This window comes from Rhopalosiphum maidis, chromosome 3, assembly GCF_003676215.2.
Source record: "Rhopalosiphum maidis isolate BTI-1 chromosome 3, ASM367621v3, whole genome shotgun sequence".
NCBI lineage: Eukaryota > Metazoa > Arthropoda > Insecta > Hemiptera > Aphididae > Rhopalosiphum > Rhopalosiphum maidis.
Window position 1 is genome coordinate 72059152 of NC_040879.1, and position 52307 is coordinate 72111458.

A 52307-nucleotide genomic window follows, 5' to 3' on the forward strand; every position below is an offset into this window, starting at 1 on the left:
ACGCAGGGTGTTTTTTTATTATTAGATGTCTATGTTTAAGCAAATTGTGAATATAATTATTATGTTATTATCATATTATTTTATCTAAAATAAAGCTATTGTTGCTATTTTAATTGTATAATGTAGTGTATTACTTGTGTATCATGTTGTCTAAGCCTATGAAGCGCGACGTGAATAAGTGATCTTTTAGTATTTTATCTGTCAACAAATCGTTAATAATCCTCTAATAAGATCTCCGCGATGACCACTTAAATTTTTAAAACGAATCATACCTTAACTCTTATATGTATTATCTTTTCCGTTAAAATAAATGATCCGAAGTACTTGTGCCAGTGTTATAGGTTCAACTTCAACATTTGAACTATATTATATTTTATTATTACTATTATTATCATCAGTGCGCGATTTGGTCGATTTTTATTGAATATAATATATATTTATGAATTAATATTTTCTATAAAGCTGTCATGATTATATATAATAGACCATCGGTATACATTATGTTTTATGCAACATCCACTGGTACACGATAATTTTTACTAAATAAATATTTTAAAAATCAGAATTTATTAAACTATGGTGATTTTGTAGAATTTTATTAAATTTAAATGACCTACGATGATTTAACAAGAAATCTTCTTAACTGAAAGTTATCACTATACGTCAACAGAGTTGATACATTAATAGGTATAAGTACATAACATTTTTAAACTTAAATTTTATTTAATATCGTTAATAAGAAAAATGTGAACAATGTGCAAAAAGTTCAATAAGAACAATCGATGGTAAATAAGCTAAAATAAATAAAAATAAAAAAGCAGATTAGACAGACTGTAGAAGCCTCCCAGTGGAGGTACTACGACATAGTAGAGAATTTTAGGCTATAGCAGGTCAAGATACCACTGTCTTTTAAGTCTTTAAATCGGGTTGCCAGGAATAGAAGCAGATGATAGATTGGAGATTAGAGGATGCTTATGGTGTGCTAAGCGGCTATTGAAACGTTTGTAGTGAGTTTTGGCTAACTCAGAGACAAATGGTATTTTGAGATCAGAGTGGAGGGTGTGGTTAGAGACATAGAATGGTGCTTTTAGAATTGTACGTAGGGTTTTGATTGAAATCTTTGAAATGTGGTTGATTTTGGAAGGTTTGGCAACGCCCCACGGTTGGATCCCATACGTCCAAATGTGCCTAAGAAGGAAGTTTGTAAAATAAAATAAAAAACTAATGATGAACTACAGTCTACAATACACTCAATTTATAATAAAATTTATATTATATGATGTTAGTTTGTAATAAAAACATTTTTAACTACTGCGCTGGCTATAAATATTATTATTATAATAAAATCAATATATTGTTATTTGTTATTATGTTTACACAGACTTGTATACCTACATTGTGTTAAAATGAAAATGTTTAAATAAATAGAATTTGTTTATTTATATCTTAATATTTAGACAGTGAATATTATTTTAACTATATCCAATAAGTTTTAAATTTTTTTAATCTAAGTTTATATTTGTATAGTGTTTAAATTAAGTAATGTCGATTAGTTATTTTTTTTCTACAAATCAAAAAACCAACAGTGTGATTAAGAGTAGTAATATCAAACGATTAAGATTCAGCTTGCAGGTCGTATGCTATATTTGTATCTAGTTTATTAGACTCTATTTTAATAGCGTTAATATTATTTTATAATTGTAAATATAATTAGTTATAAAAGGATAGATGGCCTCAGGATAAATAAAAAAAGCACCTGCGCCTTCTCCAAACTCGGCTTATATTTAAACGATTAATTTTTATATAATATAGATTATACCGATTTAACAGTTAATGACTTTGCGATTAAAGTGTGAATAAAATTAACGCTTTGTATGTACGTGTGGATTAGGCCTTAACGGGGACACCACAATAAAAAAAACGCGCCAAGTGCAATACCTCAAGCTTATAAACGACATCCATACAATGGTGTCGTTTTATGTGCTAAGGTGGTGAGGAAACTTGCACGTATGCAGCATAGCACCTTTATACTTGACCATAAATTAACTACCCGCTGTGCTGTATATTATTATACGCATATTTGCATGTCTATGACGCACTAATAAATTATTGGCTTTTAAACCAAAAACATTTCAAATTGATTTTGAAATAGAATGATTGTCGCCAATAGAGATCTATTTGGATATAACATAGAAATAAAAGAACGCCTTTTCATTTTTGGATATCTATATGGCGTCAAGTACCAAAATTTGGATTAGTGCACGATTATTATACACAATGATGAAGAAAAAAAACTGTTCGAAGAATATGTGCCTTAGCTCTATATATACTAATATCCAGTGCTTGAATGGGGGGTGGACTTGGGGAACGGAGTCCGCCTTCTTATTTTTTTTTTAGCATACCCCTTTTATTTATATTTCTTGTATAATAGACAATTATTATACGTTACAATTTTACAAACACAACAAAAAAAAAATTAACGTTTTCGTAATGTGTACAATGTTTCGAACACATTCGTATGTCATTCAACGACGTCACAGCCACCGAATAATCGGATCAGAATCAAATCGCACGCGTTGTGAGGTCATTACAAGCGGCACACGCGACGGGCAGCTCACACGAGAGCGATACACCCGTAACGCGGAACTCTGACGAGTCACTGAGACTGTGCCATATGCTCGCTAGATCCGACGTACGCGCGAATCGTCATTTCTGCGGAACGTTATCCGCCGGAGCTCTGCGCATAAGTCGACAATGACGATAACGCACAGGGAAACGGGGTTTTACGAATATACGTTCTGCTTGGGAAACATACTTGAACACTTACGATTTACAAATAACGTATTCCTACGAATGACTGTTTACCGCATAACACGGAACAGAAAAAATAAATATGCATTAACGCAAATATTTAATACAGATGTGACGATCAGTGAGCGCGCAAACGCAACAAAACCGACCACTGACGCACTGCCCGAACGGTGTAAGACTTATATTATATGCCACGGAACAAGGCCAAGGTCGAATTTTGTTTGTACACACCAGAGCTTGGGCTAAGGAAATGTTAGAGCTGCGAATAGGTATGAATAAAATCACTATTTAATAATGCGAGTACAAGCAATGTAATGTGCAGGGCAACACGTTATGTTAAAGATCAAAAAATATGGATACCAGATGCCTTCCCTAATCGCGCAAGTCTGCCCCGGGGTGGGTCTTGCTACGACGGAGGACAGACAGTGAATGTCAATGCTTGTCGTTTCGCCGGGCCTTTTATACCCGGTTCATTGTAGCGATTACACAAGACTAGAAACCCCAATAGTGCAATCGCCGATAAACGCACAGTTTAAATAAAAGTTATTATAAGAATAAAATAATTATAATAATAATAATAAAAATAGTAATAATAATAATAAGATTAGGAATGAGAAGAATCTAGAACCTTATCCCGTGCATCCCTCGCACGCCGAACGGAAAAATCCCCCCCTCTCAGACAGAAAATTAAAAGTTAAAATATTAAACAATCATTTATCAAGCACAAACTTTTTACGGGATTTTAAGACTTTTCCAGAGTTTTTTCCAACCCGTTCTCTTCGTGTTCGCGTAGTTTGCGTCTTTTGAAAGCCGTGCGTATATACGATTTTTTCGCCGTTTGCGTTCACAGCGGTTGCGGTAACGAGTACGACCGCCGACGACAGTCCCCTGGACGTTTTTCTTCGTTATTTTTATTTTCGCAACATAGGATCGCATTATTCGATTGTTATTATTCCTTAAATGTACACGTATATAATATGCGTTTGATTCGAAGCCCATTTGTCGATGTACAATACTGTTTTTTTTTTTTATTAATATTATTCAATAAATTGCATTACATATTTATATTATTTTTGTTGTTCTCGGTAGCTAAACTTTTACGTCATCTTCGACCACGGGTTGTGCTGTGTACCATAAAAGCGTTTCTCACGATACTGTATTCGTGTACATGGGTATATTGGTGTATATGTGTAATAATAGATCTTAAGTTTTTCGTAGGTGTATTGATGAGTTATTATATTAACATGTTATGTATCTTTATAAATCGTAATTTAAACTGTAATGTCATTGGATGATGTGTAATAAACAAATGTTTCTTTATTTTAAAATATTTTTTTATAATAAATTTAATGATTCTTAGGGACTATGGGTTGCTGAAGGCGATGTGGAGGACTTTGCTCCGCAATTCCGCACAGTAATGTGATATTGAATTTTGTGTGGAACGTTCGTTCGTCCAACATCCACCGAGTCCCCCTTCTAGTTTTTTTTTCAAATCAAGCACTGAATATATCATAACCTACTTTTATTTTTTATAATATATCTACTGACAATGTATTAATAATCATTTATACATGACAAATTTATATTTACTTTTATTTTTTAATAAGTCGGCAAATTGGGAACATGTAAATAAATAGTCGGCGAACTGGGGTGTCGGCGAATTGGGATTCAGCAAATTGGGTTTCGGCGACGTGAGAAGTCGCGGATGCTACACGGGGGCCAGAGTGGGCAAGTGCCCCGCCAACATTCGATTTTGCCACTCCATTTCCCCCCCCCCTATAATTTAATGTTAAAATATGCAAGTAAATAAATAAGTTGTAAATTGGTATTAATAAAGAAAACGGAGGAAATTTGAAGCTTTACTGTATAGTACATTTGTAGTATGATAATAATAAATTAGATATATTTTTTGATTATTTATTTAGAAATATAACATATATTATTATATTATTATTATAACCAAAACATTTTTAGCAATACTTTCCTGAAAATATGGTACCCTATGAAAAAACGAAACGGTAAAAAACATCAAATGCATTTTACTTTAAAATTCCAAATAATAGTTAAAGTATAAATAATAATAACAATAAACCGTAGTTATCGAATAGTTCACACTCAGGTATCATTGCATTAACAAATTTAACTTACAAATTATTACTTAATTAATATAGGTATTAAATCAAAACCGTAAGTGTAAAAATTAATATAAATGTAAAGTTTATTTCTATAAACGTGATGCTTTCGAATTTCTATACATATATTTAAAAACATTTAGTAATTAAAATAATATTTTATAACTTTTAACACGAATTAACGTTTTTCACCGATTATCGAGCGGGAGTGGTAAACTGAGTCCCAAATAATAATATTTTTCGAAAGAATAATTGAATTTGTATATTATATATTTAATTAATTGTGATTTTTATGTACAAGTAGTGAATTATATTAGGTATTATTAAAACAAAAAAAAAACACATTTTTAACCACGCCAGTTATGTCAACATAACAGATAGTACTCAGCCTGTAAAAGCGAGAAGGAAAATGACGTGCTGTTTTGGAAACTATAAGCCTATTATAACCGGGGACTCAGTTTACCATAAAAACGGTATTTCGGACTCAATTTACGAGTAACCAGTTCCGTATCCAGGGGGGGGATGGTTTGGGCTAGAGCCCACCCCAAAATCTTTTATTTTAAATAATATGTGTATATACGAGGTGATTGTTTTAAGCATGCTCACCCCATTATTAAGCTTAAATTATGCACATATCCAAATTTTGATTTTTACATAGTTTCAAGTTGTTAAAAAACAACGTTTTTACTAAACAGTTTTGTTTTTAAATATTTTTTTGAGTTTTTTGATACGTTTAGGGCGAGTAGTTTATGAGTTATAATTATTTAAAGTTTAGATGCTCGGAGTGGAGTGGTACGGGGTTACCCCGCAAAATTTTCGTCCACTACTCCGCTTGTCTAAACTTTAAATACGTACAACTCATAAGCTACTCGCCCTAGTACATGGATCAGGGAGTCATATCCCCCCTCTGGATTTTTTTGTAATGATATATTGTCTACATGAAAAAAAAAATTTAGGGTATGTGACAAGTCAAAAACGAATATCCCCCCCCCCTTTCAAAAAAGCTGAGCACGTCACTGGCATCGTCAGCAACGAGCCGTACCGAGATACCATCGTTAGCGGCGGAGACGATCGAATAAAAAGCGCCGTCGTCGGCGGTTTGGGTCTGCGCGAGAAACGCGCGTGTTGTGAAATCACCGTATTGACTCTGCGTGAGTCCGTCCGGCCGCTGCCGAAGTCAGAGTACTATATCATATTTTATTGTGGACGTCTTGCCGCGACCACGGACCGTCGCCGGAAACCTGTTCGCCGGCAGACGGCGGTCGTGTGACCGCGATGGTGATTTACGATTTACGTCGGGTGCAGGTAAACGCCGGTCCGTCGGCGAGATCTGCAGCCGCGGGCGGTCGTCTGCATAGGGGCGGGTCGCTGGGACGCGTACGCGCGAATACAGCGCGCGCAGAACTGGCAGCCGGCCAGCAGGTAGCGCGCGACGACGCGATCACGTTGACGCGGCCGTCACTGGCCACCGCGGTGGTCGCCTGGCTGCCAGCGGCGGCTGTCTCGTCACCTCTCGCGCGCCGTCGTCGGCCGTCTCCGATTGCGAAAACCGACCGCGCGCATTATCGTTACCGTTATTATTATTAAAGTTAAACCTCTTTACGCAGGGTAGTGAGGAAAAAAAAAGCGAACGGGCGGCCGTACGAACGCAAACACGGACATGTCGTTGTGCGCAGCCGCGGATTGTCGTAGCTGTATTTTGTAAACATGGGTTTAAGCGACAGTATTTTCGGTTGGGTTATTAAACAAAGAATACTCAACAATAATATTAATGAGATAAATATTTAGATAAAAACGGAATGATCGTCCGAGATGATTTCATACGGTCGTCGGGGCGGCGGTGCGAAGCGTATCAGTGCGTCATATACATAATATCACATAATAATAATGATATTACGTATTATAATTTCTTTTCTTTCTTTATTATCCTCATTGCCCCATTCTATCCATGCCTTACTTTCTTTTTCACTCACTCAGCGAGTACCGTTCAAAAGAAGTTTAACTTCCCGCGCGCGTACTGGTAACACACACGCGAGTTTTTTTATTATTATTATTATTACGTTCGGCGTCCCGCGTGCCTTGTCGTTCGATTACACCGTGCTTGCGGCCACTGCTGAATGACAATAACCGTGCTAAACATGTCGTACAGTGCAAAACTGCAATGTGTGCACGTGTATGCAGCAGGGCCCCCACACACGATCTCGGGCTCCGGTACTAAACGTTTGTCCGGGCCCATTTCAAAAATAACGATTAAATTTCAACGGCCCCCCCCCTTGTGGGAGCCCTGTGTGTACGATTACATTTATTATTCTTATTTATTATTTGTAGACGAATTTTTAGTTGACACTTTTGATTTACAACATTAGTATAGGTATAGGTACTCCATACATTTCACATCGTGCTGAACTCAAACTTTTCGAACGTTGCTATAGTTGCTTGTACTAGTTGTACTAAAACATCTTTTTGGCAACTTCGGCGGTAGCGGGTATTAGTAAATAGTAATTGCACACTAATTAATATTTTTGAATTCATTATAATTACGCAGTACGAATTCGATTTGAGATAAACTCAAAAAAATAGTGTCAAATAATGTGTAATGATTACATTTACTTTATTATGTTACTACGCAAATCCATATTTTGTCGTACCTACCGCAATTACTTCGCCTAATGCGCAGATGTGAATATTATATGATGTGTGTGTGTGTGAAGTTTCGAAATTAAAAATGTTTTCCTTCACCCAGATAATGCATATATCTAACGTAGTGATTTTAAAAAAAAACGGGTTTTCGAGGCCTTTCGTAATGAATTTTTAGATCATTGAAATTATTTTTGTTTTGAAAGATTTAAATATTTTTGTTTTCTATATACATTCTAATCTTTTTTTGGAAGTCTCGCGAATACCATTCACTCTTAAAAAGACGTAAAAATAGTTTTTTTTTTCAAAAAACTGTCTACAAGTGACCGTGGCCCATATGAGAATAAAAATTCACTTTTACTACATGTGTAGGTATATCGTTTCACCAACACACTTAATCGTGAATGGAAGTTTCAAAATTCAAAACTTACGTCTTCAATAAGTAACTAGAAATTTGTATTTCCAGCGCTATATATCCTAGAAATAATAAAATTGATATTTTTTTTGACTCCGTGCTACTATTACTATACATACTTATACTTTATTATCAACTATACACGGGACAGCGCTTGTACAAAATGTAGTTCGGTAGTATAGACTATAGGTTATCAACAGCTGCTTCGAAGTTTTTCCTCAAGGCTTATATTTATAGTATAGACAATGATCTAAAATCAACCCATTTACATACAATACAATACAATATTATAAGCTCGGAATATAACACACTTATAACTTATTTCCATCTTTAGTTCAGCCCCACCCCCTACCGGCCCTACCCCACACAATCCGCTGGAATTACTTACAACATAGCCTCCTATTAAAATTCCTGGACACGCCATTGTTCCTATATGACATATAGTATTGTTGTTCAGAAAAGGCACTACCTACATTACTCAACATGCGCAACGTATATTTACGTAGTGCGTAGATATACATAATATATTATTTATATTGTTTAAGTTTTTACAGCAGTTTACTATTCCAAAAAACTGTAATACCGTATGGTATAATAGTATAATACCTATTACAAAATATATTAATGCATAAAATAGGTTTTTCGGACAACCGTGAAACCCTTCGTATAGTATTTTGATACATTGTTATTAGGTAGGTACTTAATAAGAGTTCGATGACTTGAACGACTGACAATCTTGAATAGTTGCACCGTGCACGCAATCATATACAGATATGTAAAATAATAAATGTTTATTATTCATGTTATCTGTGCACGTAATGGGTATAGCGAACGCACGCAGATTATACAGTCCTCATCAGTAGTGGCCCGTGGGTAATTATTATGCCTGGAAGACTGAAGATTTATGTAATATAACTGATAAAGCGATAAAATAATACGGGCCGCGGAGTAAAAGTGCAATAGTGCAACATAATGCATTGTGTTGCATGCATATATGTTGCGCGACGAGTGATGATGTGTGCCGTGCGGTAGCCGGCGGGTAATACGCACCCCGGACCACTCTAAATTGCACGAGTATAAATATAATCTGAATATGATTTCAAATAATCGACTATTTGTATTTATATTATATTATTTAATTTTCGTGTTAATTGTTTTTAATGTTGTTACATTTTTTCTACACTACTTTTGATTAAAATATTAATTGTTTGCTGTAAATAATTTTAAAACATTATATTATTACGTGAAATTGTAAAATAATAGCCACATCACTAAGGGTCCTAAGAACGGACCCAACACCTCCGCATTCCTAAATCCTATCCTGTTTGTACGGGCCGGTGCGTGGTGACTGCTGTGACGGCTGCCGATCGAGAAGCGACGGACGGCGAGCGGCTTTAGCGCGCGAAGGCGATGACGACGTAAACAAGAGTGAAGTGATGTGAAATCGGTGGCCAACGGTCAACCGCCGCATATTGTTTAATTTTCATCATGCGGTCGCGCATCAGCACAGTGCCCGGAAACCACGTCTGCCACGGGTCGGCACTGCTGACGATTATTTCCTAAACAAAACACGGCCCGTGAATTCTGCGCCGCCGCAATAAGCAATCGCCATCACCACCATCGGCATACCGGAAGCAGCGTTGTCGCAGTTGTCTGTCGCACCGCGCGATCAAAGCTGACAGCGCCCGCCGGGGCCGCCAGAGTGTCTAGTGGCACGTGTGCACCTGAGTAAAATATGACGCTCGCGATCACGTCGCGTCGGCCGGAGAACGTGCGAGGCGACTTACCAGTTACCACCACCGGTCACCGATCGGCGCTCTTGTTTCGCGTACGCCAAAACACTGCCGGTCCTCGTCGTGCGTCGTTCCTGTATCGGTTAACGTGATGGGCCTGGAAGGGCAGTGCTATTCGAAACGTCGACGTGCAGATCGCCGTGTTACACTCTCTTATACCACAGCTTTCTGGATCCATCGCCCTCCATAAGGGAGCAACCGCTGTTTGTGGTGCTGGTCAGTGGTAGCAATAACACTATTCCTAACGGTCGATGCCAGCCGACCTGCCACTTGCCCTGACGTGTTCCTCACACTAATTCACTGCGGCTCGTCAATCGTGATGACGCGCGACGATATACTTTCGCAAACGACTGGTCACTGGTGTCTGTCGGGCGTCGGCGGGGTATTTTGGTAAGTCGTGGGTGAGGGTGTTGTTCTCCGATTTCCGTACACCTCTCCTCCACAAAATCGAAAAAATAGCCCAGTTTATTATTATTTTATTTGTGCCTATAGAAATATTTATATCCACTGCAAAAGTGAAATTAATTTTATTCGATCCGACGAAACTCGTCACGTTTCGATGTATATTTTTAAGCTAATAGTATACAGTTTGTCTAGAATAGGTGTCTACGAATTATTTGAATTTCACCGTGTCATTAAGGGACGTTTTGGACACCCCACCGAAAAATCAACCAAAATAATATGCTACTATATAAGTACAAAATATCCCACGAGGATTTACCCATTGCGATATCTCTTGAAATCATGGATAATAGTTGTTTTATTTTAAAAGACTCACCGGGACAAGGACTACAAGTACTTCAATATTTCTGATTTCATATTTTAATTTAATGTTTTGGTAAAAAAGTTTAAAAAAATTATTGTTTATTTAATTATTTTCAAAAAAATCAAAAATAGCCATTTTTTAGTTTATTTTTCTGAAAATTTTGACGTTTTTAACATTTTATTTACCTTTTTATATATCATATACGTATATAATATATATTAACATACCATAAAAAATAATTATTTGTAAAATCGACGCAACCCATTTATCTTAGCCCATTTGCGCCCGATTCAGATCAAGTGAAAATCGTGCAACGTTGCCATTTATTGAGTATATTGGCGTGTGACTATAAAATCTAAAATAATATTTTGTCGTTAGTCGTTGTTTTTTAGAACATTACAATTTACATATTAATTATGAGCACAAGAAAAATGTAATACCTCTAATTTTACAGCTAAAAATGTAATTTATAATTTACCTACATTTATTTATGAATTTAAGTATGACCGTATATATAATAATGACTATTGACTTAGTCAATTTGACTAAACTACAACTACACACTTTTAGCTCGTTTTCTTATAACAATATTATACAAAATTAAATAGGTATACAACATAGATATTAACTTGCAGACAATTATTTATATATACAAGGTGTATCACGAAATTCGAACAAATGAAATAATTTGAATTCTACTCAATATTTTTTTTTATTTTTTCTTAAAATTAATAGACGCTTATACTACATGTATTTAAATGTTTTTATTTTTATTTTTTTGTACAGAAATTAAAAAATTAAAAATAGCCAATTTATAAACATATTGAAAAAAATAGTTATAATGTTTACAGTATTTAATTTGAGTAATCCGTTTGCGACTTATGAAGGTTTAAATATTCGCCACCATGTCTATTGTATTAAATGTTCATATTATTATCAGACATCAGTATTCAAATATGGCTATCATTAACTCCAGATAAAAATTTTGTTTTGACTACTGGTTTTTATTTTTGGTTATGTTAAATTACCCAGTAGCAGAAAGTTGAATGAATATATAAACATTCAAGTCGTAAACAGATTATTCAAATTAAATACTGTAAACTTTAAAACTATTTTGTTCAATATATTTATAAATTGACTATTTTGAAATATAAAATAAAAAATTAGTGATTAGAACACAAGTTATTTAATTTGTCAGAACTTCGTAATACACTCTGTGTATATATATATTATAGTATAACAAATTAACTGCCAACTGGCATGTTTAATATGCATACTTATAGTATTCAAGTCTTATTAGTTAATATGATGTAAATTCATAATAAAAATTAATTTTTATTTCAATGAGAAACAATTAATGACAATATTATGATTTATTGACTAAGGCCAACATGAAAATGTCATCGTAGAAGGCCATTTCTTTTTATCATTTGTCCACATAAATTCTGTATAATTAGGTAAAAAGTAACAAGTATATTGATTGCATAACTACATATAAGAATATTATACATAACTCTAAAAGAAATATTTATAGGCTTGTTGAATTAACTAGCGTTAGGTTGGTTAATTTGAGTTGGATCTTCAAATACTGGTGGTTGAGGTCTGAATTGTTCGGCTGACATATGCATAAAAAATAATCCAAATCCTTCGATCATTGCCAATAGTAATCCTCCAAAAACAGCACTAGCTGTCATAGCTGGTATTCCATTACGTGCTGCTAATATACCACCGGTCAAAGCACCGCTAGCTATAGAATTCCACGGGTCTTCTTTTTTTCTGATGGCAACTAGTGAACAATCAATGGTTGAAAATAATCCTCCCCATATGGCAAAACTACCACCTATGTTGGGTGCTTTGGTTGCAACAGAATGAAAAGCTCCCTAAAAAATACCAAAATTGGTTTATAGTTAGTATACTGACAAAAATTAAAATAATATAATTAAATTAATTAAATCATACATAATAATTCATAACAATTTGGATGTAATAACAAAAAATACCGCCAGCTCTTAATCATACTACATTCTATGAAGCTTCAGTATTGATTTTAAGTTTAACAACAAGTTCATATGGAGTTATATTATACCTGCTAAATATACAATTTACTTTTTGAAAAAAATAAATATAACCTATCATAATGCTTAAATAAAAATGAATTATTTATAGCAAAAATAATTTAAATATTTACAAAGAACTGTTTTCAAAGTATACACTAATTTATAATTTAATTAAAATTGAATACACCCCCATCACAGTTGACTACAGCAGACTTCCAGTTTTTTTTTTTTTTTAATAATTATTTTAGTGTAAGCTTACAAAACAGTTACTAATTTTATAATTCAAAATTTTTAAATAACCCTAACATTTAATAGTTTTATAAGCTGCTAATATAATATAATAAAACATGTTAAATAATAGGTTGTTATAACTTTAGAAAATATTTTTAGTGCTTTTATAGTTTTATAGACTTGTAAAATCTAAACTATAGTTTAATCAATATTGAATATTATTAAATTATCCACAGTATTTTTATGCATAAAAATATAAACAGTTCATGGATAAACCAAACTGCTGAATGCTGTTATCAATTCTTAAAGTTGTATAATATAATATTCTTAAAATTTGACATTTGAATTTTAAAGTATATATTATTAATTATTTTTATTTTGCTTGAATCTTGTTTATAAATTAAAATAACATTTATTATTGGCTAGAAGTTTAAAGTTGAAAAACTCAACAAATTTATTAGTTAAATATTAAATATAAAAAATTTGGATTTAAATATTTAGTTATATATCATTTATACATAGAAAAAATATATAAATGTGAGAAATAAACTTAATTTATAAATCATAGTACATCCTATACAAATGTGACCAATCAAGATTTTTCTGTATTATTTAGAATTTTCTAAAATAAAAAAAATTGAACTTACATTAAAACGTCTGTTAACTCCAGTGGGAGCATTACGGAAGCCTTTTATACCTTGAAAAATACCACCACCAATGAGACCCATTGCAAAAGCTCCACCAAGATCTTCTAATATTCTCATTGGACATGGTTCTCTTCCAAATTCTTCCATGGTTTTTTATAGCTGTACCAGGTTTTTAAAATATCTGAAAAGCCGAGTAATGTATATTGTTAAAATGTCCATGAAAATAAAATCCTAAGCATTTATAAATTATAAAATGTTTGTTGGGAGATTTTTAATACAAAATTATTATTCAAAAACGTAGTTATTATAAATAGCAATATCATTGTAGGTAATTATAAATAATATACTAAGTCTAATTTTATAACCAATAGATATTTATCTTTAAAACCATTATTTTATAATTTAATTTGTTTATTTATTTTCAGAAATAGTTTTTACAAGTTTCTTGATAATAATTTTATATTGTGAACCACTTAGTAAAAACCTTATTTGTTTACAAACTAAAAATCAAAATATTTAACATGGCAAATATGCAAATATGATTATATATATACACACATACATACACAAATTTAAAGATAGTAACTCAACATTTGATTAATAGAATTATACTAAGCAAATAATAGTAGGTATTTTATAAAATATCTTATTATTTAAAAATTATAATTAATTAGGTTTAAGATTCATTCTCTTTCAGGAGATTCAAGTCTTGGTCTTTTGTTTAAAACTTCTGTTCTATTTAGATTGTTTTTAAATTTATTGGAGAGTTTTAAAACCACTTTTAGATTTTCTATAATATCTTCCTTTACTGCCCTAGGAGTCCAATTATTTTCGGTTAAAATATCATATATCTCTTTATGTGTTTGATTAACTATTACAATAAAATATAATTTTTCTGTATTAAGGAACTTGACAATTTCTCTTAATTCCTTACAACTAGGATGGCTAGAATAACAAACTCTGGTTATATTATTTTTAACAATTCCATGACCCCCAGTGTTTATCACATCTTTAGTAAATGCTAGGGCATTAATATGTACACATTTAACATTTTTATTTAATTCCATACAGTTAATATTATCAGTGTCACATTCATTTTTTGAACATGCATGTATTCTATTATTAGTATAAATTGGAGTTACAAAGTTGTCTAATTCTGCTATTGAACTATACGATTCTTCGTATTTTTGTTTATGCACATGAACAGAGCATTTGAAATGTTTGGCAACTTCAATTATGGCATATTCTATACCTATATATCCAGGCATTCACAAACAAATTTTATTATTAAGGTCTTGATGTAACCATTCTTCAAATACTTTTATCAAGTTAGCACTACTCTCTTTTCTCATTAGAAATTCATAATATTTTTTTGATGCAAAAGTAGTGTCTAAATACAAAGCAGATATATTCTTTGGACCACGACTACCTTCATTATTTATCAAAAGTGGTTTAAATAGTTTGAAATCTTGTAATTGTATTTGGAAATCTCCAGTATATAAAATGTGATGTGCACCAGTTCAATTAAAAACATGACTGATCCTGGACAATGTCCAGCTGGTAAGAGAGTCACACAAATGTATTCAAAAATATCAGAATATACTTTCAATAAATTAGGGAAACCAATTTCAAGAGATATAAGTTTATCTTCTCTAAGATTAATGGTTTTGTTTCGTTTTAAAAATGTTATTGTCAACGGTGATGTATAAAGCATCATGTTTTTAGTATTATTGAATGTCACTTGAAAAGAATGATCTTGAATTCCACGCATGTGGTCTTTATGAATATGAGACAACATAAAAATAGAACAATTCAGAAGATGTGACTCAAAAGAATCAATGCCAATGAATGATAATTCCTTATCTTCTAATTTTCCACAAAAGGTAGACATTTTCCTGGAATAGCAAAATATTTAAGAAAACCCAGGAAATCATAACACTCCATTTTCAATTCAGTATTTTAAATAATATTAATAATAAATAGTTTTAAATAATATACATATTTTTATACTACTAACTAGTTTCATACAGTCATAAAAACAGTTTAAAATTTATTTTAAGTATCTTAAAATATACATTAAAAAATTAATTAATAATACTTAGTTGTTAAACAGAGAATATATACATTTTTAAATATTGTGGTTAATTATAAATAAGTACATAGAAATACATTATGTCACTATACATCTATACTGGGGGTAACTATGAAAGTATTTATTTAAAATGTCAATGCATTATTTGCTACCTCTAACCTACACGTAACATGACAAATTTGATTAATATTATATAACAGTAATAAATAAGTAAAATATCTCCAATATAACATAAACATAAAACATAAAATTATACCTATTGGCTGATGAACTCAAATTTGCTAAATTGTGTGTAGGATGTTGGTCAAAGAGAGTAAACAAATATTTGCCAACATCCACTTAATTTAAATTTTAAAGATTACTCAATATATTATGGTTATAGCTTAATTATGGTATTAAACACAGTATAAATATATTTTTAAATTTTTTTTTTTTAAATACCTAATTATTTTTAATTAGTTTATAAATTTATGATAATGTTTAAATTATATTTTGTATTATATCAATTGATTCAACCTATCTACTCATAATTTTTAAATCTAAAATTCAAAATATTGAAAAAAGTTATTAGGTATACCAACCAATTAAGAATTGGTATTTGGATGAAGAAAAACCAGTAATATATTGCAGTTATTATTTTAATGTATAGAGAATTTAAGTATTAAAAGAATATTTAACATATTTTTACTAATGATCTAAATAAAATAATTTGTTTTATGTATGTTTAACTTTATTTTCACATTTATTGATAATCATCAAAATTAAATAATTTAAAATCAAGTTTAAATGTGGCTGATTAAAGATATGTATATCCATTATCAAACAAAAAGTTTGTTTGACAGTGACAACACTTAAATTTTACTTTTTTTTAAGAACACCACTTATTTAATATGTTGGATAAGGATTAAACTTGAGAAGTAACTAATAACCTCTAACAAGTTTAAAATAACATTTACCCAATTTAAGCTAATAAATAACCTTTGTAATCATTGAATAACCACTGAATAGTGAATATTGATATTACATTGACAATTTTGGAGGTACAATGATAAATTATATAGGTATAATAGTATATCTATCAATGTATTTTATTTTAATGTAATTTAAAAAATATATGTCTAGCACGTGCAACTATTAATGTTTTACTTACGTTTAGTAGAACGACAAAGGTTGAAGAGAATTATTCTTATTCCATTATTTCTATTCTGTGGATTTTATTTAATATTTATAATATTTTTATCAATGATATTTAATAATTTGATGGTTAGGTGAGAAATTAATATTATTCAAACATTCTCGATTTCAAGGAGGTTGTAAGGAATGTATAATTCCCGCCATAAACTCAAAATTATGAGATAAAAATATATTTATTTAACCCAAAAATAATTAATAAATTGTTTAATCTTGTTTGTACGTCGTACGATCAATAACAAAATGAGGACTATCTGTCTATCTATATGTATTGTAAAAGTATGTCACGCCAAATATTACAGATTCAATATGTAATACCATTGGTTATAAATACTATATCCAATGGTGATACTATACAAAATACAACATCATGTTTGCAGTTAATGCCCAAAATCAGTTTGAACCGGAATTTATTAAAAACTATTTATACCTACCAAAATACATTTATTAATTACATACACTCAGTTTTTACTTATTATTATAGTATTTCTTTGTAAATAAATAAAATAAATAAATAAGTCCAAATTACTATCATATTTTCATATAAGATAATTTATAATTAGAATAGAAATATATTTCAATAGAGAAAAATCAAAATACGAAGTACAATAAATAAAAATGAATAGATTAAAATTAATTTAGAAATTATATGTTATAAGTTTAACTTATTACTTATAATTGAATATTTAAAATTTTCTAATAAAATTAAAAAAAAATTATTTAACAATTGTTCACAGTTAAAAAAATAATTACACTATATTATATTATATTAAATAATTTTTTATTAATGATTACCTTAATGAAATAATGTATTGGACAATTGCACTGTTGAGTTTTAAATTATTTTTTTTTTGTGATTATATTGACATTTAATTTTTGCATTTATTCTGGGTTGTAAATAAGTAAAAATTACAGCAATGTTCACAATGAAACATAGTAACCGTTATAATTTTACTACATATTTACAATATATTATGTATACAAGGTATTTAATTTAAAAAAAACCATTAAGTATTAACTTTGTAAATTTGCAATTATTGTAATATAAAATAAGATAACTTAACAATTTACGATTAAAAACAAAATTTTACATGATTTGGTAACATATATTTAACATAATTTTATAATTTTCAATTAATTAATGTAAACTTCAATATTTTTATAACAGAACTAAAATGATAACATTGTTAATGAAAATATAATCAAACAATAAATTTCATATTTTACTGAAAACAAAATTTAAAATAATTATACTATATAATTAGGGTATTCAATGCATGAAAACACATATATGTAATGCCCAGTTCTGACAGAAGGAAAGTCAGTGTGAAATATTGATAAAATACTTTTATATTTTCCTTTAGTTAAAAATCCTTGTACTTTGTTTAATAGTTTATCAAACATAACTATGTGAGTGGGAAAACTATTATTACTTTTAACTGAATACGACTCTTCAAGCCACTTCTTTGGATTTTCAAAAAATATATCTGCTTCATCAGTATAATTTGATATGCCATGAAGATTTGGCTCACATGTTAAGATCCTTGTAGTTATATTCAAATGAAGGTGACTGTAAAGTGGAGTTGAATGACATGGCATTAGAAATAATAATGTTGAATTTTGAGGTATCTCAGCTAAATGTGACATAACTTTGGTAGACCCTATTTGATGATACCGTCCCAAATAAATTAATATTATGATATTTAATATGATCGTAAAAATTCCTAATTTTATAAACTTTTTACAAACTATAGAAATTTGTTGAGATGTAATAAAGAATATCATTGGAAACAATGGCAATAGAAATCGTTGTTCTTTATGAGAAACCATACTTAACACTGACAAAGACCAAAATATTGTAATTGCCAACTTGGAATCAGTATCATAAAGATTAATGTGCCTTAATTTTTTGATAAAACAATAAATTAATATAAAAAATATTGGTCCCAACACTGGTGGTAGTCCACTGACAAAATACCAATAACAATGTTCAACAGAATAATGAGCATTGACCTTTTTTATAATATTATAATACAAAAAATTCCACTGTGTAACAACAAAAGAACCGTGAAGGTAAGAATCTAACGTTATAGAAAATATAAGTGACATCAAACCAATACAAATATATCTTATAAGATTATTTACAGTGTAACGTTTATGAGCAAAAAAATCAAACACAATTAATGGAAACCAAACTATTATTGCGGTTGGGCGTATAATACAAGCAAGAGCAACTATCCATAAGAATTTCACATCTTTATTTTTCAATGACCAAGGGTAGTAATACAATGCAATTGTTGTCAAGTTGGTTTCCAATGTATTAACTAAGGTACGTGTTGAACAATATGCCAAAAACGGATTTGACATATAACATACTACTGGCCAAAATACATTTGAACATTTAGCGTGTTTTTGTATCCAGCACACAAAACAATAATCTGAGAATGTTGAAAAAAGTGTTTGTAGAAAGCGTGGACTCCATATTAAAAGTTGTAACGTGTCCAGTGAGAAATATTTTAAAATTTTATATAGTATTACAATCCATGAGATGGAAATATAACTTCTTATACCAACGATCCATTCCCAAGTGCGATATCCATAACCAAAAGTAACGTAATGAGCTATTTCCAAAGACTGCCAGTATTCATCTGGGACATACCATGAACGAACTATGTATAGATGGAACAATCTTATGATCAATAAAGATGTAACAACAGTCAGCAATGTTGGATATTTCATGTTTCAACAATGGACAATTGCACATTTCTTTTTCTTAATTAGGTAGTCTTCTTTTTTTTTTGATCATCAGTCTGAAAAATACATTAAGTATTAATCAGTGTTTGTGACATAGAAATTCCAAAGGATAATTTATTTTACTATTATATTTGTTTAACATTTAATTTAAAGATGATTAATTTTTATATAAACTCATTACACATAAGTAATAATGAGTAAATATATTATAACATATTAATATTAAATACCTACTAACTATTACCTAATTGTAAAATACAAACACGATCATTAATTAATATGAATTAAATTAATAATACATTTAGGCTTTAAAGAGAATTACTGAGACTTTGGAGAGTTTATTTAATGAAATATAATTATTTAGTATCCGCATTTTGCATTTTGTAAGTTTCATGGTACTTTAAGTGTTTTACTGAGTACTGTACTACTGTACAGTCAGTTAAGTTGTCAATGTATAAGAATTTAGAATTCAAATCTCATCTTATCTAATGTTTACATGAGCTTACGGCTCATGTGTGGCACAATAATAGATAATATTTATATTATAATATGACGAGTACCAACCACCGACTTATAAAATGAGTGCTATTCAAATAAGGTCCACCCACAGATATGTATAATAAACTAGATTGCTAACTGATGATAATATGCGAAGTTATTATCCGCCATTTTAATCGAGGCCGATGTAGATTTTGCCTTATCAATTGTTGTTGTTGTCTGTTGACTTGTGTACTGTACTACTGTGAAAACTCAAAACTGAGTAGTTGACACTGTTGACAGTATTGTTGTGTTCTGTTTTTTGCAATAGGTATATTGTTTTGAGACTTAATATTTTTATGCTATTTTTCCAATTATGCCATATAAGTGCTGTGCTGATGGATGCAGTAGCAAGGACGGGGTTGTTGGTTCAACTACAAAATTATTTAGGTAACTAAATACTTTACAAAAAAGTTATCAAAAATAATTAGCTCTACTGAAATACACTTTTAATAATGTGTTTGATATTTTGTTTTTAATTATAGATTTCCAATCGATGAGTTAAGGAGACAAAAATGGGTGCACTCTATCCAAAGAGATAACTTCATTCCAACAAAATTTTCACGCTTATGCAGTCTCCATTTTAATAAAAGTGAATTTGTTGAAGCCCCCGAAAAACTTATATTAAAAAATACAGCTATACCATCCAATTTCGATTGTTCCAAAAAAGCAATAAAATGTTTAAGCAGCAACAAATTTGATCACAATTATAGTTCTTCAGGTAAAATTAAATTCTTCTTTACATTCAATGTTGTATTTGTACTACTTACCTATTACTACTACTTACCTATATTAAGTAAATTACATTTTTATCTACAGTTTCTTCTTCATCAAATATAATTAATATAATAACTACTTCTCCTAATTTACCTATTGATTCTGGTGTTGAAAATGCTGGGTGTAATTATGAAGTTGTCGATCTGACTTTTATTGGACCTAGTAAGTTAAATATGTTAACAATTTTAATTTATATACAATAATGCTTTGTCATGTATTAAATTTGTTGCAGATTCCAGCCAGTCACCTCATACCCCTACATATACACCAACACTTAAAAGAAAATTTAAAAAAAAATTGTTTGATACACCAAAAAAAGCCAACCTCAAAAAGCGAATTAAACTTTTACAACAAACGGTTAGAAGGCAGAACACAAAAATAAATTCACTTGAGGTATTTACGTAAATGCTAACTGAGAAAGATTGGCTTAGTCTTAGTACACACTTAATAAGTTATTATAATATGTGAAATGCCTCTAGTGATTAGTGATGACTGATTACCGGATGAGTGAAACTTAACTGTATATTTATATATTAATAAACTATATTGTAATTTTTATTAATAAAAATTATTCTTATCAGCAATTGATGTCTACTATTGGATCCTGTACTGATAGAGAAACTACTAATATAATTGAAAAAAATTTTACTGAGGTTTTTTTAAAAGATATTATAAATAATGGTAATGTGGCTCCTACTGCAAGGCGATACAGCGAAGAAGTAAAAAAGTTTGCAACTACACTTTATTTTTATTCTCCAAAAGCATATAACTATGTTAGGTAGGTATATATCCTCAATAACTGAAACAATTATATATTTGAGTTACAGAAATTGTAATTTTGAAAAATAAATTGTAATTTAAAGGACTTCAATTTCTTTGCCTAATCCAAGTGCTATACGAAATTGGGTATCAAATATAAATGCTGAAACTGGTATTTTACAAGATGTCCTATTAGAAATAGGTAAATTTCCCAAAGAAGACAAATTTTGTTGTTTGATATTAGACTCCATGAGTATTAAAAAATCAGTTCAGTGGGATAAAGTTAGTCATATGTATGTATTATTAGAAAATATTATTCATAGTTGAATATATTATAACTAGATATAAATTTATAAATTAAAATTTTTTAAGGTTTGTTGGTTATTGTGACTATGGTAATAGTTTGACAGTTGAAGACTGTGAAAAAGAGTCAACGGAGGTTTTAGTTTTTATGTTGTCTAGCTTAAAACAAAAATGGAAATGGCCAATTGGGTATTGGTTTGTAGATAAAATTAAATCAAATGTACAAGCTCAATTAATTAGGATTGCTATTACCCAATGTGATAAATTTGGGATTAATGTTGTGGCAGTCACCTGTGATGGAGCATATGCTAATTCTTCAACTTTTAAAACTCTAGGATGTGATCTAGACCAACCTTTTGATTTTATCAAGTCTGATTTTTCGATAACTTCAACTAAAGCTAATGTTTATTTCACACCTGATGCATGCCATAATGTTAAATTAGCTAGGAATGCTTTGGGAACACTAGGAGTATTTAAAGATTCAAACAACAGTCTTATTGAATGGAGATATATTCATAAATTATTTGAACTGCAAAACGACATGGGCTTTAAATTGGCAAACAAGATAAACTCTTCACATATAAATTGGAAAAGCAATAGTATGAAGGTAAAGTTAGCAGTTCAAACACTTAGCAGTTCCGTCGCAGACTCTCTACAATTTCTATCCAAGACCTCAAAAGATTTTGAAAATTGTGATGCAACAATAAGATTCATCAGGGTTGTAGATGAGATTTTTGATTTCTTGAATTCCAGAAACCCATATGCAAAAGGCTTTAAACAACCAATTAATAAACAAAATATTCAATACTTAGAAACAAAAATGAAAAATAATATTGACTATTTGTATTCACTGAAGACAGCTACTGGGCAAGATCTGTGGAAAAGTAAAAGAAAAACATTCATATTAGGTTTTGCTGCATCCATAAAATCTACTATAGCTATAGCAAAGGATTTGTTAATAAATCAACATTTTAAATTTATTCTGACATACAAATTAAGCCAAGATGCAATAGAAATTTTTTTTGGATTTATGAGAGGTCGATTGGGTCATAATAATAATCCTACCTGTTTGCAATTCAAACATGCTCTAAAAAGTACTTTATTGCACACTTCAATAAGACTTAGCTCAGGAAACTGTACACTGATGTCACCTCATGAAGATTCTCTTTTTTCAATCAAATGGAAATATAAAGCACCAGAACAAAATTTAGAAAATGAATTTGATATTTCATTGTTAGCAGAACAGTACAATAAATTAGATTTTAATAGCATCACTATTGAAAATATATTATATTACATAAGTGGATATATTGTTAAAAAACTAATCCCAACTTTGAAATGTGATGGTTGTATTGAAGCTATTACAGATCCATACATTGAAAATGATCACGTTTATCAAAATAATACCACACCAAAATATTTTACAATTATGAAAAACAGAGGCGGTTTGAAGTATGCTTCTTATGGGGTATACAAAATTGTTAAATTGACAGAAACATTATTTAAAACCATTATGGTGGATAAAAAACAAATGTTTATTAAAAATATGGATTTAAAAATTATGATAAATGTCCAAAACTCACTGGCGACAGACACCACGCTATTTCCAAAATGTGATGCTTGCTGGAATTCAACAGATTTATTGGCAAGACCTCACAAAATCGATATTATAAACAAAGTAACCAGAACCTATCTTAACGTGAGATTATATTCTTACAGTAAAATAATAACATCCTCGATTATGAAAACTGCTAGTAAACGACAGAAACTCAGTAAAACCATTTTATTTTATAACATGTAAAAATTGTTAACCTATCTGAATAAACTATGTTAAAAATTGTTATTGATATTTAGATACAAAATTTGTTTAAATAAGAAAAATAACGTGCAATAAAAATTTGTTTTATAATTTAATTATTTATTTTTTTTATCGGCTTCCTTATCAAACAAATCTAAGGCCGTGATAAAGCCCATAGGCCTCGAATTAAATGGCTGCTGTCTGCTTCAACTAAACACATTGATAGGATGCAGCAGTTAGCAATCTAGTTTATTATACATATCTGTGGGTCCACCTTCAAATTAATTTACTGATAACAGATAATAAATATAAGATTAAGATATCTTTATATCACGAATTGAGATATCTTAATCTCGTGCTCTATATCAATAATATTATTATCAAAGGGCACGTGGTTTAGGAAACAAGTAACAACAATATTCGTAGGCCATAGCGTAATATTAATCATTATAATATCGAATATAGCCAAAAATATTTCTGAGGATCGTGATTTCTTAATTATTTCTTTATTCGAGTGAGTATATTCGTTTAATATTGTAGCTTGATGATAACTGTTAACTACTTAATATAATGTGTTTTTTCATTTGAATTCAGATTGGAAAAATGGAGGAAGAAACGTTAATTGGCTTTAATGATATAGCCACATTAAAACCAGAGGTCAAACAAAAAACTGGCAAAAGATCTGGAGGTTTCCAAGCCATGGGATTGAGTTTCCCTGTGCTAAAAGGAGTACTCAAAAGGGGTTACAAAGTACCCACTCCTATACAGAGAAAAGTATGGCCAAATTTAAAACTATGTTATTCTTGACATTATTTATTTGCATTTCTTGACATTATTGTTTTTCTTTTAGACAATCCCTATTGCTTTGGAAAACCGTGATGTTGTAGCTATGGCTCGGACCGGTAGTGGTAAAACAGCTTGTTTTTTGATACCAATGTTTGAAAAATTGACTCAGCACACTGTAAATGGACACAGAGGAATACGGGCTTTAATTTTATCACCAACTCGAGAACTTGCTGTTCAGGTAATATTTTTTAAAAATTTAATTTTAATTACTGGAGAATACAATATTTTAAAATCCTTAGTATCCAACACATATAGACATTATAAAAAAAAAAAATTAAAACTACCTAACTAATTTAACTATATTTGTAGCTTTATGTGTGTATTTTATCTTATATATTGAATAGCACTAGAAGTCGATGAATTAAATGTGTTTGAAATTAATTTGATAGTATGTACCTGATACTTCTTTAAATTGTTTGAAAGAAGTATTCCATAATATTTTTTTGTGGTTCCATCATTCCATTAACGTTTAAACATTCATTAGTTAATCAATGTTATGTATTGAATTACTTGATGTTTGTAAAATTAATTAATAACTGTGTTCTTATATAATAACTCTCATCAAAAAATAAATTAATATAATAATAACTAATAAATGTGGCTAAGTACCTAATAATATTACGTTAAATTACTACTTTAATCTAAATAGTAAAGCCTGTATGATTTTTGTAAGTGAATACATTTATAGTATATCAATATAAATGAACAAAACTTTGTAATGTTCATTTACAAAAAAAATTAATTTATAAAATTAATATGATTTCAGACATTGAAGTTTTTAAAAGAAATAGGAAAGTTTACTAATTTGAAATCAGCCGTTATATTAGGAGGTGATCCAATGGAGGCCCAGTTTAGTATAATGCACAGTGCTCCAGATATTATTGTAGCTACTCCGGGTCGATTTTTGCATTTATGTGTAGAAATGTCTTTGAAGTTGCCATATATTCAATATGTTGTTTTTGATGAAGCAGATAGGTAAGTTACTCAATTCAGTTTCCTATTTATTTAATCGATTTACTATATTATAGCCAATATATTGTTGTTTTTTAGGCTTTTCGAAATGGGTTTCGGTGAACAATTAACAGAAATTATTGCTCGTCTACCAGAGACTCGACAAACTTTACTTTTTTCAGCTACTTTGCCAAAAGTTTTAGTTCAATTTGCTCGAGCAGGACTTTCTGATCCTGTTCTCATAAGGTTAAGATTTTTATTGTTCTTAGTGTAATATTGATAAAAATTTGATTTTATTCAACCATTTAACCTTTTGAATGTTGTTAACATTGTCTTAAGTATAAGTCTTAAATTTTTTAAACTTTAGATTGGATGTGGAATCAAAAATACCCGATACACTAGGATTAGGATTTCTAAATGTACGACCTGAAGAACGAGATGGTGCTCTTTTATGCCTTTTGAAGTATGTGGTCAAACCAGATTCTATGACTATAATTTTTGCTCCAACCAAACATCATGTTGATTATATTCATTTAGTAAGTTCTCTTGAAAAATTATTTCAATATCTTTGAGGTATATTCTTGTTACATAAATAATATTTCATGTCCATCTATGTTTTAGCTTCTGGATTTTCAAGATATACCAAATACATTCATTTATTCTGATTTGGACCCAACAGCCAGGAAAATAAATGCTAGTAAATTTCAGACTGGCAGTGTAAAAACTCTCATAACAACTGATATAGCAGCACGTGGTATAGATATTCCACAGTTGGATGTAGTTATTAACTACACATTCCCAGCAAAGTCTAAATTATTTGTGCACAGAGTTGGTAAGTAAACAGCAAATATAAAATTTATTTTTATTATTATATTATAACCATTGCCCATTATAATTTTATAGGGCGGTGTGCTCGAGCTGGAAAAGTTGGTCAAGCCTATAGTTTAGTGACACGTGATGAAATGTGTTACTTATTAGATTTACATTTGTTTTTGGGCCGTCCATTTAGTCCTGTGCTCGAAACGCCCAAGTCCGAAGATGATACTGATGGCCTTTTCGGTATAGTGCCCCAATTGTTGTTGGAAGAAGAATTAGGACAACTGACAAATTGGTATACATCATCCATTGATGTGGTAAGTTAAATGTTGTACATATTTAATCAAATAATATATTATTTCTTTATTTATTATATAGATTATAATATATTTTATATATTATTCTAGATCAACTCTCTGAAAACATGTACAAATGGTTATAAAAACTATATCAAGTCTAGGCCAGGTGCTTCAGTTGATAGTGTTCGTAGAGCTAAGAAAATTGACTTAACAGTTATTGCAGAGCATCCAATGTTTCAAAAAATAATTGCAGCAGATATGGGACGTATTGATTTTGTTAGCCGTATTAAAAACTTTAGACCAGAAACTGTAAGTTATTGTTTGCAATTGTATGATGCACAATAAAAGGGAATAAATTCAATAACTTAAAATTCACTACTTTTCTAAAAACCAAATATAATATTTTATAATATATAATAAGTCTATTTATTCCATTTTTTCCATACATAGTAAAATATCACTGCTACTTATTACATTTTTCACAGTTTATTAAAGACAACTGATAAGTTAATAATTATTTTTTTATTTTTATAAAAAATGTTAGTAAAATGAGTATTTTTACAATTCAATGATCAAAAAATATTCAAAATTAACTTATTCATTTATTCCCTTTTATCAATGTACCTACCAAATATTGTATGCTATTTATTAAGATAAACAAACAACATTTAATTTGTATGAATATAATTTATATTTAATACAATATTTTAAATATTTTTGTAGACCTATTTTACTAAAAGTGCCTATTAATCCAAACCAATTTTAAATACCAACTAAGTTTTGTAATAATATTAATATCATATTCTTTTGTAGACCGTTTTTGAAATGGGCCAGTCTACAAACTCAATACCATTACTTCAGATGAAATTACTAAGAGAACGAAATATGCCCAGTGTTATTAACTATCATCGTAAAAAGCGTGAACAACTCAGTGATCCTGAAGGAGTAAGATTGAAAAAAGTTGATTTGCCATCGAGTAATCAAACTGAAATTCAAGAAACATTTAACGATATTATCACTCAAAGACCTCGTGTAACTGGTCAAAAAAAGAAAAAAAATCTTAAAAAAACAAAACAACCAAAACAACCAGTTAAGTCTGAACATTTCATACCATATCAACCAGCTGATTGTTATACAGAAGAGGGGTAAGTAAATGAAAAATAAACATTTTATAACTTTTTTAAACGTGTGACTTAACATGTTGTATTATTCAGATTGGCTGTTGATAATTTAAAATCGAGTGAAGGAATATTGGATTTAATGGGAGATTCAGAACAATCTTTAGCTAAACAAAATTCAAATAAACGTAAATGGGACCCAGTGAGTCATAAATATGTAAGTAAACAGAGTCTTGAAAAAAATCAAGTGAAAAAAATCAAATCCGAGTCTGGGCATTGGATACCAATTACATACAAAAGTGATAGGTATGAAAAATGGCAGGAGAAATCAAAATTGAAGAATTCTGCGGCAGAAGGAAATGATGAAGAAGAACAAAAGAAAATTGCACCTTGTAAGTACAATAAATGTAATCTTACTGGAAAACATTACCATTAAATTAATAATAATAATAGTAATTATTCCTAAAATATTATAATCTGCCAATTTTTTTTTATCCATTTTCTTGTTATCATATAATTTAACAACTAATGTATTAATTATGTTAACTTTGCATTTTGTCCTTTTAGTGTTCCGGTTTAAATTGGACACTCGTTGGGGTCGTCACAACGCTAAATTGCGGGAACAGCAATCTGAACACCGTCTGAAATTAGACACCAAACACATTCTAAAACAGAGAATAATTAAAGAACACCGTAGAAAGAAAAATGGCAGGAAACCTGTGAAAAAAGACAAGATCCGTAAGAAGAGTGCGAAGTTTAACAAATTTTAATTTTAAAAAGTCATTGTTGTGGTATAATTACGTATTATAAAAATATTAAATATTAACTATTTTAAATTACGGTGAACGAATTGTCATTTTACCTTCATAACCTACTGTTATTACAACACTGTATATTAATAACTATTTCATGTATGATTTGAGATTAATTGTTGGTATCTAAATGTGTACAAAAATATTTGTAGGTCAGCGTTGGAGTGCCTAATATAATATGAATATATTCTATTAAAATTATTATTATATAATACACGACAATTTAGTATTTTTTCTATAAAGTATGATGATTTCCAGACAATTTGTATGATATAGTTGTGTAATTATTATGCCAGTCCATTCTAATTACAAAACTCGAGGAAAAGTATAATGTCGATGTTAAATTTTAAGATCTCTTAGACATAAGTAGTCAGTTTAGTTACCATTATATAACAGGCATGACTGCATAAGAATAAAATTAATTTATTTTAAACACAAAAGTCACTTAGTATAAATGTATAATAGTATTGGATTCAACAATAGTGACTAGTGAGTTGTAAAGGTATAATTTTATTTTAATGAACCCATGGTATAGGTAAGAGCCACGGTTATCCACGCGGTGTAGATAACTGCAGTAAGACCGTAGAGATGTTTTTATTTAGTTATAATGATTCATACTAAGTATAGGTGATACATTTTTTATTGTAAAATAATTTTTTTAAACCTTCTGAAAAATCTTAAACTTCTACCTTCTTATTTTTCTAAATAACTAACAAGTCATAATAGTATAAAAATAAAAATCCTAGAAGTTGCAGATTTCAAGTAGGAGTGCCAGAGTACCATGCTTGGCTATAAGCCCACGACACCTTATTTGTCCACCAAACTAGCGGTATAAGTTTAACTAAGCATCAAAAACATTACTACTTATAAACTTTTCTCCGAGCCATGGTAAAATTAAAGCCCGTTAAAGGTTTCCGCTTGATTAATATGTAATTCTTGCCTCTGAAATATCAAACAAATCAATTATTATAATAACAATTAATTTAATTCACTCACATTAAGTGATTAAACAAAAAAAAAAAAATGAGTTGAAAATATTATAAAACAAGTATAATATGGTGTTAGATTAGACTTTGTAAAACTACACTTATGATTCTAATTTTATTGAAATAATTTATTTCATTTGTACTTTATTTTTATTAACTTAGGTACTACACATCTTTTCAATTCCCGTTTGCATAACCATATTCGAAAAACTAACCTTTCACAAGTCACACGCATGGTGATGAGGTTTGCTAATGGATGATCCATCGTTCCTTATTTTACAGTCAGTTTTATCATAACTAAAATTGTATTGATAATATTTTTTTTTTAGGTACTGTTATAAAGTACACTTAAAAAGGTTTGGAAATCCAATATAACTTAATAAGTCGGTAAATACTACAGGAATCGCGTTGATGAAAATCCCAACATTTTAATAATTACGATGGAAATAATTACGCCTCAGAATCCACCACCATTTCTACATTTAAGTTGCGGGACTGCCCGTTTAATAACTCCTGCAATATATTAATCAAATATTACGTTTGGTTTTCGTGTATCGATTAGGCTTAATAGGCTTTTGGTCCTATTTAATTTGATGCTATTTCGTAACAAACTAACAACCATGTCTAAAACTTATAAGTCATAAGCGATTTATTAGGTATGTAGGTAAGTATATTACTTAACTAATTAATAAATATAGTCTCTTTAAGTACTCGTAAAGCGGGTAAAGCCACACGTTTCAAGCCCTAATCAATGCCTTAGAAAATATATTAAGACAATAAAATTATAATTTTAAATAACTAAATATAATATACATATATAGAGAGTAACTATATGCAATTATCAGTGTAGCTATTCAATAATCATTATTTTCACATCATTCCTAATTAGATATAAGTATAATATTATATTATACTTTTATATATTATAACCGTTTGAGATAAAATTACTTTTTTCCATCAATAATATATTAATTTTTTTAATGCACTAAACAAAATCCAAAATTCATATATAAATTTTAGATACTGAACACGGTATTTTAGGTACCCTTTTATATATATATATATATATACGTTTAACGTATAAGATTGTATAATTGTATATACACAAATAAATATAATATAATAATATTAAACAAGACGTTTTTAATGTCGGTTATAAATTTAAAAATATCAAACAAACTTCAACTATAGAAGTCAATAAATTTATATAAAACATTTAAAATTAAATTAAATACGACTCGTTTAAATTCACAAGTTTTTTTTTTCAATAAATTATATTAAGGACAATAACGGGATTGACAATAATAATATGTCCCGTCCGCGCCAATAGTATCGCCAATTGTCGTCCATATAAATAAATTCCTATATATTATACTTAAATACTTAATAATCTATAAACTTCATCCTCAAATGTTTATTGTTAATCTTTTGTCCTGTACAAACAAACAGTATTTAAATGGTACAATTTTCATTTAATATATATTTTTTACATTGAGGCAGAAGTATATAAGTTAAATTCATTTCATTCGTGATTTTTTTTTTTTTTTGAAATATTGGTCTTTCAGATATTTTTTAATTGCGGAATTATAGTTATTATTCTTCCTCTTCTTCTTCCTCTTCCTCTTCTTCTTCCTCTTCCTCCTCTTCTTCCTCCTCTTCCTCTTCTTCTTCCTCCTCTTCTTCCTCTTCGACCTATAAAAAACAATCGCAATGAATTAATAAATAACATTTAACAGACAATCATAAACTAATATTGTAGTAAATATCACAGGTATATTTACTTCTTCTTCAGCTTCTTCGTCGTCGAGGCCAAACGGTTCTTCGTCTTCCTCGTTTTTCTTGAGCTCTTCTTCTTCGGGTGTGTCTGGGTCATCCTTCTTCTTACCCGGACGTTCGCCGAACCATTTCGGTAACCGTCCTGCGAAAACGGCACGCAAGAAGTTTAACTAACACGTTTAGAACAGAGAAACACGATTTTTTCTGGTTTCGTAAAATTATTGATGAAAATAGGTAGATAGGTATATATAGGTAAGTTAGATGGTAGGGGACATATTCATTCATAATTAACGTGAAATACATAGAATGGCAAAAAAAGCACTAAAAGGTGAATAATTCTAGTAAATTCTCGACTTCTCAATAATTAAGTGAGAGACGAACAATTTAATTTAGTTATAATCCTTTGTGGATAGCTGATATACAATAGCTAGTTACTACTTACATATAAATCTTTACATTATACCAAACCCGGATTAAGAATCGATTAGGCCCTAGGATACCATAAACTTAGCGGGCCCCCTTAAAATTTTAATTTCAAAAAAATTGTATTACTAAATTTTGAAGAGTAAAGACCGTATATTGTTGTATAATTATGTACAATACAATATACAATATACATACATATATGTGTAAGTCAATTATAAGGCTATATAAATTAATAATTTATTGTACACATATTTTATTTATATATATAAAAACGCTGTATTTGTTACTAAAGAATTATAGCTTTAAATTTTCTTCTTTGGCAAATTGTTGTATAGTTTCATTAAAATCGATCAATTGCAAAATATCATTTTTTGAGTTCACTATCATTAATGAAGTTAAATTTTCTTGAATCTAGTTTGCTCTATTTTTATTTTTTGTTCTTGTTAACTTGGAAAATGTTCTTTAGGTCAAACAATTGGCCACTGGGATAGTTAAATATAATCAGAGTAATTAAAATGTTTTGAAATACTTCTTGCAATGATTTTTTGGAAAATCATTTTATTATTATGTTTGAGTAATATCTCATATAAATAGATCAAGATTATCTAACATCAATTATTACTACGCTATCAACTATTAGAAATTAGGATATCAATTTAATATTTATTATCATTTAGTAATTTTTTATGATATAAAATTAAGAAAATTTTTATTTTATAATTATTAATTACCTACATATCCACTAAAATAATTTTTTTTAGAACTCTTTTAAACAAATTAAAAAAATATATTTTGGAAATAAAGATGGGTCCTAGGACCGTGACACACTTGGCCCCCCTTAATCCGGGCTTGCATTATACTGTTGAGACGTCGAGAAACTACTATAATAATATTGTTATGACTTTACCTTGTAGTTGAAAGTGGTAAACAGTAAATGTTTACATGTCTGTTTTTATAAACACAGTAGGTAGGTTAGGTAAACGATCAATTATTGTATAACAATCAAAGTATTTAGAATTATTAATAGATCAAGGATTGTGAAAAAAATTCTTAATTAAAATTGTCTAAGAAAATCTTTTCTGCATAAACATCAAATAATATCTTTATTTGAAATCAGCTATAATTTGGCAAGCTAAATATATAACAGAAAATATATGATGTATCATATTATGTGCGTATAATATAAATAATAATATGCGTAGGAATTTAACAACTGAAGATATAACGATTTTGAGAATCACCGAACAGTTTAAACAAGCTGTAAAATCTTTATAGCTTATATCTTATACGATATATTGTGATTAATATACGTAAACACATACACTTAAAAGTGAGATGGAATTTAGCAGCGTGAATAATCAAAATAATCACGGCCAAAATTACTCGGTTACAGTGATTCATAACTCATAAGTCATAAGTAACTTTAGAACGAAATCTAAATAACTTTGAAATTAAATAATACGACGATTAACCTCTAGTATATTGTATATACAGACTATATAAAAGCTGGTTTATTACTTACCCTTAGCGCGGCCACCGAATTGGTCACTTTTTTCTGTCCATTGTTTTTCCATCGATTCTTTAGTGGTTTCCATATAACCCTAAAAAATTCAAACAAAAAATAGGAAAAGGTTCGTGCATGCAGGTAAGAAAAAACACAAATTTGGCCAAAACTAAGTGTTATAAACATGGAAATCTATATAATCGGGTGTAATAGCCAATAGGCTGGGTAGGGAAACGAGAGAGAATATACAGATTTTGCATTACTCTTGATGGACAGTTATGAAATATGACAGGTTCTTTTTGGCTGTAAGGGAAAAGCATGCCGAAATTCGCTACATATTTACGTACTTCTACTTCTTTTCATGAATTGTTCGTATTTACGATTCCAGTTAGACTCGGACTTTTCGCCTATCAACTCTTCCAGACCCTATTTATTTCGTTAACATCTCTGTATAGATTATACGTTTATATAATATACGTGTACACTTACTCCTTCGAACAGTTTCTTTTTGTCATCATAAGACCTCGTATCCACTCGCCTCTCGTACTTGGAAGCGACTTGGATCTTGGGCTAAGTAAACGAATACAAACATGTTAAGCTAACGACAACCAAATAGTAGAGTCATATAATATACAAAATATATACGGTCATTATGTTATATAATGCAAACTTACTGGGTATTTGCCGGTAAGGGCTTCAGGGTCGAGACCCTTCTTCAAAGCCTTGTGGCGGAGTTGTTGCTTCTGACGTTCTTTCAACTCTTTCAACTGAAATGCAAATAATTATTACTGCATTAGATACCAAAATATTACGACTACTAATATATGGGAGCTTAAAATATACATACAAAATACAAAATATTATATAACCCATGCGCGTAGCCAGGGGAGTGTTATACAGATGTAGTAACACCTCCCTCAGCCGTCGTATATACTCATAGATTTACAATTTTTTTTATTAATAATAATAATATTTACATTTTTTCTCATAAAGCATTATCTATTCACTTGTAATGCGTTTAATAAAGTATACATAAAGTTATTAATTTTGTATGTATAATTTTATCAATTAATTTTTAATAACACCCCCCCCCCTTTGAAATTCCTGGCTACGCGTCTGATCATCTACAGATGATAAATACTCACGTCGTAATCTTGTCTCTTCTGTCTTTCCTCCAAATCGTACTTTTCTGTTTCCAGCTTGATGATCTGGTCCCAGAGTTCGGTGGCTTTGAATTGGAGTTTTTGCACAGAGAATCCTTCGATGTTCAATGGTTTGATTCTGAAGCTCAACGATATTTTCTTTTCTTCTTCGATCTGTTCTCTGGTTTTGTTGCGTTCAAGTTGGGCAGATGTCATACTCAATGCCTATAATATAATATTATGAAATATTAAACAAAATAATTCAAATTACATTACTGTAAGAAAACAAATCAAGTTCCTCGACAACGATTGAATTGGACACTTACGCCTTCTTTTTTGCTGATGGTGAAGTTGGGTCCTTTTGATTTGTTGGTTTGTTCCTTAAGAGCAGCCATCATAGCTTGCCGTTTTTTCTCGGCCTCTTCTAAGCGTTTACGTTTTTCTTCGATGTCTTTCTGTTTCTTTTCCTCGACTTCTCTCTGTCTGCGTTCTTCTTCTTGCTTCTTTCTCTCGGCCATTCTTTTCTCTTCTTCCGCTCGCATAACCTTGCGCTTGGCCTGTTTTTCCTTCAACTTTTTCAAGTCGTCTTCTTCCTTTGACCGCTGTTTGCGCCATTCTTGAATGTACTCTTTAAGCTGCTCGTCTAAGGCTGAAGATTTTAATTCTTGCCTCTGATTAAAATCAAAAATCATTAGTAAATTATAAAAATAATTCAATACAGCTAGGAAAAATGTAAATATTTATGAAATTACATAAAATATTAACAGAAAATAGAGCAATTACCTTAACGAATTCGGGATCTCCATCTCCACTAAAGTTTGCAAAAAGAAAAAGTAAAAGAAAAAATATATATTAGTTTCGATATCAATACATTGTTTTTTATGGGTTGATGACACTGATGTTATTTTCCCCTGCGGGGGGCTTGTTATTTATAATGTGTGATTAATAAATGGGTCATTTGAAATTTGGCACCAGTTAACTGTAACAGGATATATTGTCAGAATAAAAATAATTTTTAGTAACGATGCCATGTGGCCTATAGCCAGGCAAAATGAATAAATAGTAAAGACACGCAAAATTTATTGTTAAAAAAATTTGCACACAAAATCAGTTTTATGTATGTTTATACTTCAAAAAACATATTAAATTAGTCAAGTAAAACTTCGTTTTTTAATCGTTCTATATCTAAACATACAAAACATCTTAATATTACTATATCTAATATTTTAGAATAAAAATCTAAAGTTTCTAATTTCCAATGAACTAATAAAATTAATACCATTTTGTCTACATTCTAATTTTTCTACTAAACAAAATACTGCATAAACTAAAGGCTTATTGTATGGATTGTCTGCACTAAGCCTTTTCTACTTTCTACTTTAGAATCAACTCAGTACATATTTTTACTTTAACTCCCACTGCAGTAAACTTACTCTTTGCTTTTTTCAGGCTCCGGTTGCCTGCGCCAAAAATTGACGATTTAGACAAATTCCAAGAATATCACAAACATGTATAGAGTGTACAGACGTTAATTTATATTTAAAAATTTTACTTTCTTTCAGTAGCTACTTTGTATAGCTATTATATTAACTATGAAATCGTATATGATTGCATTTTAAACTACCTATATATAACTACGAAATAGTTATAAATAATTATATAATCAAAGTGCAATGTACAAAATATTTAACATTTTGTAGAATTTATATATTATATAAATTATTATTAAATATATAGGTATATTTATAATGAAATGTAAAAATAATTACGACCACATTACGTTGTACACTCTATTAATAAGGAATAAGCCAAATAAACAATTCGGGTGCTCATACACAAAATCATTTGGCTTATAACGTATTTACAATTTTGAAAAGCGTGCAAAAATAAGCAAGTTGAAGCTAATGAAATAAAATCAAGTGACTGAAAATCGAAATTAAAATTGCAAGTGAATTCCTTGGCAAACATTTATTAATAAATCGTTTATATAACGCTATAAATTTTAAGTTCTTGTCACAGACTTCATTTCTAGCTCAACATTTATATATATGTACAATGCATTTGAAATTGTTCTTTCAAACTCTTTACTCTCTACAGACATTTTTTTTGTATCTCCTACATTTACATGTTTACTCGCTAATCTTTTTCAAATGCTTTTGCAGTAGCAATTTAAAAGCGCAAAAATGATTTAATATTTTGAAACTTACGTTTCCTCTTCGGAATCACTGAAAAATAATAGTAAGTTAAATGTAAAATGTATAAAATATTTATGTGTACCTAATTACATTGATAAAGCCTATAATATTTAAAAATTTTCCTATTTATATCACTTATATCTGCACTAACCATAAATATTCCAAAATAATATTTATAAAAAAAATTGTGAAAACGTCCGTACTTATAATATGTAAGATAGTAGTTTGTATAAATGTTTTTAAAAGAATGTTTACAAGAAAAATTGTATCAACTTGTTTAATAAAAAGTGTAGTTATCCAGACGTTATCACGATTTTTAAAGTTATTTTTCACGTGCGAGTTATTACAAAAATATAAGTAAAGGTAATAAATTAGGTAAGAGAAAACAAATTTATCTTAGATAATAGAAAATGCATAGATTTAAAAACAATAATAAGTATACACTAAAGACAATGAACGCAATTACAGTATAATAGAAATATCGATGTAGAATCTATTATCTAATTCTATTGGCAGCTTATACTACACAATATTTATAAATATTTTATTACTTTGTTAGAAATGGACAATCATGCACAAGTCAACTTTTTATATGAAAAATCAATTCGATTTACTGCCATATAAATACTAAGAACGTCGTGATTTTCGAGTAATTTAAAACATATAAATAATAATAATAATATAGCCTGGTAAATAAAATAACAAGGTCGTCGAAAAATGTGTAAATATTACAATAGATCATAGCAATTTGTAATAGTATATTGGAATAAAACTTGATCTAAACAGCAAAATACAGTTTTATTATAACTGTCTGTTCATTTTACATAGATAATGCAAATTTACTAACTTGTCAACCCATTATTCAGGGAGTGAAATTGTTTAAAATACTTTAGCGTAAATTATAAAATATATGCGATGTATTTAATATGTTAAACGAATTTAATCATAACTCAGGTCCCAGACAAACAATTATATTCGTGAATATCGTTTACTAACGTATTCCTTATTACAAAAACAGTTTAATTATCCAACCCATCCTGTTGTATACCTGCTAATATAATACTATATTCATCTACAATAGAAATATTATTATTTAACTTTATAAAACGACTTACGTGTACACTTCTTCTTCGTCAGACATGATTAAGCGTGTGTCTAGGGCCTAGTCTCTGTAAACAAATAAAATCCAAATGAAAACCCGTGTAAATCACTAGGTTACGGAATGGGTAGGTATCTCGTTCACCCTATCCCTAGCGGTTTTATTTGAAAATGTATTTCTCGCGGAGAAACGACCGGTAGACGTTAATTCTGAAAATATGTGGGAGGGATCGGCGGCAGTGTATCCCGTTGATATTAATAGCTGCTGCCGGTTCGGGCTGCCAACATTGCCTTTTTACGACCCACAAAATCCTAACGCATCTATTTATATAAAACGCGCATAGTATACCAGTGCGTATATAGTATTATGCAGAGAGACAAATCGTTCGGGATTTCAACAGTAATATAATATAGTAAAACACATATTAATGGTCCATTATTTTATATAGTTGGATGCGCGATTCGCGGATCGGTTTTCTAAACTATCGCCGGGAAATCTATCAGATTCAATATCGAAACATAAATAAATACCTATCAAATATAACAGTATACACCAATCACCTTAAAATAACCAGCAATAACGATTTTTTTTTCTCAACAAAAAACTATATGATTAATAATATTTCACTATATGGGTATACTAAAGCAGACAATTTCACACGGGCATTGCGAAAAAATTCTCTAACACATAATACGCATCCAACAGTCCCGCTGCAGATTTTCTGCACCGAATGAATGTGGTGACTGTTGAGGCCCCTCGCGATAGTGACGGTCTGAATAAATACTCAAGAAAAATTTAAAACTGCTGCTACAATCTAATTTAACAAGGATATTAAACATGGTCATGGTATATGATCGAAATATATCGTTTTCCGACGCGTGGACGAAAACAGAAAAACTCTTCTATTCTGAAGCAGCCAACATGAAACGCATATTTTTAGGTATATTATTCAAAGGCGGAACGACGTTAACCCGATGAACGAACACTAGGTTATCGATTTCATCGGAAAATGTTATATTTATTTCTGATGTCGTCCTTCATCACCTATACCCTCGATCGAATCACGAATACGCCAACGTGTGATTTTTGGTGGGTACCTTCACACCGTCACGAAATCTCCCGATGTTTGTGAATATACATACACATATAGTAAATTAACAAGTAGATTTCATTATTAAGCGTCTGGCGGACGCATTTACAACGATACATCAACGAAATTTAGAGTACAGTAAGTTATAGTATTGTGTTATAATTTATATTATGTATGGATGGTGTACTTACAAAAATATAATATATGTATAACGCGACGGAGGTCCCACTAACGTCTCCGGACGACTGTTCGCCGTTCGGATTCGAGATCGGCAATTAAGCTCGTCCCCACCAAACCGGAGCTCGCGGACAGGAAATCTATCCGGGATATTTTTGGCATTTTCCAGTTGTATCGTATATAAATACGTGCATACTAGATATAGATATCATAATGTTTTGCGTATGGAAAACGCGGTAGGAAAAAAAACGATAATAATAATGGTAATAACGAGAAGACGACGAAAAAGACCATTTGATCCTAACTGACGGGTCGGTGGTGGGGGGAGGCTTTCAAAAGTGTGTCAAAAATATTAACGCACTCGCCGTAGGAATTTATTATTACATTAGGAGTATATCTGTGGTTTATTTTAGAATTCCCAGCGTACACGAACGTATTATTATCCGTCACCCAGAATGTTACGAATCTTTGCCGACGAATGATTAATAATTTACACCTTAAATGACATTTTATGTCATTCATCTTTATGCATTATGCAGATGTATAGTATAATTTGTATATGTAGGTATAGCTGGCTCTTTATATTAGATAGGAACAGGCGATAGCCATTTTACATTCACAATTCATATGTATATTGTATAATTATTTATTATACCTTCATACATATATGTATTATATACCTATATATAGAACAATCATAGATGAAAATCTAATTATATTCAAGCAGAATTCATGAATGTCACACATTTTTTACAATACATATAACTATATAAGGCTTGGTATGTCGTATGTGGGTTTTTTTGTTAAAATTAAAATAGTACTAATTTATTAACAGCTAAATAATTTACAATTACTTAATAACTAGTATTGTTTTGTATTTTATATGTTTACATAGTAGTTAACAAAATAGAGAAAAATATAAACATGAATTTATGAAAATGTAAGTAATTTTCTACTGTGCAAATGTGCAATACCACAATAACATGTATAAATATATTTTTAGTTAAATAATAAACATAAGAACAATAGATTTGAACTTTATAATCACATTATTGAAAAATTTTAACACATTTCTTAATCAAATATTGATAAATCCTTATTTATAAAATGCCCTCTTTCTTTACAGCACACATGTAAATTATTAAAATTATATAATTTATTGCCAAATATAATATAAGTAGTACTTTATCCAACAATAAAAAACACCTATACTATTATGGAATGAAGTAAGCATCAATGGGAGAAATGGATATCTTTGATCAAACCTTAAAACCATCCATCCAACCTCGGTCAATAACAACAATGGTCCTAGACTTATTAAATACAATTTTTCTATACGATTCAATGATTTAAATTTACCAGTATTATACAAAAATGAAACATTAACTAAAAGTAATAGTGATTTAGTAATGAATTCAAATGGTTTAAACAATAATGGAAAAACAGAATATGTAGATATGGTTGATAGCATTGTAAACATGGAACAATCATTTGTAGAGGAAAATACTAGAAGTCTGTAAATAAAAATAAACATGTATCTATTTAAGTATTAGATAAAAAGAAACATTGAATGGCTTACGTTAATGGTATGACAGCTAGCAATAATGCTTTCTCGTGAACATGCCAACCAAACATAAATGAAGTCAAACCACACAACACAAGGCATCGGACAAAATCAATTGGATTTCTATTGGATTTCCAAAGTTTATATAAACATGGCTGAAAATGACAAATCAATATTTTAATAAATGCAATGGTCAATATATATCTTATAAACAAAAAAATCAAAAATAGAATATTAGAATCAATAGAATCTTAACCATCATCTATAGTTTATTATTATTTATTAAAGTGTATTATAAACACATTATACACCATTTGACCATTGATAGTTAAAACTTTCTTTATAATAGAAATTTAATTTAAGTATAACTATAATCTGCTGAAGATAAGATCAGTACCAGACAGCAAACAATTTTTGGCAGGCAAAGATCAAATAACCTCTGTTTGGTCGAAGTAACTATCTGTACTATTATACTACCGTGTAGTGAGCCACACTCACTCATGCGCACAACTTAGCCACCCAGTAATGATCTCATTTTAAACAGAGTATATTTCTACAGAAAAATGTTTACTTTTTAAGTTTAGAAAAAACAAGAAATAACCCAAAACTTACCAACATAAAAATTATTGTTAAAATAAAAGTAATCTGAGGAGTTATTGATGGAAAAACAGTATGTTCGAATTCTTGAACTAAACCTCTCGTCATTGATGCTGAATTATTGTTTTTTATTAAATCGTAGTCTTTATCTGAAAAAATTCTCAATTAGAAAATCAGTATAGGAATATAAAAATTAATATCAAAAAATTGAATTTATAAATACATGTAATTTTAGCACCAATATCAGCTGTATTATACAAAGCCCAAAAATTTGGTGCCCAATAAGCATGTGATAAACCTCGTTTGAATGGAAATAACTGTTTAAAAACCTAAAAAATAAATTAAATTATTAGAATTAAGATTTATATATAGTTAATATTCTAATAATACCTGTAAAATTTGACCATTGAATATAAAAGGGCCAAATGAGATACTGGATACACCGAGAACAATTAAACCTAATTTTATAAGTCTTTTCAATGCAAATTGTATATTTTTTTGAAGACAAAAGTGTCTTAATAAGTAAACAAAAAATGCTGGTGCCAAGTATAAATAAATATGTTTGAAATTTAACAAAACCGTAAACCAAAATGCACCTCGATAGTTTTCACCCTAGAAAAAGCAACAACATAAACCAAAATAATACAATCTATTAGAAATTGAAACTATAATTTAAAAGTAATATTTTTTACCTTTAAAATGTGAGATATTGATATAAGTAAGATACCGAAAAGAAAGCCATTGTACTGAAAGTGTATTTGGTCAATGAGCAATAATGTTACATTAGCTATTAACAAGAGTTCAATGACAAAAACAGAAATTTTACTTTCATCCATAGGTTTTTCTTTTTAGTCTTTGTTGATTTCACAAGTAATGCAATTGACTGAGCACATCTAAAAATAATATAAATTTCATACTTATTATATAGTATATCAGATGTTTTGAAAATGTTTATCCATCACATTATTCCATTATATATTACTAGTTAAAAACTATTAAATTATTTTAGTTGTTAAAGAAATGTTATTATTTACATTTTCAAATTTAAATAACTAATAAAAAACAACTCATAGTTTTATACTAGTTTACTTAACAAGCTATTGTTTCATTTAATACAATACATTGTGGGTTAGGTATATGAGAATTTAAGTTATGTATACCTAAAAACAAAAATTAATTAAAATGTTATGTTTACAATAAATATTCATAAAGTAATTATTGAAAATATTTAGGACAACAATAAATAAATCTAAAATAGGAAATTTGAGAGGAAATTTTAAAATACATTTTTATTGTTTATATTGGGTACTTCTTAAATTTGAATAATATTATATTCTATGTAAATACTAATATTTATAATTTAATTTCAATCAATAGAAAAAAATATACTATTAGACTTAATAAAATGAAATAATATCTTAACATACAATAAGAATTTAATAGCTAAAAACATAAAACATTGTCATTCAATTTGAATGATATTTACTTTCGAGATCCATAATAAAACACAAAATCAGTAATAATGACGCTGAGTCGTTGAAAGAATACAGTGGCATTTGACGAATAGTTACGATTGTGTATCGACAACATGTCAATATCAACAAAGGCAGCAATTTGAGCTAAGAAGTATTCAAACCACGCAAACAATGGTGGATAGTCGATTGTCCATTCCGAATGTTTAGCTGAATACCACTGCGATATGGGTAGACTGTACGTGGTGGCTAGCCAGTTGCGATGCACCTCGAAATCGGTTGAAAAACTGTCAAAACAGAATAAGAACAATTTAATGAACATAATTGTGGATAAATAATGAAAAAAACAAAATTTTTTAAGAAGGCGAATAAAAATGATGATCCCACATTGGATTTTCACTCACTATGATGGCAACAGGAGCAACTTCACGCACGTTATAACGACGTGCAAGGAAATTGTCATTTTGAATTTGAAGACTACTGACTAGGTCAAGACATCACTGAAAATCCATAGTCGGCGTGAAAGACAAATTGTGTAATTCCGGACAGAATAATGTATTCATTTTAATAATAATAATGACGGTAATGAACCCCGAGCATAGTTTGAAAACATGTTCAAAAGCGACGGCGTATATCTATTTCAAAACGACAAAGCCACGATGACTACATTACAATTGTCCGTAAAGCCAGTAATAATTAATAATTATTACGATTTATTGATTTAACGTATTTAATATTTATGTATCGAGTACTTAGTACCTACGTACGACCAACGAGTAGCCACGAAACATTTTTAATCTTTATTGAGACGCGTTTCACGTAGTCGTCAAGTCTAAACTCTAAACGTTACCGGTATAACGATTAATGATAAAGTAATATTGTTATCACTTGTCCCATTTATCAAGTCAGAGTTTCAATTTAGAAGAAATCAAGAAATGTTTTTTTAAAACGACGAAAGCGGTTACGTTATTTAAGACAAGACTATGTCAAAGCTGCAATAATTACCACAGTACCACATAACTACTGCCGTTCAAAATCCGATATCATTAATTGTCAGTATTGTCACATTTACTGTTGTCTGTCAAACTAGTGTCAGTGGAAAATTTTCTGTTACCGCGATTAGTGGTTTTATGACCAAGTCATTTTTATTATATCGCGTCTATTAAATCAATTGAAAAATGTCTGGCGGAAAGTGTCAATATGTAAATTGTCGTAAATCGAAGACGAACTTTATCGCTTTCCAAAAGATGAGAGAAGAGAAATTAAAAAATATAATAATAATAATTGATTTTCTTTATTTAAAATATAGAAAAAAATTTGATGCTAATCATATAGGTGTCTAATTTTTATAACACTTGATTTATTAGTATATAATTTTTAATTGTATCTCTATAAAATAGAAAAGTACCTATATAAATACCTAATTATAATGATTAATGAAAAGAAAATTTAATCAATTAACTTTAAAATTGGAATAAGGTTTGACATTCCTAATTTTGATTTACTTCAATAGTTTAAATTGTCAAAACATTTACATAGTTATAAAATATTCTTCTAGCAATAATTTTGAAGGGCAAAATTTTATTTACAATTGAACTGGAAAAACTTCACAATAAGTAAATTTGTCATGAACATTTCCCACCTGATAGCTTCACATATTTTTCTATTAAATGCTGTTTAATAAACACTGCTATTCCATATAATTATAATGATAAATTTGAGCAACAATCATACATATCTTCAAACTTTGGTAAAAAACATTAATCTGAACAAAAATTTTTTTAAATATCAATTCCGGCTAAGACATATTCACACACAAAATCAAATATGGTAAAGTTAGTTTTCTCAAATATACCTTCTTAACTCTCTGCTCTCACTATTACTCAAAAAACTAATATAACAAATACAATATAAATGCCTAACCCGAATTAAAAAAAAAAATTGATTCAATTGAAATAGATAATCCTAGAAAATTGAATTTAAAACAAAAATTTTAACAAAATCAAAATAATTCATAAAAAACTTGTTCATATTTCAAAATTAAAAAAAAAATAGTTTTAAAAACTTAATAAATATACATACATTTTCTTCTATAAATTCCAAAGCGATGGTGACTATGCAATTAAAAGATAGGTGTCGTTCATGAACATTAAATGAAAAATAATTAGCTTTAAATTTATATTATAAATTACCAGCAGCATACAAATTTTTATGTTCACAAACCATTTACTATTCGATATAATATATAAACAAAATGTTGAACCTGGTTTCAGTAAATTTTTTTAATCAACTTTGAAAAAAAATATTTTGTTATCTGATTGCGGATTATAAACAAAATGTCTCCTGTTTGTTTTGATGCGATATATTTAAAAGAATTAGTAGAATATTACAAAGAATTTGACCTCATTAAAAGTTTTTTAAGACTTTGCAGTTATAACGGAAGGACCAAAAAAGTGCTAACAGTGTTTCAAATATTTATTTACAGTGGACAATTCCGATTACATATTTTCTTTTTCATTCTGGAGTAAACAAATAATTTTAAAAATTTGATACAAGATATTCTTAAAAACTGATTTAATGTTGAATTGTGTCTAAAATTTAAAGTGTATGATCAAGGCACAAACAATTAAAGTACTTTAAAATTATTAAATATTTCTGAAGATAGGCCATATTTTTTTAACAACAATAAAATATTTTATTTGTTTGAGGTACCACATTCACTTAAAAATGTAAGAAATATGCATGTTACATAAAAGGTGATAATAATATAATTTAATTTGATGACATAAAAAATTATAAAAATATTTACACAAAAAGAAAATCAAATTTCAATTAACTGATTTGTTCTATTTATTGTCATAATTGTATGAATCTACTTCTACTGTACCTATAGTCCAGTAAAAAAAAAAAAAAAAAACAGTTTTTAGTGAATTGTGACATATTGTAATAAAATAAATAATTACCCTCTGGTTACGTATGGCACAATGTATTAGTGTATTATATATTAATTGTGGCAATACTAAGAAAATATCGGCTTATTGATGTTTCTGTCACCGTCATAAACCAGTCTAGGAATATGTTTTATTTGTCATCAATCACAATAATAAAATGTTCATTCATACAACAGCACTTATCGACAGATATTATAAATACAATTTTAGTCACTAAAAATCCTTAATTCATACCAACATTTTTAATTTAATTACACAAATTAATATATTTTGAAAATTCCTTAATTAATACTCAATAATAATAATTAATAATTATGAAATAAATCATGTTTTTTAAAATTCAGTACACATTAGTTTCTGTATAAAATTAAATGTGTATATCTATTTACTAAAATTAAATTAGTATAACAATACTTGAGCTTATAAACTTTAGAACAATATTGAAAATATCAGTCAGGGTTAATATATAATATTATAGTTATTAAATGATTACAATATTATTACTAAAATTTTCAATAATAAATAACAATTGTATATTCCTAAATTATTCAAATTAGTTTAAAGGGATTCAAGTGTACAGAGTATAGTTCCATTTATCAATAACTGATCATTCAAACAATATAAAATAAATTTAACAGAATTATTGTATAACAAGCTAGTATGTATATAAATGTATTTTGTCTGTAAATATTTTACAAAGATAATTTTAGAATGTTTAGCTCACTAAAAATAATTATAATATATATATATTATAATAGTTTAATAATATTTTATAATAGCCATTAGTAGAAATTATAGTATAAGTGATATTAGATATAGTGCTAATAAATAATGATTTTTATACACATTGGAGGATTAAACTGTAAAATAATATTAGTATTATATTATGCTACAGTAATAAAATGTGATCCCATAATGTTCTAGATTTTAATTTGGTCACAATTCATGTTCCATAAAAATAAATCAATGATTTAAAAAAGTATTAGTTTAAAAGTTAGATAAAATAAAAGCTAATATTAATTTTTAGTTTACTTGATTTGAGAGACAATTAAATTTAATCACATTGATTCAAAAGATTTTTCAATATATCATCATAAAATTTGGAGAATACTTTTCTATTGTATGTGATAAGATGCAAAAAACTGCCAGTAACGGCTGCCAATTCATCTTTGAATGCAGACAAACCAAGTGGGCATTGCTGAGGAACTGCATTGTCAGAACTGATAACTGCAGTAATAAACTCCTTGAAACGCTTCTCTAAAATAATCATATGAGATAAAAATTATAACACTATTATTTATATTGAATCACAAATATATTACCAACTAGAGTTCTTATTTTATTGTCAGGATTTTGGATTAACAAAACTTGAGTCTCAAGTGTATTAACCATATCTGGTAAAACAGGTGGTCCATCTGGATTAAATATGCACAAATGCTTATTACAGCAAAGAACAATATGTTCTACAATATTTGACAAGACATTTTTACTAAAAAACAAAAAATTAATGCAGTTAATAAACTATTCACAAATTAATAGTCAATAAAGTAATCAATACTTGTTGAAATCATTTTCTTTCAGGACAGATAAAATAAGATTTTTTAAATTTTTTTGAATTCCATGTTATTAGGAATAATAGATGTAGTTGTTGATATTGTCACAATAAATGTAGATGCTGCGAGAATCAAAAGATTTAGCATTTTATTAGTTGCCAAATATCGATCTTTATCCAATGATAAAGCCTGAAAATAATATCAACTATTTTAAAAACATAACCTTAATAATGCATAGTATTGTAACTTTATTACCTCTGGGAACAGAACATTTTCATCCCAATCAAATATTTCCATATAAGCTCGAACGACTATATCGTGATAAGATTCTGTAATCTTTTCAAAATTAATATGGCGTTTTAACCACTCAGCAGTCAGATTTAAGGCATCTGTTAATAATTTTCAATGAATAAAAAAAAATTTTAGTTGAATATTACACAAAATAAAAAATTGGGATTTACCTGGCTTAACACTTAAATACTCTTCAAATTTCTCTCGTTCATAATCAGCACTACAGGCGTTTAGTGCTCGTCGCTGTGCAGTTATTGTGAAATTTGCCATGTCAAGTTTCATCAAACTCAAATTCTAACAACAAATATTTATTAATATAATATACAAGAACTCAGATAGTTACTAATTTTTAAATAAAATAAATACCAATGGCATTCAACATATATTTATTAATTTTTAAATACCAATATTTAAATTAATAAGTGGATATCTTAACTTAAACAACTGTTAATCTAAACAACAGTCTACTAAAGCACTAATAGTAGTACTACAAAATATTACATTTTTAAAATAGGTATCTAATAATTAGTATTATGTTTTCAAAAATGAATAGAAATTTGATTTACTTAAAAATGTTAATAGTTATAGACTATAGTCTATGAGTGAAAGTTAAAAATAAAAAATACGTATAAAATATAAATGTTGTATAAAAAGTACACATTAAATTATTTCAAATTATAAGTACTTTGCAAATAAACTTAATCTATTATTTGCTTTTAACACTATTAGATCATTTGACCAAATTCCGTATTAGAATAATCTAACTGCCTTCAACCTTATATTATAAGATTAATTTTTCTAAATCTTTATATGATTATTTTTTATTAAATATTTTGCATAAGGAATTTGTTAAAAAAAATAATAATACATTTTTAATTTATTTAAAATAATGATGTAAATATACATAATATACAGATTACTTAAATTTCAACTATGCAACCAAAAATTACATATCACTTAGGTGTCCCGTAGTTACATATGACCTAAGCAATTTGCAGTGCCCTTAAAGTGTCAGACTATGCATACAAGTATAAGACTTATTTATAATTTATTTTATTACTTAAATTTTTAATGATTATCATATGATTGAAGATGTTAAAATAATTTTAGTAAATTGTAATTGCTACATATACTGAAAAGCAGAATTTCAAAAGTGTTTTAACCACAATACCATTCAATCAGAGAACCCTCATCAAAAAATAAAATAAATTACATAGGACTATAATGCTACAACGAATAAATGTATGCATTTAAAATATAATTTAATAAAAATAAGCCACAGCGTATTGAATAAATATTTTAGAACTGACATTTATTTTATAATATAGCACTAATTTTATTTTTATTAAAATTGTAATATAATTATTAATCTGCTTTAATTTCAAACTAATATAAAAAATAATAGAATAAGAAAATTTACCTTTTTTTATGTTATATATCTTCTATCTTCATACATAATATAACAGTTTTCACCTATTTTTTTTTTTTAGATAATTGTATTAAACAATCTAAATCATAGGAATTTTGTCAATGACAATTATTTCCAACTATTTAAGACTATATATTGTATTTAAAAGACTATTTCTAACAATTTATTGTATTAAATATGCCAATTAAAATAATTTTGCATTAATTAAATATTATAATTGTTAACCTTACAAAACTGTTACTAATAACAATATGTTATCTCATAATTTATTCTGTGGTATAATAAAACATTAATTATTTGATTAATTATTCAGACTATCATATAGGCACTTATTAATACATTTTACTAATTAAATTAATTATTGCAACTATTATTATAATAACAAATTATTAAAATTACTTAACCAAATTAAATAAAATAATATGTAGACGAGTAAATATTATTTTATCAGTTGCAAACATTCAAGTAATTATTTGATTCTAAAATTTAGTAATTTACCTCTGTTATTCCTTTAAATATATCAACAGGATCATTTAATTGTGTTAGTGCACGTATTGAATCATCTCGTACTGGAGCACATATTTTTGACATCAAATTCAGAATAAATTTTGTATAATACTAATGACAAGAAAATATATAAGTTAAGACAATCAATATTTTTTTAACTTTGTTGGTTATGTTATTTTATAGTTACGTCAAAATCCAAAGAGTTATTGTCTATCTGTGTTGTATAAGCTCTACATCTAAAACTTGACTAATTTCTTCTTTAATTTAGTATGCTGGTCCAACAACAAATTTGATAAGCTCTATAAACATTGTATTTTCTTAAAATTAGTAAAATTACTAAATTAGTAGAACTTTAATAGTAAACAAACAATGTTACTTACTGTTCGTATTTCAGATAAAGTGTCATAGCTTGAGTGTATTCGGGGGGATCATTGTTTAATTGCTCACGCAACAACTCCCAAAATGCTTTGTGCATTGTGTCTTTGACTTGTTTCATTAAACTGATAGAATAAAACACATTCATAAAAAAAACATAAAAGAATTATATATGGTGTGTTTATAATACTATGTTCAATTAATTACTAGTTTTACCTATTATTTGGTGGTTCTTGAGGTTCCAACTTAAAATTTTCATTAACAGCTTATCTCGTGGACCAGAGCACTATCTTCCAATTTTTTTGCAGCTACCATAATCTCAGGTATGATAAGACCGTGGAGGTGAGAGCGCGCAGTTATATTATTTAACCTGAAGATTACAATAAAAGATATAAAATAAATAAAAATAAAATACTATTATGTTAAACTATTACATTTCTTGACGAACTCCAGGAAATAGGTCTATTTGGTGTTGATTTATCTTCATCTTATTGGATGTATTTTCTGAACTCATTTTAAATGTGTGTATAATGAGATTTATAACTGTAAGAAAAAAAAAAATTAAAAAATTTTAAAATAATTATTTATCTATATTTAAAAAATGTTTAGTAAATTAAATTATTATAAATAAATAAGTCTAAAACTTTTCAAAGTAAGCCAATAACCATTATAATATTTTAAGGGGTACCTATATCTATGTGCATTGTACATAGATTTGGTCATTGACGTTTTTCAAGTTAATAGTAATATTGTTCAAAACAAATAGCTCTAATAGAATAAATGATAATAACCCCAATACTCATTTTATGCATTTCATTACATAAATGTTCATATGATATTACATTATTACCTTCGGGAAGAATTTTTTAATTTAACTATATAATAATTTATAATGGATAATAATAGCTTTTTAGTATAATAAGTATCAATAATAAATTTATACCAATCAATACTACAAATTAGAAATAATACTATAACTAGACATATTTTTTAGAAAGCATTCATCATAATAGTTACACCTTTCCCGTAACAATATTTATGTATAAAATATAAATTATGTAAAATTTTAATCAGTTTAAACAACCAACAATCAAAAAAAATATTTTTAAATTTTCCTAAGCAGGTTAACTAAAAATTATTAATAAATTGACACCACATATGAGGAATAAACTAAATTTATTTTATAAAACAAACAAAATATTAAAATTACTTTAGATTATTACTATCTAGATATAATCCAAAATGATGTATAATATTTAGTACCTTTTTGACGATTAATTAATATATCAAGTACTTACATAGTAGGTAAATGAAATTAGATGACAAGAAATAACCAACTAGTAAAAAAATTACAGTCTTAAAAAGTACACACACAAAAAATACTTTGTAGTTTTTGAGAAAAGCGGAGAGAAAATTAATAAAATTAAACAAAAAAATGTATCAAAACTGAATGGAAAATGAAATTTATACGAGAACAAAATGTGGTGTCGTTTTAGCAGTCACAAAAGAATTGACCAAGGACTGGCAATCAATGAACCAGGAATAGATTCGATACTGTAAATGTTGATAATATGATGTATATACTATATAATACATTAATACACCTTTTATGGTCATAGACCTTCCTACAAATGTTTTTAGAATTTTCAATACACGGAAATTTACTACTTCGTCAACAACTACCCCACGTATTTAAACCATCAAAACTAACCAAAATCCTTAGTTACACAATATAATTGGATACAGAACACGAATCCGGAGTTGTATATTATAAAATATGGAATTTGTATGCATTTACGTATATTATAACTAGTAGAGACGTGAATAACGTCAAGCCAAATTTCCGGGTCGTCAATCGATGGCTTCTACACAAAAACGTCATAAATAGTTATTACGATGGTTATATTTAAGTGATATGAGTATATTACTCACCTTCCGAGCTGTAAATTTCCCGGAAAATTACCTATAGCGAAATTGAAAAATGTATACTTTTATAGTACAAAATAAAATAAAAAAAGTAATCGAGTTTGTGAATTGTTTTCATACAATTTATTGTAATATTTTTTTACTAAAATGAAAATAGATATTTTAAAAGATATATTGTAAACTACTATTTATATACATGATTATCGTGTTGTTACCTTGTATTTAATATATTATTATAATAAAAATTATATAATGCCTTTACACCTCTTCAATACCTTAAATCGTAAGTTCAGGACAATATTATTGTTTATGTCGTCCACACTCCGTAACAGCTACAGGCTACAGCTGTTGATAAAGATAAAATAAATAATAATATTATTACCTATACTATTGTTTTCACTATAGATTTACCTACGATGATTCTCATTTATTTCATCTCAGTTCGTGGTTCATACCAATAGCTAGATTACCGAAGGTAAATACTTGATACCAATCCACCATAAAATGGTGTACTGGACAGTGTAGCCAGTAGTTGTTTGAAAAATTATTGAACGACACATCGCGACAGCAGGACGAAATCATAAAATAAGATATTGACAGTTAAAACCTAAATATTATTATTTTATTATTTTTTTAATTTAAATAACTCACATTCAAAATGTTTTAAAGTTGTTTTAATGTTAATTGTTGTAATATGGCATGTTA

The 52307-nt window shown here is 28.7% G+C and overlaps 7 protein-coding genes and 1 pseudogene across 13 annotated transcripts; 2 read left to right on the forward strand and 6 right to left on the reverse strand.

Annotated features, from left to right (window-relative positions):
* Window positions 1-11869: 11869 nt before the first annotated feature.
* Window positions 11870-16880, reverse strand: LOC113556209 (mitochondrial import inner membrane translocase subunit Tim17-B-like). Its single transcript, XM_026961024.1, has 3 exons — window positions 16732-16880; window positions 13490-13670; window positions 11870-12434 (listed from the first exon to the last, which is right to left on the reverse strand). The coding sequence occupies exons 2-3, from the start codon at window positions 13634-13636 to the stop codon at window positions 12099-12101; spliced, it is 483 nt and encodes a 160-aa protein (XP_026816825.1). The 5' UTR covers window positions 13637-13670; window positions 16732-16880; the 3' UTR covers window positions 11870-12098.
* LOC113556208 (protein artemis-like) lies at window positions 14173-15380 on the reverse strand. Its single transcript, XM_026961023.1, is given in 2 exon segments — window positions 14173-15008; window positions 15011-15380. Coding segments are annotated over 2 exon segments (1206 nt in total).
* A 1069-nt stretch (window positions 16881-17949) lies between the features above and the next one.
* Window positions 17950-20010, reverse strand: LOC113559048 (GPI mannosyltransferase 3-like). Of its 3 annotated transcripts, none has more exons than XM_026964649.1 (2): window positions 19761-20010; window positions 17950-19582 (listed from the first exon to the last, which is right to left on the reverse strand). In XM_026964649.1, the coding sequence occupies exon 2, from the start codon at window positions 19509-19511 to the stop codon at window positions 18021-18023; it is 1491 nt and encodes a 496-aa protein (XP_026820450.1). In that variant the 5' UTR covers window positions 19512-19582; window positions 19761-20010; the 3' UTR covers window positions 17950-18020. The 3 variants fall into 3 exon arrangements, with proteins under 3 accessions (XP_026820450.1, XP_026820449.1, XP_026820448.1); XM_026964648.1 differs by having other exon boundaries at window positions 19757-20010; XM_026964647.1 differs by having other exon boundaries at window positions 17951-19582; window positions 19771-20010.
* A 115-nt stretch (window positions 20011-20125) lies between these two features.
* LOC113559049 (THAP domain-containing protein 2-like) lies at window positions 20126-21424 on the forward strand. Its single transcript, XM_026964650.1, has 4 exons — window positions 20126-20453; window positions 20549-20784; window positions 20883-21002; window positions 21073-21424. Exons 1-4 carry the CDS (start codon window positions 20380-20382, stop codon window positions 21243-21245), a joined length of 603 nt encoding a protein of 200 aa, XP_026820451.1. The 5' UTR covers window positions 20126-20379; the 3' UTR covers window positions 21246-21424.
* Window positions 21425-24053: 2629 nt separating this feature from the next.
* Window positions 24054-28569, forward strand: LOC113559047 (ATP-dependent RNA helicase DDX54-like). The gene is made up of 12 exons (XM_026964645.1): window positions 24054-24214; window positions 24295-24474; window positions 24551-24724; window positions 25313-25521; window positions 25597-25743; window positions 25865-26033; window positions 26119-26329; window positions 26401-26630; window positions 26721-26921; window positions 27426-27757; window positions 27827-28122; window positions 28298-28569. The coding sequence occupies exons 2-12, from the start codon at window positions 24304-24306 to the stop codon at window positions 28498-28500; spliced, it is 2343 nt and encodes a 780-aa protein (XP_026820446.1). The 5' UTR covers window positions 24054-24214; window positions 24295-24303; the 3' UTR covers window positions 28501-28569.
* Window positions 28570-30920: 2351 nt separating this feature from the next.
* On the reverse strand, window positions 30921-39032 carry LOC113558988 (troponin T-like). Of its 5 annotated transcripts, none has more exons than XM_026964579.2 (12): window positions 38952-39031; window positions 37687-37740; window positions 36584-36601; window positions 35810-35836; window positions 35160-35187; window positions 34703-35047; window positions 34380-34601; window positions 33909-34001; window positions 33724-33804; window positions 33253-33331; window positions 31310-31446; window positions 30921-31220 (listed from the first exon to the last, which is right to left on the reverse strand). In XM_026964579.2, exons 2-12 carry the CDS (start codon window positions 37710-37712, stop codon window positions 31122-31124), a joined length of 1155 nt encoding a protein of 384 aa, XP_026820380.1. In that variant the 5' UTR covers window positions 37713-37740; window positions 38952-39031; the 3' UTR covers window positions 30921-31121. The 5 variants fall into 5 exon arrangements, with proteins under 5 accessions (XP_026820380.1, XP_026820381.1, XP_026820382.1 ...); XM_026964580.2 differs by lacking the exon at window positions 33253-33331 and adding an exon at window positions 33582-33660 and having other exon boundaries at window positions 38952-39029; XM_026964581.2 differs by lacking the exon at window positions 35810-35836 and having other exon boundaries at window positions 38952-39032.
* Window positions 39033-39972: 940 nt separating this feature from the next.
* Window positions 39973-43521, reverse strand: LOC113557003 (probable dolichyl pyrophosphate Glc1Man9GlcNAc2 alpha-1,3-glucosyltransferase). The gene is given in 9 exon segments (XM_026962267.1): window positions 39973-40451; window positions 40517-40656; window positions 41114-41247; window positions 41322-41427; window positions 41489-41710; window positions 41791-41936; window positions 41939-41991; window positions 42585-42857; window positions 42975-43521. Coding segments are annotated over 9 exon segments (1491 nt in total). The 5' UTR covers window positions 43034-43521; the 3' UTR covers window positions 39973-40093.
* Window positions 43522-46491: 2970 nt separating this feature from the next.
* Window positions 46492-50190, reverse strand: LOC113558301 (annotated as a pseudogene).
* Between the last annotated feature and the right edge of the window lie 2117 nt (window positions 50191-52307).

What these genes read in the sequence shown, in the direction of transcription:
- LOC113556209 (XM_026961024.1), bottom strand. Translation starts at nt 13,636, where the DNA reads ATGGAAGAATTTGGAAGAGAACCATGTCCAATGAGAATATTAGAAGAT. An exon ending in GAGTTAACAGACGTTTTAAT is followed by an intron (nt 12,435 to 13,489) that starts GTAAGTTCAATT and finishes GGTATTTTTTAG; the next exon opens with GGAGCTTTTCATTCTGTTGC.
- LOC113559048 (XM_026964649.1), bottom strand. Translation starts at nt 19,511, where the DNA reads ATGAAATATCCAACATTGCTGACTGTTGTTACATCTTTATTGATCATA.
- LOC113559049 (XM_026964650.1), top strand. Translation starts at nt 20,380, where the DNA reads ATGCCATATAAGTGCTGTGCTGATGGATGCAGTAGCAAGGACGGGGTT. An exon ending in TCAACTACAAAATTATTTAG is followed by an intron (nt 20,454 to 20,548) that starts GTAACTAAATAC and finishes TTTTAATTATAG; the next exon opens with ATTTCCAATCGATGAGTTAA. An exon ending in TCTGACTTTTATTGGACCTA is followed by an intron (nt 21,003 to 21,072) that starts GTAAGTTAAATA and finishes AATTTGTTGCAG; the next exon opens with ATTCCAGCCAGTCACCTCAT.
- LOC113559047 (XM_026964645.1), top strand. Translation starts at nt 24,304, where the DNA reads ATGGAGGAAGAAACGTTAATTGGCTTTAATGATATAGCCACATTAAAA. An exon ending in GTTTTTGATGAAGCAGATAG is followed by an intron (nt 25,522 to 25,596) that starts GTAAGTTACTCA and finishes GTTGTTTTTTAG; the next exon opens with GCTTTTCGAAATGGGTTTCG. An exon ending in ATTATTTGTGCACAGAGTTG is followed by an intron (nt 26,330 to 26,400) that starts GTAAGTAAACAG and finishes ATAATTTTATAG; the next exon opens with GGCGGTGTGCTCGAGCTGGA.
- LOC113558988 (XM_026964579.2), bottom strand. Translation starts at nt 37,712, where the DNA reads ATGTCTGACGAAGAAGAAGTGTACAC. An exon ending in GAGCCTGAAAAAAGCAAAGA is followed by an intron (nt 35,188 to 35,809) that starts GTAAGTTTACTG and finishes TGCAAACTTTAG; the next exon opens with TGGAGATGGAGATCCCGAAT. An exon ending in GAGATCCCGAATTCGTTAAG is followed by an intron (nt 35,048 to 35,159) that starts GTAATTGCTCTA and finishes GATTTTAATCAG; the next exon opens with AGGCAAGAATTAAAATCTTC.